The sequence below is a fragment of the Panthera uncia genome, chromosome C2 (assembly GCF_023721935.1).
Source record: "Panthera uncia isolate 11264 chromosome C2, Puncia_PCG_1.0, whole genome shotgun sequence".
Lineage (NCBI taxonomy): Eukaryota > Metazoa > Chordata > Mammalia > Carnivora > Felidae > Panthera > Panthera uncia.
This window is the reverse complement of record NC_064810.1, coordinates 147,442,854-147,513,487: the sequence shown is the minus strand read 5'-3', so window position 1 is coordinate 147,513,487 and position 70,634 is coordinate 147,442,854. Positions and strand designations below refer to the sequence as shown.

General features: G+C 44.9%; 2 protein-coding genes across 3 annotated transcripts; both read left to right on the top strand.

Annotated features, from left to right (window-relative positions):
* Positions 1-14,261: 14,261 nt before the first annotated feature.
* ZNF620 (zinc finger protein 620) lies at positions 14,262-26,316 on the top strand. The gene is made up of 4 exons (XM_049628955.1): positions 14,262-14,619; positions 20,467-20,620; positions 21,101-21,214; positions 23,622-26,316. Exons 1-4 carry the CDS (start codon positions 14,596-14,598, stop codon positions 24,626-24,628), a joined length of 1,299 nt encoding a protein of 432 aa, XP_049484912.1. The 5' UTR covers positions 14,262-14,595; the 3' UTR covers positions 24,629-26,316.
* Positions 26,317-31,173: 4,857 nt separating this feature from the next.
* ZNF621 (zinc finger protein 621) lies at positions 31,174-46,345 on the top strand. 2 transcript variants are annotated; one of them, XM_049628953.1, is made up of 5 exons: positions 31,174-31,270; positions 32,824-32,909; positions 42,013-42,139; positions 42,711-42,815; positions 44,548-46,345. In XM_049628953.1, the coding sequence occupies exons 1-5, from the start codon at positions 31,258-31,260 to the stop codon at positions 45,606-45,608; spliced, it is 1,392 nt and encodes a 463-aa protein (XP_049484910.1). In that variant the 5' UTR covers positions 31,174-31,257; the 3' UTR covers positions 45,609-46,345. The 2 variants fall into 2 exon arrangements, with proteins under 2 accessions (XP_049484910.1, XP_049484911.1); XM_049628954.1 differs by lacking the exon at positions 31,174-31,270 and adding an exon at positions 31,973-32,118.
* Positions 46,346-70,634: the final 24,289 nt, after the last annotated feature.

The window sequence follows — 70,634 nt, the reverse complement described above, 5'->3', positions numbered from 1 at the left end:
CCCAACCGACTGCGCCACCCAGGCGCCCCAGGACTCTTTAAAATTAACAGAAACCTGGAGCTCCTGGATGGCTCTGACTCTTGATTTCGGCTCAGGTCATGATCTCATGGTTTGTGAGTTCAAGCCCCGCATCAGGCTCTGCACTGACAGGGTGGAGCCTGCTTGGGATTCTCTCTCTCTCTCTCTCTCTCTCTCTCTCTGTCTCTCCCCTGCTCTCTCTCTCTCTCAAAAAAAAAAAATAAATAACAAACTTATTTCAATTAGTGTAAGTACACTTAATTATAAGGATTCCTAAATGTATCCTGGCACCAAAGGCAAGAATATGCAGCGGGAGATTTGGACCCTGGAAAACCCAAGCAGGCGCAACAGGCAGTCCCCACTCTTTCTTCACGTCTGATCCCTTCTCCCCTCTTCAGCTCTGCTGTCTCTATCCCCAGGCACATGGCAGAGGTTGCCCCAGACTTCATGTTTACAACTCTATCCTGGGAGTAGCCCAAAGAATTTGCCAGACTGTGACAAATCCCTGGGAGAGAGAATCTGATTTGCCCAGTTTAGGTGTGTTCACTACTCTTCTCTGGCCAAGAGATTAGGTCACACAGTGTGGATGAGGCTGCTGGGGTCCCACTCTGGTAAGGGGGAGTTAACTGGGCTAATCAGACACCAGAAAGATAGCTTGCTGACTTCTGAGATCACAACTTGTTTCCATTGTTCCGGGTCTCCCGGCAACTAAGACAACTGAGGAGAAGCTTCCGGATATTTTTTTCCCAATGCCTGGAAGCTTTTAGGAATTTAGCTTTGCCAGCCCCCTTATGGGAGGTGTTGATCATCCTCCATTAATGTTTCTTGGTTCACAGTGCATTCTCAGTCTGTGCATTCAGATCTTTTTTTTTTTTCTTTTAAATTTTTAAAAAGTGTTTATTTTCGAGAGAGAGAGAGGGAGACAGCGACAGCAAGAGCAGGGGAGGGACAGAGAGAAAGGGAGACACAGAATCCAGAGCCAGGCTCCAGGCTCGGAGCTGTCAGCACAGAGCCCGACACGGGGCTCGAGCTCACAAACCCTGATAACGTGACCTGAGCCAAAGTCCAACGCTTAACCGACTGAGCCACCAGGCGTCCCTTCAGATCTTTTGTGAATGGCTTGTGACTGGCTAGTCTCGGGGTGGAAGAGCTGGTGGGGTTACAGGAAGTGAGGTTGTGGTCCCCTCTGGTTTCCCTACACTCTGTGCGTTTGGGATCAACAGGCACTTCTGGCCCTGGGCTGAGTGAGGCTGAATCGCTATGGCTCCTGGGCTTTTTCCTCTGGGGCCTCTGTGTGTAGCCCACTCAGCAACCGCAAGCCTGGTGCCCTGGTTGGAGCTCTTGTCTGGTTCGACTCTGGTCGTAGTTGTCGGTTTCCCTTGTCTTTCCACAGCCACTCCAACATGGAAGCTGGCTGCTGATAAAACCAATGTGGCTGCCCGGTTTCTCCTTTAGCTACCACTGCCGGGCCTCCACAAGGAATAGACTTCTGGCAGGTTCTCCCTTGCATCTGCCTTAACTGCCCCTGCCACAGCCCTCGTCCCCTGAACCGGAGAGTTCTAAGTAGCACCTTCGGAGAGATCACGTTCTGTACATTCCCTGTATCCTTTACCCTCACAGAGACCGGGCATGGTGTGGGCGGACCTCCTCCCGCAGTCCGGTCGGTCCAGTGCGAATTGCAACGTACTGGACTGTCCTCAGCGTTTAAAGTGTGAGGTCGGGCTAATTCTCTAGTTTCTGGCCTTCTCCTCAGGTTAGTACTCAAGCATGTCAAGTCTTGCCCTGTTAACAAGACCTCAGAGGTTAGAGGGAACAGAGGGGACAGAGCACAGACTACACACTGTTCATTAATCTTCACCGGTCCAGACCCTGGACTGGGTTCCAGAAATAGTGAGGGCTTAAGAGACTCAAACGGCTGTTTCCCCCTATGACGCACACTGCGGGGCAGTGTCTGGCTTTTCGATCCCAGTTGCACGTGGGACCCCCAAACATTTGCAAGGTCGTTCCCGGCCTTGCTGCGGCCCCATCTGTAGCCAGCCGCTGAGGCCTGTGCAGGCGGGGTGGCAACAAGACTTCAAGACCGCCGCTAGACCTCTGCAACGCTGCCACCTGCAGCCAGAGGGCGCCGCTGTGCAAACGGGGCGCGGGGGCGTCCAGGACCCGCGCACCACAAGGACGGAAACGTCCAGACTTCCTAGAGGGGAAGGAGGGCTCCCGCGGTGCTTTGGCTCCTCGCTGGTTCCTGGAGACCCCGCGCTCGCCCCGCGGCAGGTGAGCTCGAGTGCGGGCGCGGCGGGACTCAGGGAGCCGATTCACTGATTCGAGGCCCCTCGGCCCTCGGTGGTCTGGGCTGGCCAGCCTTGACCTGGAAGTGCCTGGCCGAGGAGGCCCCTTACCTGCGCCCCGGCCCGCGGAGGGGCCTCCTTCGTCCTCGGGAGCACCTGCCGCGGCCCGTTCCCTGTTGCGCCTGGGTGTTGGCGTCTCCAGCTTCCCGGGGGACCGACCCGGTCGGCGCCCACTGCCACCCAGCTGCGCGCTTGAGCATCTTTTTCCTGCATTGACCCGTGGCCTCGCCGCCACCTGCATTTCGTCCTGTAGCCCTTCTTGGTCCAGGCGCCCTCTGCCTTCTTTCTGTCCAGAGGCTGCACCTCTTGGTCGTGGTGTCAAAGATGAACAAAGCCGGACAGGTTTTAGCCAGTAATAACTAGCGCAGGAGAGAAGAGAGCCCAGGGTGACTTGAACTCGGCCTTGGTACGGAAGTGACCGGACCTTTTAAAAGGAGAATGGTGGCGGAGGGGGCGGGATGGGGTGGCTTAGTATGGCGTCAAGGATGTCATGTGCAGCCCATGAGGGCTTGCCCACCCGGCTCAGAGAAGTTTGGTTCCAGCACTCCCACAGAGCCTGGGAGACAGGGGCCCTATCTTCAAGTGTTGGCTGGAACAAACAGTACATTCTTTTGGCAGCCTTAAATTTTCTCAGTCTAAGAGGGGCTAGGGTCATCCTTGGGATGTGACCTTGAGCTGTTAGAGACTATTTTTTGTTGGTCTTTATAGGCTTAGTAGAGAAAGGGCTCGGGGAGCCTGGCTAGAGTTTGGTCAAGGACAGAATCTTTGTCAATGGTCAGGGTCACCGAACACGTTCAGTAAAAACTATTTTCGGGGCGCCTGGGTGGCTCAGTCAGTCAAGCATCCAACTTCAGCTCAGGTCACGATCTCACGGTTTGTGAGTTCGAGCCCCACGTCAGGCTCTGGGCTGATGGCTCAGAGCCTGGAGCCTGCTTCCGATTCTGTGTCTCCCTCTCTCTCTGCCCCTCTCCCATTCATGCTCTGTCTCTCTCTGTCTCAAAAATAAATAAACATTAAAAAAAATTAAACAAAACAAAACAAAACTATTTTCTACTCCAACTCAGGTAGTCACTTAAGCCAGGATTTTCCTCCACTTGGTTCTGGAGAGTGGGGTGTAGCAGTTAATTTTGAGAAGCCTTGTGCCTTGCCAGCAAGTGGATGGAAAAATAAACTGAAGGAGCAGTTGTAACTGTGGGTGAGGGTAGGGGCCAGGCTCCCCTGGAGTGGTAGGACAGTCATTGTTCTAAGAGCCCAGGAGTCCAGGGACGGTGGGGAGAGATGGGCGAGTAGTGCACTTATGGGCTGCAAGATGGGGGCAGTCTCACTTGGAGGGCTTCTGCTGTCTTAGATCTGAGGCTCTGCCTTTTCCAGAGTCAGAGAGCTGTGCCGGAAGCTGGGAGTCAGCAGCCATGCTCCAGAGAATGTGGTCTTAGGTGATCCTGATAGCCTTTCTTGGATCAGCTCTCAGAGAAGTCAGTACAGGACTCAGGCCTGACATGGCTTTCCCCTTGCTACGTAGTTCTGGAAGGTGCATATGTGTGTCTATTCACAGGAGGGTGTGTTTGTTTGGGGAAAGCAGTTTGAGGTGAGATGAGATTATCCAGGGAAATATCTTTGATTAGAGAGAGGATATGATGTTCAGAAGATCCATTTAAATGTGTAAGGTGGAAGCACCTGCCAGTAGAAATTTCTGGGAGCTATAAATTCATATCACTTTTTTTTAACGTTTATTTTCTATTTTTGAGGGCACGCACACATGCGAGCTGGGAAGGGGCAGACAGAGAAGGAGAAAGAGGATTTGAAGCAGGCCCTGTGCTGATAGCAGGGAGCCCCATCGGGCTTAAACTCATGAACCGTGAGATCATGACCTGAGCCGGTTAAATGTTTAACCAACCGAGGCACCAGGCACCCCATAACCCATGTCACTTTCAACAAATGAATCTACCAACAGTCAGGAAAACCCTTTTAGGGGATGACGTTCGCTCTGTAAATTGTTTACGTAGAATAGCATAAGTTAAGACCTCTCTGTTCATTCACCAGATATATACTGAGCACCCTGTGTGCAATGCCATGAAATAGGCTTTGGGAGTACCAGGAGAACAATACTAATAGTTACATAACGTACTGACTGGGCTCTTACTTTGATAGATTCATTCATTTAACCAACATTTATGGAGTTCCTACTTTGTGCCAATGGTCCTCAAAACTGCCTTCTTGGAGCTCTAGGTTCTACTGGGGGACACAGACAACATATCTGTGAGTGTATAATATGCTATCAGGGAGCGATCCACGTTACAATGGAAAGGTAAGGAAGGGGGCAGAAAGTGACAATAGTGCATTGAGTGAAGGGCCATGCTATTTGAGCAGAATAACGTGAGGGAGCAAACCAGGAGAGGGAACATCAGGGTCCAAAGGTGTGACCTCTCAAACTACTTGAGTTTTTAAGCAACAGAAAGAAGGCAAGTATTTCATAAGTGCAATGAGCGAGGCAGGGTAGCTAGAGATGAGATGAGAAAAAGAGAAGGACAGAGAGGGAAAGGGACAGAGGGAGAGAGGCGAGCCACTTCTCGTGTGGCTTTGATATTGTGTCCTTGGGCATGGCCTCCTGCACCCATAGTTGTAAAGGAAGGTCTCACTGAACAGGTGATGTCTGCTCAGAGATCTATGGAAAAGGAAGGACCAGGGGAGAGACCGCCAGGCTGGTAGGAGAGCAGACACAGAAGCCGTGAGGTGGGAGAGAGTTAGATTTGTGTGGAGGAGAGAAAGGAAGCCAGGTGACCAGACACAGAACCCAGGAAGAGTGTCGCGCTGGCTGAAGTTGTAGAAATGCAGAGGCCAGATCTGTAGGACCTTAGCTCATGGGAAAGACTTTGGATTTCATCATACGAGCAACGGTTGGCCATTGAAAGGTTTTTGAGTGTTTCATGAAGATTTTATGAGATTGCTTGGGCTCCTGGGGGCACCTGCGTGGCTCAGTCAGGTAAGCCTCCAACTCTTCACTTTGACTTCAGGTCATGATCTCACGGTTTCTGAGTTCGAGCCCTGCATCAGGCTCTGCACTGGCAGTGTGATGCCTGCTTGGGATTCTCTCTCTGCCCCTCCCCAGCTCATGCTGACTCTTAAAAATAAATAAAACCTAAAAAAAAAAAAAAAAAAAAGAAAGTCTGTTGAGGTTTAAGAGGCTAGTTAGACTATTGCAGGAGACTCTTCAGGAAATGGTTGCTCCCTTGTTATAGGATGTATTGCTATCTGGGTCCAGCAAATTCCCTTTCTTATTTTCTCAGAATATTTTTAGCTGGTCTTTTCATCTATTCCTCCATATAAATTTCAAAATCCAGATTCTTTTTTTAAAAGTAATTAATTTATTTATTGTTTAATTTACATCCAAGTTAGTTAGCATATAGTGTAACAATGATTTCAGGAGTAGATTTCGTAATGCCCCTTATCCATGTAGCCCAATCCCCCCAGACTACCCATTTAGTCTGCCCCTCCAGCAGCCCTCTGTTTGTTCTCTATATTTAAGAGTCTCATATATCAAAATCCAGATTCTTTAGGACTTTGGAATAAAAGTGATTTCCATTGGGATTGCCCTGATTTATGGATCAATTTGAGAAATGACAGTTTCATAAAATTAATGCTTCTAATTCAGGAACGTTTTTTTTTTTAATCATTTGTTCAGGTCTTTTATGTTCTTCAGTGAAGGGGTATGTGTGTGTGTAAACTATAGCTCTTGTCCAGTTTCTAATTAATTTGGGGGATATAGTATTCCTTTTTCTTTTTTTTTTTTTTTAATGTTTTATTTATTTTTGAGGGACAGAGCATGGGTGGGGGAGGGGCAGAGAAAAAGAGGGACAGAGGATCCGAAGTGGGCCCTGTGCAACAGAGGGCGCAATGCAGGGCTCATACTCACGAACCATGAGATCGTGACCTGAGCTAAAGTCAGACACTCAACTGACTGAGCCACCCAGGTGCCCCAATATAGTATTGATTTTTCTCTTTTTAAAAAAAATTTTTTAATGTTTATTTTTGAGAGAGAGAGAGAGAGAGAGAGAGAGAGAGAGAGAGAGACAAAGTGTGAGCAGGGGAGGGGAAGAGAGAGAGGGAGACACAGAATCCAAAGCAGCTCCAGGCTCTGAGCTGTCAGCACAGAGCCCAACACGGGGCTCGAACTCACGAACTGTGAGATCATGACCTGAGCCGAAGTCGGACGCCCAACTGACTGAGCCACCCAGGCGCCCCTGACCATCCAATTTTGACAGCTCATTCCTCCCTCTGTGCCTAGCTCAGGGCTTGAGTAGGAAGCTTTTGTTTCAGGAACCAGTGACCTTGAAGGACAAGGTGGTGTACTTCATCCAGAAGCGATGGGCCAGCCTGATGCCTGCTCAGAAGCCCCTGCCTGAGATTTGATGTTGGAGATTTATGGGACCGTAGCCTCTCTAGGTAAGGCCTCTCTTTCCTCTAGGACTCAGTCTCCGTACTTTGGAGTTTCCTGGTTCCATTCCTCTTGTGCGCTGAGGTGTCTCTCCTCAGTTGTTACCGTTGTTATTTTAATGTTTCTTCATTTTTGAGAGAGAGAGACAGAGTGCAAGCAAAGAGGGCCAGAGAGAGAGGGAGACACGGAATCCAAAGCAGGCTCCGGGCCCTGAGCTGTCAGCACAGAGCCCAACATGGGGCTTAAACCCACAAACCGTGATATCATGACTTGAACAGAAGTTGGATGCCCAACCGACTGAGCCACCTAGGCGCATTGGTTCTCTTTAGTATTAAAACAGACGTCCCCAACTCCCTAGTTAGAGGCTCTGCTCTGGGAAAAATGGGAAATGAAAAGTTTTCTGATGCCCTCCTTAAACCTCATCCTTGTTTTCTTGAGAGGACCATCTTGGTCCTCCACTGCTACTCCTCTATTTTAGCACACACTCAGATAGGGCCTCATAAGTTCAGTTTCTTCCTTAGTAAGACAGTTGGGCTCTTGCTTGTTTTAAAAGTGTATTTATTTTGAGAGAGACCGAGAAAGTGAGCAGGGGAGGAGCAGAGACAGGGGAACAGGATCCAAAGTGGGTTCCACGCCGACAGCAGAGAGCCTGATGTGAGACTTGAACTTGCAAACTGCGAGATCATGACCTGAGCTGAAGTCGGGTGCTCGACTGACTGAGCCACCCAGGTGCCCCTGTTGGGCTCCTTCTTTAGAAGGCTCCTCTTTCCCTAAGGCCCACCTACCTTGTTCTCCTGGGTGGTCAGTTCCCTTTCCACTTGCTAAAAGCAGAGGAGGGCCTAGAAGGAGTTCCAGAGTCAGGTCTGATTCCCAGCCCCCTCCTGTTCTGATAGCCCTGCGGGGGCACGGAGAGGTACCACAGGCCCGGATCTCTAGGCACAGGCTGGCAGAAGGGTCCTGAGAGATGTCAGTGCAGGTGAGTAGGAGGACCTGTGAGCTGCCCTCCCTACTCAGTCTTTCCCTTTGTTTCAATCATTTATCACCCAGAGGGGTTTTCTTTCTCAAATGGCTGCTGTGGGGGATGAAAACGGTTACTCTTTTTTTTTTTTTTTTTTTTTTTTTTAAGTTTATTTATTTAGAGACAGAGAAAGAGTACGAGCGGGGAGGGGCAGAGAAAGAGGGAGAGAGAGAGAATCCCAAGGAGGATCTTTACTGTTAGTGCAGAGCTCGATGCGGGGCTCGAACTCACAAACTATGAGATCATGACCTGAGCCTAAGCCAGACGCTTAACTGACTGAGCCACCCAGGCGCCCCAAAAATGGTCACTCTTAAACAGAAGTGTTGTAGCTGCACTGACAGCTCAGAGCCTGGAGCCTGCTTCAGATTCTGTGTCTCCCTCTCTCTCTGCCCCTCCCCTGCTCATGCTCTGTCTGTCTCTGTCTCAAAAATAAATAAAAACATTTAAAAAATTAAAAAAAAACACAGAAGTGTTGTAGAACACTTGGCAAAGGCTCACTGGAGCACCAGCCCTGAACTGGACAGGACAGTCCCCAGGGATGCATGCGTGCGAGAGTTCTGCACATTCTGCCACATATTTGTGTTACCCTCCCCCCCTCTGCCCCCCCATACGTTTTTTTCATGTAATGGGATATGTTAATGTTCTACTCTTTTCAACACAAAGATGTATTTTAATTACAATTAGAGAAATATAGTCTTCCATGAACTAGCCTGGGGGAACATACATAACATTATCATTCATTGTTTCTATGAGAACATGTAAGGTTTTTAAACGTTGACCTAAAAATGAACGTTTTGAGGCATTCATGGTCATAACTGGGATGGAAATTAGCTTTCTTCATTTGAAAGAAGTCGATTAAGAAAGATTTTTTAAAAATCCAGAGAGTATTTTGTGGCCTTTCCTATTCTTGTCAGCCTATTCCAATTTCTCAAATTATACAGAGTTTTCATATAGCATTTCTCCTTCTAATTCAGCCCTACTGTTACCTTGAAGCAGTGCCTTCTCAGGAAGGGCCCCATTCTAGGAAGAACTTAAGACTATTTTGGTGAGAAAACTTCCCTGCATCTACTGTGAATTCTCTTTTTGGGTTTCTATGTAGCCTGTTAATGACCTTCACAGGGGGATTCAGGGGGCTTTTCTTCCATTTGTTTATAATGGGTATGCAATAGGTAGAATTCAAGAGAAACATCAAAATTCAAGCTTAGTGCATCCAGATGTAGTTTGAGTCAATCCCAGACCACCTCTAAGAAAAACCATTAAACTGTAGGAAAAAAGACAATGATTTTGACTTCTGGAAATTATATTTATTAGCTGTGTTTTCCTGTAGTGATTAGGAAGAAAACTTTTTTTTAAGTTTATTTATTTATTTATTTTGAGAGAGAGAGAGAGCACAAGCAGGGGAGGCTCAGAGAGAGGAGAGACAGAATCCCAAGCAGGCTCTACACCGTCAGCGCAGAGCCCCATGCAGGGCTCAAACTCAAACTGTGAGGTTGTGACCTGAGCTGAGACCAAGAGTTGGTGGTCACTTGACTGTGCCACCCAGGTGCCCCAGGAAGAAAACTTTTAAGTAGAGAGGATCTTTGCTGTAGCAAGTAGGGGTCCAGGGAAGCTAGGGACACACCATGTTTTTTCACAGTCTGTAGGAGAGAGGAACCCCTGAAGAACCATTGTGTTGTAGCCATTTAGAGCAGGAGAGAAAAATATGGGATCTCTGGGGTCCTGTTTGGTGGACAGGAATTTGCCCTGCTCATGGCCCATCATATGGGGACAGGAATACTGGGAAGGCTGAGACTCTGTGCCTTGAATTGTTTGTACTAGTCCTTCGTGGGCCGATGGTTTATTTATAAAGAACTTGATTGTGGGAGTAAATTTCAGAAACCTATTCTGCAGTGAGTTAGTGGTTCTTTATCAATGACAAGATGAAATAGAATAAGAGCCCATAGAATAATGTGTTAGATATTATACGGGAAAGATAACATCTTTGATGGAGAGAAAAACTGTACAGAAAAACTGTACAGATAAGAAAAAGAATGTAAATGATTGCCTCTTCAGCACTTGACTGAAAACGATTTTTTTCAGGTACTCAAGGACTAATGGAATTAATTTTGGAAATAGGATTTAAGCTAATAGTCAGAACAGGAACATTGGGTAAATGGTAGCAAAATGAAAGAAGATAAGCTAACTGAGCAGGAAGAAAAGGAATTTCCTTAGAAGAAAGTTCAAGTCCATAAAAGCCAGGCCAGGCAGATAGAAAAGGGAGCAGGGAATTCATACATATATATAAAATGTGTGTATACAAAATGTGTGTATATATATATGTATAATGTATGTAATGTATAATATATATGTATATAAACTGGCCCTGAAGATGTGACTAAACATCATTATTGGAGCATGTGCTCAGCGACAGAAGGAAGAATGAGGAGGACATAGTGTCCAGAAAAGCATGGGTCCACTGTGGGGAAATTGTGAAGACTCACTATGACAGTTGTGCAGCAGGACTGGAAACTTGTGTCCTCATAGTGTTAGAGTGGGCAGTTAGTTAGGTTCTAACAGGATACTTGGAGGCCAGCCCTGAGGAAGTCATGGCCAGCTATTGGGAAGGTCAGAGGCCTGTCCTGGCACCACTCCACCACAAGCCAGATCAAACCAGACAGACCCAAGATGGCGGATGCCATGACAGGAAACTCCTGATCAAATTAGAAGAAAAAGCTCTAAACACTGCTTCCTTCCCCAGGTAATGAATATTACACCCCTAGTTAACAACTGTCAGTCAAAGATAGAAACTGAATCCCCTAGGCATACAACTCTCCCTCTCTCTCTTTCTCTCGCCCACTCTCATATCTTGAGTGTACTTTTCGCTTTAATAAACTTTTCCACTTGTGTCACTTGTCTACTGTGCTGTGTGTCTGTCTTTGAATTCATTCTCATGACAAGACCAAGAACTGTCAGCAACTCTTTCAGGTCTGGCTGGGTCAAGGCCCCAGGGCCCGGGGTCTCCCCAGTTCATCAGGCAACAATACCAAGGAGGGTTTGTGGAAAACCTAGGCTATCATAAAGTCAAGCAGTGAAAATAGAAAAGCAACTAGGAATTTTGAAAAAGTTGTGCAATATAAGAAATATAATCTTTGTATACCATTTGGCTCTGCAGCGAGCACTGTTTACATGGCATAGGGAAAAGGTCTTTCTGAGTTGCTGGAATGAGATAGAGATATTGTTGGGTGACATCTGGGCACTGCAATCATTATTGCCACCTGACAGATTCTGGCTGTGTTGCAGGGACCAAAAGGGCCCAGAATGTGTAAACATTCCTTGACATAGAAGTGCACACATTTGTGTGTAAATTCTGATTAGCTTACCTTGAGTATAAAAGCATGGCTCACAAAAGATGAGTTCCTCCAACACAGAAGGACCCACTTGAGGATCCTCTATGTGTAACTTGAGCTGCATCTGTCTGATACACTGGGTATATGCCAAGTTCACCTGGTATACCAGGACCCCGTAAGGCTCTGCTGAGCTGTGCTGCACCTTCTGCTTTCTGTGGTTACCTTATTTCCAATAGGATTTTGTAAAACTTCGCTAGTTAAATCTTCCCTAACCATATGTAAATGTTGCATGAAGTTTTCTCAGGGCATTTGTCATTTGCTAGCTTATAGCGGTGATAATTTGACATTGTTTCCATCAGTTTCAGATTTATTTTGTCTTTACTTTTTTTGGTATAAATGTTCAGATAAATGTTCAGATTAAATATTCTACATACGCTTTGTAAAATCTTTTTTAAAATATTTTTTTTATGTTTATTTATTTTTGAAAGAAAGAGGGAGGACTGGTCCACAAGTAAGGGAGGGGCAGAGGGAGAAAGACAGACAGACACACACACACACACACACACACACACAGAATGTGAAGCAGGCTCCAGAGAGCCCAACTCAGGGCTCGATCTCACGAACTGTGAGATCATGACCTGAGCCTAAGTCAGACACTTAACCGACTGAGCCACCCACGTGCTCCTTGTAAAGTCTTAAGTGTGTTGTATGTAACGCTTTCCTAAGAAAATGCTAAATGAAGATGTTCACACAGCCATTTTGCAGAGTTATTAATGAAAAAAATGACTTTTTGTGTTACATCAAATGTTGAAATAATTGTGTTTATCTCAATAAAATTTGTGTTCTGGCATAATTTATAATAGAGCTTAGAAATGTATAAAATCTTTCCTGTGGAGATTAATAGCGTGATAGTTTAATTGACTTACAATAAGTGCCTTAAGTCTTTTTGTTTTTAAACACATTGCCCTCATAGGGAAGATGCTCTTGTGTTGTTTTTTTTTTAAGTTTATTTTTATTTATTTTGAGAGAGAGAGAGAGAGCAAGCAGGGGAGGGGCAGAAAGGGAGACCGAATTCCCAAGCAGCCTCCGTGCTGTCAGCGCAGAGCCTGATGCAGCGCTCGAACTCACGAACCGTGGGGTCATGACCTGAGCCGAATGCTTAACCGACATCAAGCCAGATGTTAACTGACAGAGCCACCCAGCTGTCCCTGCTCTTGTTTAAAAGTCCATAATGCAGCCTGGCTGGGTCCAAGGACCCAGCAGGGGTCCCACGGGACCAGCCAAGAGGGTCCTTGGCTTCACCCAGAATGGAAATCAAATGTGAGCCAAGAGAAATGAGAGCAGAATTTATTGAGGACCACAGAGAGAGAGTATAGATACATACAGAGTGTCTGGGTGACTCCAAAAGGAAAGGGAAGGAAAATGAGTCTTGGCTTTGCTTGGAGCCTGGGGTTTTTATCGAAGACAGTTGTCTCCTATACCTGTCTTCTTAGTAATCCAGGAAGAAAGACAAGTATTTAAGTGTCCTCCCTAATTCACTTACGCCCTGCAGCCAGGGGTCTTGATGAGTCATTGGTCCTGGAAGACTTTCACATGACTCCACTTGGTTCTTAGATGTTATCTGTTGTGTTGGAAGACGCCAGAGAAATTAAATCCTTGACCTTTACAAGGAGGACGTACATCGTTCTATAACGCCTGCCATAAGGGAGGGATGTAGGTTCTAACAAGAATAGAAGCAGGAAAAGGAGTGAAAAAGCAGCTTTCACGGGGTCTCTTTAGTTTCCCTGTCTCAGCCTGATCCCAGATCCTTTCCCTGATTCCATGTAGCCATGTGATTCTCCTTCCCCCGACCCAGGCAGAAATCTGGAAGTGCATTTTCTCAAACTGGTGAACCATAGATGTCCTTCTTTCAGGGACACCATGCAAAGCTGAAGGGGCAGGAATGATCCACCCAGTTCTAGAAAACGGGGATTGTCAAAGGATGCATACTGAATCTCTAGGCTCCTCTCCTTGCTCAGCTTCCAGAATGCTCAAATCATTCCTTCTAATCTTGGAAAACAGGGAGTGTAGCCAAGGCTGAAGATCACCTGGCTCCTGGGGTCCCAAACAGACCAGCTTCGGCCACTCACCCACTGACAAAACCCACGGACAGCCTCCAAGAAGAGCTTCTTGGGATAGGGTGGACACATTTGCTTGGATTGCAAATATGTAATGAAGACCGATCACGGAGGCTCTCCCATTGGCAGGTCTATCTGTGCAGTGGGGTACCCTGACAAGTCTTTGAAGACTGGCAGGGGACGAGCTATATAAAACATTTAACTTAATATGAGGGACACAGTATTCACAGGGAAGGCTGCTGAGCCATCAACTGAAATCTGTTTCCAGGCGGGGCCTGGAACATACATCCAGGGATAGGGTGGGAAAGGGGTCTAAGGCTAAATGTTAATAGGTTTTTCCCTAAACGGTGCCACATATTGGCAGTCCCAGCAGCACTTGTATCTTCAAAAGCAAAAACACAATTAGAAAACCAAACAACTCACAAGCACTTACCCTGTGCCAGGAACTACTATAAATACTTTGCCAACCCACTAACTCAATTATTAAACCTCAAAAGCCCTTTGAAGTCGGTATCACTATTATACCCATTTCGCAGATAAGGAAACAGGTAAAGCAATTTGCTGCTCCTCCCACAGCTAAGAAGTGGTACAGCCAGGTTCGTGGACCTAGGTAGTCAGTGCTCTCAACCAACACCCAGTTGGCTGTTGAGTGATGGGTCCCACTCTTCCCCCCCACTGCAGCGCAGCCACAGAACCCAGGTAGGCTTTGGCACAGGTGGAGCAATGGTCCCTTCAATAGCTGGAAGGGCTGCCAGAAGCGGCAAACGCCAAGGAACCCTGGGTGATTGTCCTTCTGTGGCCTGTGCAACTGGTCTGTGGCCCGAGCTGGCTAGACGACATCTTCCGGAGGAGCTGCCGCGAGGGGGCGCTGCAGGACCCTAGCCTGGAGCCGGTAACTCTGGCTCGACGTTTCCCGGAGTAGAGACCGTGGCGGTTGCCGCCGGGCTGGGGAACCACGGAGACCGGGACGTTTGCAGCTTCCTAGAGAGGAGGGGAAACGGCCCTACGCGCTTCCGGCGGCGCGGGTCCTAAGCTTTCCCGGGAGCCCTGGCCGACCGCCTTCTCGCGCGTTCCCTGCGTCCGGGGCGCGCGGCGTCAGCGGTCGCCTGGGCTCCGCGTCCCGGGAACGGGCTAACGGGGTCGCATCCCCGCGGAGTTCTTCAATGCTCGGTTCTCCGATCCCTGTGCCTCTGTGGTGAGGGGGGTTCCAGGACGCAGGGAGCCCCCGGCGGACAGACGGCATTTGCGGGGTGCCCGGCAGCAGCTGTCCTGCCCGTCCTTGATTTTCTCTTCTGTCTCACCCCGAACCCCGAGGGCGCGTGAAACGGGGACCCCAGCCATGCTCCAGATCACGTGGCACCAGGTGAGCGAGCCTCCTCTCCGCTTCTGTCGCTCCCCCCTCTCCCCTCCCGTAACCGGCCCTCCCACCCTCTGATGTCAAGAGAGCAGCTGTCAGCCTGCATCCGGAGCCTGAGTTGTGCAGGTGTTCCGGGACTGGGGTCCTTGGACCCAGCGTTGGTAGAAACGGGACGGGACCCAAAATGTAAAGTCCCAAGAAAGGCTTTATTGGGGCTTATGCTCGAGCGCAGAAGAGCAGCACAAAGGGAAGAATCCTCAGGCTGACTCTCCGAGGAGAGGTCTGGGAGAGTTTTTTAAAGGTACTTCGGTGGGAAGAGGGGGCTGTCTACGCATGTAGAGGCAGGGATTTATTAGCACCTGCGCACTTCAAGGTCATGTTTCTTCATGCATCGCGTGCGTAATGATCGTGTTGAATCTGGGCCCCTGGGCATGATTTTTAGTATTATAATGAGGGGAAAATCGTGGAAGTTCGGCACTGGGGGGGTGGCTCTCGGAGCGCACTGGTTTGGACCTGGCTGGGTTTGCTCCTTAGCTGGTGCTTTGCTCTGCGAGCAAAGTAAAAATAGCCAGTAGGGAGTTCTGCAAGAAAAGCGCTGACAGCCGGCAGCCGGCAGGCGGCGGGGAGTTTCACAAGTGCACATGGGGCTTGTTCCCAAGGTTCCTTACTGTTTCGCAGGCTTGTATCTTTCATTTGCATCTGTCACCATCGGGTGTGTTTGGACAGGGGAGGATGAGTTGAGAGGGACAGACAGATGAGAAGGCCCAAACGAAGACATGATCAGGATGGAAAAACAAGTGTAGGGGATTGATTGGGATAGGTTTGGCAATCGAGGCTGAAAAGTAGAAATTCATTAAACGGGAAATTTGCATCATTGCATACAGTGAGGACCCTTTTCACCTCTGTCCACAAATTGAAGTCCTTCCATGGATAAAGTAATTCTAGTATTGTCATTACTTTTTGGTAGATTCCGCTGAATGTTTACATAGACATGCCATCCACAAATGAAGATAATTGCCTTTCCTTATTTCCTGTCTGGATACCTTTTATTCCTTTTTCTTGCCTAACTGCACTAGCTAGAACCTCCATTTCAATGTTGAGTAGAGGTGGTGAGAGCAGGCATCTTTGTCCTATTCTTGACCTTAGGGTGAAAGCATTCAGTATTTCACTATTAAGAATGATCCTCACCATAGGGTTTGTTTTGTTTTGTTTTCTGTAAATGCCCTTTATCAGATTGAGAAAGTTCTCTTCTATGCCTAGCTTGCTGCAGGAATGGATGTTGAATTTTGACACATGCTTTTCCTATGTTGGTTTAGAGGATTATATGATTTTTCTGTTTTAGTTTCTTAATGTGGCAAATTACATTGATTTTTTTTTTTTTTCATATATTCAACCAACCTTGCACTCCTTGGATAAAAACTACTTGGTCTTGATGTATTATTCTTTGACTATATTTTGGATTCTATTTTGTTAAATTTTTGTGTAGAATTTTTGCATCTATGTTTGTAAGAGGTATTGATCTCCAGTTTTCTTGTAATGTCCTTGTCCCATAGAATGGGAAGTATTCCATCCTTGTCAATATTTTGGAAGAATTTGCATAGAACTGATTACATTTCTTCCTTAGGTGTTTGGTAACCAGTGAAATCATCTATATGTGGAGTTTTCTTTCTGATAAGTTTTAAAATACAGTTTCAGGGGGCGCCTGGGTGGCTCCTTCGGTTGAGCGTCCGACTTCGGCTCAGGGAATGATCTCACAGCTTGTGAGTTCAAGCCCCGCGTCGGGCTCTGTGCTGACAGCTTGGAGCCTGGAGCCTGCTTTGGATTCTGTGTCTCCCTCTCTTTCTGTCCCTAACCCTCTCGCATTCTGTCTCTGTCTCTCTCAAAAATAAATAAAATGTTACAAAAAAATTTAAAATACAGTTTCAGTTCCTTTGTAGGTATAGGGCTATTCTGTTTCTCCTTGAATGAGTGTTGGTAATTTGTGTCTTTCAAGGAATTTGTCCGTTTTACGTTGTGGACATTAATGGCATAAAGTTGTTCATAATAATTACTATCCTTTTATTATCTGTAGTGGTCACCTTTTTTATAACTAATATTGCTAATTTATTTCTTCTCTTTTTTTTCTGATTCATCTGACCAGAGATTTAGAAGTTGCATTGATCTTCACAAAGAACTACTTTTGGTTTTGCTGATTTTCTCTATTTTTCTGTTTTATGTCACTGATTTCCACTTGGATCTTTATTTTGTTTGTTCTGCTAAGTTTGTGTTAAATTTGTTTTTTCTCTCGATTCTAAAGGTGAAGGTCACCTTTCTCTAGATTCTAAAGGTCCCTGGCTCAAGACCTTTTTTTCTTTTTAAATTTTGTAACACAGGCATTTAATACTATAAATTTCTTCCTAAGTACTGTGTTAGCACCATCCTTCATTTCGGTACATTGTGTTTTCATTTTCATTCAGCTCAGAATACTTTCTGAGTTCTTTTGTTTTATTCTTCGATCTATGTGTTATTTAGACGTGTGTTATGTAGTTCATAAATATTTGTCAATTTTCCTTGCGTCTCTGTTATTTCTAGTTTATTTATTTATTTCTTTAAAAAATTTTTAATGTTTATTTATTTTTGAGAGAGAGACAGAGGTGAGCAGGGGAGGGGCAGAGAGAGAGGGACACACAGGATCCAGAGCAGGCTCCAGGGTCTGAGCTGTCAGCACAGAGCCTAGGATGGGCTTGAACTCACAGACTGAACTGTGAGATCATGACCCGAGCTGAAGTTGGACGCTCAACTGACTGAGGCACCCAGGCGCCCCTCTGTTATTTCTAATTTAATTCTGTTGTGGTTAGTGAACACTCTTTGTATGACTTGATCCTTTTGATTTCTTCTTTATAGCCCAGAGTATGGTCTACCTTGCAAAAGGTTCCTTGGACACCTGGAAAGAATGTGTATTCTGCTGTTGTGGATGGGGCGTTCTGTAAATGTCCATTAAGTCAAGTTGGATAATAGTATTGTTCATATTTTCTATATCCTCGTTGAGAGGGGTTATTGAAATTTCCAGTTACAATTATGGATTTGTCTGTTTCTCTTGCAGCGTCATCAGTTTTTTGCTTCATGTATTTCGACGCTCTGTTGCTAACTGTATAAACATGTAGGATTGTGGGGGTTTTTGTTTATGTTTTTGTTTTTTAAATTTTATTTATTTAGGTAGTCTCTATAGCCAACCTGGGGCTTGAAGTCACAACCCCGAGATCAAGAGTCGCATGCTCTCGGGACTGAGCGAGCCAGGAGCCCCGGCATGTAGGATTGTTAGATGCCCTGATTCCTTTATGATTATGAACCATATCTTTATCTCTTAATATTCTTTGCTCTGAAATCTACATTACCTTAAATTAATATAGCCACTTCCGCTTTTTTTGGCTAGTGTATTTTTTCCCATCTTTTTGCTTTTAACTTATTCCTGTCTTTATATGTAATATGCATTTCTTAAAGTCAGCGTATAGTAGGCTGACTTTATAATGTTTGGCTGTTGGGATGTTTAGATTATTTATGATGTGGTTGGATTTGAGTCTGTCATCTTCATATTTGTGTTCTAATTGTCCCATCTGTTCTTTGTTCCCTTTACTCCTCTTTTCCCACCTTCTTTTTTTTTTATTTTTTATTTTTTTTACTTTTATTTATTTTTTGAGAGACACAGAGAGACAGAGCACGAGTGGGGGAGGGGCAGAGAGAGAACGAGAGACAGAATCTGAAGCAGGTTCCAGGCTCCGAGCTGTCAGCACAGAGCCCGATGCAGGGCTTGAACCCACAAACTGTGAGACCATGACCTGAGCTGAAGTTGGACGCTCAACTGACCGAACCACCCAGGTGCCCTTACTTCCCCAAAATATTCTTTAAAAAAAAATTTTTTTTTAAGATTTTATTTTTAAGTAATCTCTACACCCAATGTGGCACTCGAACTTACAACCCTGAGATCAAGAGTCACATGCTCGGCTGACTGAGCCTGACAGGTGCTCCCCCCCAAAATACCCTTGAGTGTTTTCTGGAATAAAGTTCAATTACTTAGGAATACATTTGATCCTTTTTGGTCTTGATTTTTATGATTTGGTAGTAGGATCTGGAGCAGTGCATGGCCTAGAAATAATTATTCGCCACGACTGAGGCAAGAGTTTCCTGAGAGCTCTATTCAATAGCCCATGAATTATGGATTTTTTCCAGTGGAAATAGGTACTTTTACTGGCCCTGTGTGAACACCAGGCTTTGTGCCCTTCAGTCTTTTCAGATGAAAAGGGCCCTGGTCATTGTTCTGTTGAATACTCTGGGGAACCCCTGCCCATAACCCCACTGGGTTTGCTTCTCTGTGCAGCTCTCTCCGTGGTGTCCTGTCCTCTAAACTCCCACAGTCTTGGTCTCCTCAGAATCTACCAGGGAAGCTGCTGGGCTTTGCCTCGTTTCCCCTCCCTGTGATGCAGCCTGGAAACCCTTCCGAGACAAGCTTGAGGAATCTTAGGGCTCACCTCTTTATCTCCCATCTCTTGGGGAATGTTGTCCTTCATTGCCATCAGATGTCAGTAACCTGGGAACCTGTTTGACATAATTTGTCTTGTCTCGGTTTAGGCAGGATGAACCCGATCCCTTTGACTCCATCTGGACAGGAAGCAGAAGTTTTCACTCAGCATTTTTAAAAACATTTTCCCATTTGGGGCGCCCGGCTGGCTCAGTCGGTAGAGCGCGTGACTTGATCTTGGGGTTGTCAGTTCAAGCCCCACGCTGGGTGTAGGGATTACTTAAAAAATATATATATTTAAAAAATAAACAAAGACTTAAAACAAAACAAAAGAAAACGTTTCCCTGTTTGTTTTCGCCGAGTAGTCTGTTGCCATCTCGACTCCCCAGTCCTCTTGTGTGTGTTGTTTTTCCTGCTCTGGAAGCCTTTAGTTTTGTTTTGTTTTGTTTTGTTTTGTTTTTAATGTCTATTTATTTTGAGAGAGAGAGAGAGAGAGAGAGAGGTACAGAGCGAGCAGGGGAGGGGCAGAGAGAGAGGGAGACAGAATCCCAGGCAGGTTTTGCACTGTCCGCATGGAGCCCAGTGCGGGGCTCAAACTCATGAACCTCGAGATCAGGACCTGAGCTGAAATTGTAAGTGGGACGCTTAACCGACTGAACCGCCCAGGCACCTCTAGGTTGGTTTGTTTTGTTTTGTTTTGTTTTGTTTTGCTTTAATGGTCTCATTTTTCCGCGACTGCTCAGTGATACGCCTCTGTGTAGGTATTTTTCATTTACTGCCTTAAGTACTCTGTGGCTCCTCATTCCTCCCTGGTGTTTTTAAATGGATAGAATATTTTATCAAGTTTTAAAAAGCAGAGCCCACTTTAAAAATCCTGAGCTCATCTCTGGTTTTGTTTGCTTCCCCCTCTGCCGGTGGTTAAGGTTCAGCTTTCTCTGCTCCTCTAATATAGTTGCTATTCATCCTTGTGAAATTCTGTTCATGCGCCTAGTCTGTCTGACTCTTCTCCTGCTGGGCCGTCACTTTAGTGAGATTCGGGAGGGAGTGAAGTGCTATGGGCTGTGTTTATACCGCTGTCCCCTGTGCACGGACACGCAAAACCCCTGGAAGGGAGCCACAGGGGCCGACAGGCACGTAGACCCTGGCCCGGCAGAGTCAGCACAGAGGTGAGCAGGTGAAGGAAGGGCTGTTGGTGGGGAGGACTGCAGGGAGTCCTGGGCTGGCCTGTGGCTGAGGGCAGTGCTGGCCGCCGGCTGCCCCCTGCGGGGGGGGAGGGGGCCCCCGAGAGCTGTCCTTGGCAATGCCACCTACCCCGTGGGTCTCTGCCCCGATACTTAGGCTCCTCGGCCCTCACACAGGGCTTCAGCAGGAACCTGCTGTCTCAGGAGCCAGTGACCTTTGAGGACGTGGCCGTGTACTTCACGCAGAATGAATGGGTCATCCTGGACCCTTCACAGAGGGCTCTGTACCGGGAGGTGATGCTGGAGAATTATGCAAATGTGGCTTCCCTGGGTAAGGCATCTCTTCTCCTTGCTGTTTTCGCCCTCTGCCCTTTGTGCGTCTGCTTTCTTTCCTCCTTAGACATCACGGCCTCTCTGACCCTCACGGGCAGTTGCTACGAAGGCTGAGCTTTCCCGGAGGCTCGTGGGCGAGGAGAGTTTCGGATTCTCAGGTTTTGGAATCCACTGTCCCTCTGACCCTGGGAAGGGGCTCTGTCCCATGCATGGAGGGAAGGGAGAGCTCAGCAGGGCCCCTGGGCCTCCGTCTTCCAAGTTCTCTGACGAGGATCTGGGACTCCTTCATGTGAGTGGGGGGTTATTCCAGGACTCTGCCCCCCTTTGTGGGAATTTTCTGTCCTCTAAGATGGTGTAGACTGACTTCTCTTCGTTTCCCTCCCTGGCTCGGCGAACGAAGAAAGGTAAAGACAGCCGGGAGGGGATGCTGCTCTGTGATTCCCTTCACCTTTTTTTCCTGTTTCTTTCTCCTGGGCAGCTTTTCTATTCACCAGACCTGTTCTGGTCTCCCAGCTAGAGCGAGGGGAACTGCCATGGGGCACGGAACCCTGGGAACCTGCGGGCAGGGAAGTCCTCGGAGGCATCTGTCCAGGTGAGCCTGAGAACCTACCAGCTGCCCATTTTGCTTAGGCTGCTTGCTTATTTTCCCATTTCAGTGTGTGCAGAGTGTTTCTTCTCTTGCGCGACTGTTTTCTTTCCTCTGGAATCATTACATGGGATTCTGTGTTCGTAGTGGTAGCCGCCCCCCGCCAGACGAGGAAGGGCCAGTCTCTTCCAAGGAAGGTATGGCTGCAGGATGCCTTTGCGTGTTTGTCTTTGCCTCTCCGCCTCACCGCCTGCCAAGGGATAGCATCTGGCTCAACAGCTGTTGAACCATGACAGCCCTTTGGGGTCCTGTCTGGTGGAAACAGTTAACTTTTCCACCAGTTTGTTTTCGCGAAGATGAGAATGTCAACCACCTTGGAGGGAAAATAGGCTTCTGGGGCCTATCTGGCCATCTGCAGCTTCAGAATATATTATTTCTATGGGAAAAGTTTTTTTTAATGTTTATTTATTTTTGCGAGAGAGGAGAGAGAGAGAGAGAGAGAGAGAGAGCGCAAGGGCGAGCCAGCAGGGGAGGGGCGGAAGAGAGGGAGATAGAATCCCAAGCAGGCTTTGCACTGTCAGCACAGAGCCCAGTGTGGGGCTTGAAGCCACGAACCGCGAGATCATGACCTGAGCCGAAACCAAGAGGTAGGCGCTCAACGGACTGAGCCACCCAGGCGCCCCACATGTTTTTAAAGTAAACTCCGCACCCAGCTTGGGGCTCAAACTCGCGACCCCGAGAGCAACGGTTGCGTGCTCCGCCGACTGAGCCAACCAGGCACTCCTCTGTGGAAAATGAAATTACGGGTTCCCAAACACCGACGTAAGTAAAAAGAAAAAATAAAATTGTATCATTGAAAAAGTTATTGGAAGATAAAGAAAAATTCGTTTTCCTAATGGGAATTTTCACACCCATGCGGACATCAGCACGACACTCCCCCCCCCCCACCCCGTTTTCCTTGCATCAGCGGCCACCCAAAGTACGTCACCTTCCCTGCACTTAGAAAGACTTTTATTTTAATAGCTGAACTCTCGAAGCAAAACTTGTTACAGAAGAACGGTGGACGACTTCCTCCTTTCGAAAGGTGTTGACCCAGGAGTTAAAAGTAACAACACACCCTGTATTTTTGCCTCTGATACTCCGTTTCACCCCTTCTCCGCCTATTGACATTGGGGGGCTCTTCAGACTTCACAGGGAGCGACCATTAATAATGCCCAGCTCCCCAGCTGCCCTCAGCCTTGTGTTAAGGTTGTGCCCTTTGGGTGTGATCCCAGGACTTCAGGCTTTCTGGGTAAACAGTGTTTTCAAATTTTTTTTTTTTTTTTAATGTTTATTTATTTTTGAGACAGAGAGAGAAAGAGCATGAACGGGGGAGGGTCACAGTGAGAGGGAGACACAGAATCTGAAACAGGCTCCAGGCTCTGAGCTGTCAGCACAGAGCCTGACGCGGGGCTCGAACCCACGGACCGTGAGATCATGACCTGAGCCGAAGTCGGACGCTTAACCGACCAAGCCACCCAGGCGCCCCTAAACAGTGTTTTCTAAACTGTTGGCTTCTTGACGCGTGAGTTTGCCCTGGCCCAGTGCTGAAGGCCATGTTAGCCTGCAGAAGGCCTTAGCGGCAGAGGGAAAGTAGCCTTTGGTTTTCTCCGTCTGGTTGGTTTTAGGATTTCACGTTCCTACTGTCGTATTAAACCCTACATACAGCCCGTGCAGCATTTTAGGGAGAGCACAAGAGTCATCACCGGGTCCTGTCCATCCTTAGAAGGGTTCTTCACATGCGCAGCACTCGACCGTTTTAGAGGCAAGGCTCCACCTCTCCCGTCCTCCCAGCTGCCGTGGGGTTAGCCGGACCCGGTCCCCTCAGCCGCACCGTGGGAGCCTGCTGCCTTGCTAGAGCCAACTTGGTGACAGAGACCACTCTCTTCTCAAAGATTAGGACATGGACAGTGTTGTAAAAGATGAGCAGCCCTTCAGGAATTTCAGTTGTGGGACCCTTTGCAGTTTGAGGTGCTTGGCCTGTCCTTTCTTTGATCTGGTGGATTTCCTCTGACCTCGGGGTCTCTAGTCATCCCTTCTCTGTGTCTGCCCTCTGACCTAACCTGTTCACTTGGGAGAACACCATTGGTCTTCCTGCCCTGCTAGGTCACAGTCTTTGCTGTTCTCTAGTCTTTGTCCTCTTTATGGGAGTGCCTCCCGGCCTTGCTTGCCTCCACCCGTGGAGTCTTCGTTTCACCTGTGGCGCTCTGCTGTGTGCTGATGTTCGGTAGCCATTTTGTGTGCATGTTAGAAAATGGCCACACAGGGTAGATTAGAACCACTTGGCCCCGTTTTCCCCTTCGGCACATGTAGTTTCTTTTTGCGATATCAGAGGCTGACACTTGTGTGTTTTTGTTTTTGTTTTGTGATACAGAGCTCTGTAGCTCTGAGACCAGAGCTGAGAAGGAAGAGTCGAGCCCAAAGGAACGCATTCCCGAAGAAACGGAGTCCCACAGACTGACGTTAGGAGGGCTACCAGGGAACGTTCCCCAGCACCTGGACTTGGGGAGCAGCCTAGAGCAGCAGCCTGGTCACTGCATAGCCAAGAAGACAAAGTCCAAGAGGAGAGCTTTCACAGATGGGCCAACCAGCTGTCGCGAGGCCTACGCCGTGGAGAGTGGGGAGAAGTGTGAGAAGTCTGGGGAAGACGTTAGTGTCAGCACACGAGTCTCCACAGATCAGACTGTTCCCGGTGGTCAGGTATCATACGAATGTAGAAGATGTGGCAGGTATTTCAGTCGAGTGGCGGATTTTCAGGGATGTCACGCTGACGAAAGGTCTTTTAAATGCAAGGAATGTGGAAAAGCCTTCAGATATAACTCATTACTTGTTCGGCATCAGGTAATTCACACTGGAAAGAAACCATTTAAATGTAAAGAATGTGGGAAAGGCTTAAGTTCGGACACGGCCTTGATTCAGCATCAGAGAATCCACACTGGAGAAAAGCCCTATGAATGTAAGGAGTGCGGCAAGGCCTTCATCAGCAGCTCCGTCTTCCTCCAGCACCAGAGGTTCCACACGGGGGAGAAGCTCTATGAATGTCACGAATGTTGGAAGACTTTCAGTTGTAGCTCAAGCTTTATCGTCCACCAGCGAGTGCACACCGGGGAGAGACACTACGAATGTAAAGAGTGTGGGAAACGATTGAGTTCCCCCACAGCCTTGACTCAGCATCAGCGCATTCACACCGGGGAGAAACCTTTCGAATGTAAGGAGTGTGGGAAGGCCTTCAGTCAGAAAATCACCCTGGTCCAGCATGAGCGGGTTCACACTGGTGAGAAACCGTACGAGTGCGAGGTGTGTGGGAAAACCTTCAGCTGGTGCGGGCGATTCACCCTGCATCGGAAACTACACACGCAGAAGGTACCCGTGCAAGAGTAGGGCTGTCCGCAGCTGTGGGCGCCGTGCCTCCTTGTTTCTCCCCACTCTCATGCTCTTCGTCAGTACGCTCTTGACAGCGAGAAAAGAAACAAACCGCTAAGTCACGAGTGTACGAGGACGTGTAACTGGCTGGTACCTCGCGGGGTTAGTGGTGTCACTGAGTGTCCCGCGAGATGGATGAGGGAGGTGTGGGAGGACCTCCATCAGAGAACACCACTGTGAATTATCAAGAGTCCAGGCTTAAAGAGGAGACGGCAAAAAGTTTCTAGAGAAAACAAAAGACCGGGAATGTGAATGCATTGGATTTCATAACAGCAGTCTTGAAAGTTAGAGGACCACGGTGTAGGCCTTCAAAATTCAAAGGGAAAATAACTTCCACCCAGAATTCAGTATCCCCAAGTGTGAGTTTGGTATAAGGTATTTCAGACCTTTTAGATTTGGAACGTTTATGTCCCATGCATCCCTTCTCAGGTGTGCGACAGCAAACAAGCGGTCACTCAGAAAAGAAATGGACACCCTGTCAGTGTCTTTATATTAGGAGTCCCCTAAACTCAGAAACAGAGGGCCCTTGTCCCTGTGGAACCATGTGCACGGTGGAGGACATTCCTAGTGGGGTGCACATTTTCAGAGACCTACCTCGGGTGCAGGCACACCCACACTGCTTACTTGTCAGTTACTTCTCACTACTCAGTTGCAGCCTGTGCCTTTGCAAAAGTTGGGGTGTATGTACCCTTTGAGTCAGATGCAAGGCCCTATTTATCATAAACTCATCTATCTCATTGCTGTTCTGTATCATGGAAAAAGTGACCATTGTTTTGTGTTACGTGTGGGAACAAGGTGAGGTGTCCATGTGTTCTGTTGTAGTGTCCCTCTTTTGCAAGCCCTTGACTTTACCCGATGCGGGAAGCAGAGTAGTGGGTAACGACACCGAGACGGGCCGGCTTTGTTCTGAGTCTTGGTGAAGTTACAGACCCAACTAGTTTCCTTAGTAAAATCTGCTGACAGTCTACCTCAGAGGTTTGTGTCGAGGATTCACTGCGTTAATACATGTCGGAGTGCTTAGAACAAGGACTCGAACGTAATGAACAAAAGTGTTATTTATGATCATGATACCATTGCCGAGCTTTGCCGTCCGTGTGCACCAGTGAAGCAGTCACCATAGTCAGGATAATAAACAGCCATAACCCCCCAAACATTGCTGATGCCCCTCTCGTAGCTTCCACAGCAGTTGCTGATCCGCTGTCACTTTGGATGAGTTTTGCTTCTCTAGGATTTTATATAAACAACATATTGTATGTACTCTTACTTTTGGCCTGGTGTCTTTCACTCAGCATAATAATTTTGAGAGTCACCCATGTTGCATATGCGTTATATCAGTGGTTATTTTCTTTCTTTCTTTCTTTCCTTTTTCTTTCTTTCTTTCTTTCTTTCTTTCTTTCTTTCTTTCTTTCCTTTTCTGTCTTTTTCTGTCTCTCTTTCCCTCTCTCTTTCCCTCTTTATCTCTCCCCCCTCTCCCTCCCTCCCTCCTCCTTCCTTCCTTCCTTCCTTCCTTCCTTCCTTCCTTCCTTCCTGGCAGTATTACACTATAGATATACAAAAATTTGTCCATTTATCTCTTGATGACCATTTGGGCTGTTTCCAGTTTTGGGTTATTATAAATATAGCTGCTATGAACATGTGTGTTTTAAGTCTTTGTAATGACATATGCTTTTATTTCTCTTGGGTAAGTAAGAGTAGTGGAATGCCTGGGTCATAAGGTAAGTATATATTTACATTTTAAGCATCTTCAAAACTGTTGTGCAAAGAAGATGTATCATTTTATATCCCTGCCAGCATTGTATGAGACTTATATTTCCAGTCCATCTTTGGCTATGCTCAGTAGTGCCTTTTTTTTTTTTTAATTTTAGCTATTCTAATATAGCTATAATTTAGCTATTCTAATATTTACATGTGCTTATTTGCCTTCCATTATGTCTTAGGTCCAGTGTCCATATCTTTTGCTTGTGTTTTTATTATTGGGTTGTTTTCTTTCTTTCTTTCTTTCTTTCTTTCTTTCTTTCTTTCTTTCTTTCTCTTCCTTCCTTCCTTCCTTCCTTCCTTCCTTCCTTCCTTCCTTCCTTTCTAACGTTTATTTATTTTGAGAGAGAATGAGCACCCAAGCAGGGGAGGAGCAGAGAGGAAGAGAGAGAATCCCAAGCAGGCTCCGTGCTGTCAACACGGACCCTGATGTGGAGCTCAATCTCACGAATCCTGAGATCATGACCTGAGCTGAAATCAAGAGTCTGATGTTTAATTGCTTAATCGCTTAATCCAGATGCCCCTCAAAAATTCTTCATTTTTTTGTTTGTTTATTTTGATGGAGAGAGAAAGTGTTAGCAGGGGAAGGGCAGAGAAAGGGAGAGAGAGAATCCCAGGCAGGTTCTTCACTCAGTGCAGAGCCTGCCTTGGAGCTCAATCCCACGAATGTGAGATCATGACCTGAGTCGAAATCAAGAGTCAGAGGCTTAACTGACTGAGCCACCCACGCACCCCTGGGTTGTTTTTATTGATTTTTGGGAGACCTTTTTTTGGAGAGGAAAGGTCTTTATAGATTGTGGCTATAAGTCCTTTTTCAGATACGTGATTTCTAAATGTTTTCTCCCAGCATGTGGCTTATCTTTTGATTCTCTTAAATCTTTTGAAGAGCAGAAGAGTTTAATATTGATGAGGTCCAATATATTAGTTTGTTCTTTTATGGATTATGCTTTTAGTGTCATATTTAAGAAATCTTTGCCTTACCCAAGTTTACAAAGATTCCCCATTTTCCTTCTAGAAGTTTTATATATTTATTTTTAGTTTATTTAAAAGAGTGTGTGTGTGTGTGCGTGTGAAGGGCAGAGAGAGACAGAGAGATAATCCCAAGCAGGCTCCTTCCTGTCATCATGGAGCATGGTGCAGGGCAGGGCTTGATCCTGCAAACTATGCAATCCTGACATGAGCCGAAATCAAGAGTTGGATGCTTAACTGAGCCACCCAGGTGCCCTTCCTTCTAGAAACATCATAATTTTAGGTTTTATGTTTAGTTCTATCTTTAAAAATTTTTTTATTAAAAAAAAATTTTTTTTTCTAGGACAGTGGCACGAGCAGGGGAGAGAGAGCAGAGGGAGAGAACCTTAAGCAGGGCTCAATCCCATGACCCTGGGATCACAATCTAAGCCAAAATCAAGAGTTGGATGCTTAACTGAGCCACCCAAGTGCCCCTATTACTGTAGGTGTTCCAAGTGTCAAAGTCATACAGTGTCAGCCCTCCTATTTGTATTTTGCCAAAGTTGTTTTGGCCATTCTAGGTCCTTTGCTTTTCATGGATTTTAGAATGTTTGTCAGTTTCTACAAAACATATCCTGGGATTTTGATTGAGATTGTATGGAATCTATAAATCAATTGTGGGGGAGAATTCTCATCTTTATATAGTCTTTTGACTCAAAAACACGGTAAATCTCTCCATTTATTTGGATCTTTATTTCAGCAGTGTTTTGTAATTTTTACTATATAGGTTTTTCACACCTTTTTCAGATCTATCATTTTTTGATGCTATTACGATAGTAAATTTCCAAATGTTCATTGATGGTATAGAGAGATCTAACTGATTTTTGTGTTTTGACCTTGTATCATGCCACCCTGCACGACTCACTTATTCTGATAACATTTTTTTTTTAATTCTGTAGGATTTTCTAACATTGAAAATCATATTCATAAATAACCATTTGCTTTTTTCCAATTCTGGGTTTCTTTTTTTTTCTTGCCTTATTGCTCTGGCTAGTGGCTGGGGATAGTGTGTTTAGGTAGAACCAGTCCCTGTGGCATTGGCCAGGTGAGGGACATCCAGCTCCAGACTTTTAACTTTGCTGAGGCATGAGCAGACTCCCTGATAGCTGTAAGGGCGCAAGTGTCCCATCTCTCCTGGTTCACCTTGCTGCCTAGCTGCTGGCCTGTACTCCGTCCCTCTGGTAAGGCTGTTCTGGGAAAGAATGGGACTCTTGTTGCTTGCTCCCAGTTTTCTTCTCTGGTTGCCCAGGATTCCAGTTATTCTCACAACTTGGGGATTTTTATTTGGGTCTACCGAAGCTTCCTCATTATTCTCCCTACACTGTAATACCAGATAGAGGAACTCCATGTCCAATATTGTCCCCGTTCAAGCTAGATCTAATTTTTTAAAAAAATGTTTTAATGTTTATTTTTGAGAGAGGGAGACACAGAATCCAAAGCAGGATCCAGGCTCTGAGCTGTCAGCAAAGAACCCGACGCAGGGCTCAAACCCATGAACCGTGAGATCATGACCTGAGCCGAAGTTGGATGCCTAACTGGCTGAGCCACCCAGGTGCCCCAAGCTAGATCCAATTGTAGTAACTGGCTAATACTTTTTAAGGGTCTGTGATGTAGGGTGTGTGTGTGTGTGTGTGTGTGTGTGTGTGTGTGTGTGCGCGCGCGCGCGCGCGCGTGTGTATGCACCTATATATGTGTACCCGTCTCTAGATTCATGGTTGATGTTCATTTTGGTAGGTTTAGAGAAGGGACAGTATGAAAATAGAAGCCCTCGTGCTATTGTTCCCGGAAACCTAATTAATTTAAAACAGTTGTACGTAAGCTTTACAATAAAAATACCGTAAGTTTTGTAAAATACGTGGTTTCTTTGATGGGCCAAATCTCAGGGTTAGGCAGCCTCCATGTGGTCCCCAGTGATTCTAATCCTTGCATCCATGCCCTTGTGCATCTCATCTAATAATGTATTACGACTGGCCTGTATTGGTAGTATATTGAGGTGATGACTTCCAAAGTGAGGTCATAACACTAGCTGGCCTTGGCCTTGTTTATTTTTAATTTTATTTAAAAAGTATATATATCTATATATATAGATAAATATATAAATATAAATATTTATATATTATAATTTATATATTAATTTATACTATATAGTTTATATATATAGATAAATATATAATAATTTATATATTTATATATTATATATTTATATTTATATATTTATCTATATATATAAGTATATATATACTTATATATGTATAAGTATATATATATATATATACTTATATATATATAAACATATATATATAAGTATATATATAGATAAATATATATATCTATATATCTATATATATATATATTTTTTTTTTTAAGTAAACACTACACCTAGTGTTGGGGCTCAAACTTACGACCCTGAGATCAAGAGTTGCGTGCTCCATCCACCGACTGAGCCAGCCAGGTGCCTCTGGCCTTGGCCTTTTGGACTGTGTACCTTAGGTGGAACCTTGCAGCCATGTGGTGAGGACACCCAGCTGAGTGCAGAAGCCTATGTGGGAAGGGACTGAAGTTCATACCAAGAGCCGGTATCAGTCTGCCAGTCATGTAAGGGAGTCATCTTGGAGGTAGAGCCTCCGGCTCAGTCAAGCTTTCAGGTGACTGCAGCCCCAAGTGACCCCCGAGTGGAACTTTATGAGAGATCCCAAGCTGTGACCGTTCAGCCAAACCACTCCTGAATTCCTGGTGCACAGAGACTTGGAGAAATACTGTGTATGGCCTTCAGCCACAGAGTTTTGGGGGGCAGATACCTAGTGTACTTTCCGGGCCGGCACTTCCTGATGCTATAGTTGGTCAGTAACAGCCTAATTCCTGTGGAAGTGTGACAGCACTCAGCCGGCCTCAAGGGTTAACTTGCTTCAAGGTAACACTCCTTCCTTGCTGACCTCAGGCCCTTGGTCTGTAACAGAGCTAATTTACTTTGAGATTTGCAGACCACTGGCCCTGAGGAGTGAAGAACCAAACCTGCCCAGGCCCCAGAGGCCAGCAACTCTGTTTGAAGCCACCTCGGCTTTCTGAGGAGTCCAGCAATTTTTTTTTTTTAGGTCACACAAATGATTTTACCAACCTCCCTTTGTATCTGTGGACCTTGCCGTCCTTTGCGGAAAGAATAGAGCACTCCAGCGCATCATGAAACGAGAACCAGACCCCCACGCACAACCCTTGAGCACTGAAAATGTTTGTAGCTGGCATCTTCAAGTCAGCACGTGATCAAGAAACGCTAGAGGCCACTGCACTCCCTTCACTGATTAACTACCCCAAACCTCTTAAAGACCCCCTGGGCCAGGCAGAAACCTGGGTCTGGGGACAAAAGCCTGCCTTCTTCCCAGATTGCGGGCCTTCTGAAAAAAAGCTCACATTCCTTTCCTCCAGACAACAGGCAGCCAAAGCTTGGGTTTGGTAACAAAAGGAGTAGAAAGTCCTGTGATAGAGCCAGACATCCAGGATCCTTCTATTTCCTAGCAGTGGGAGGCCAACTCCCGCCAGTGGGAGGCGGCGCGTGTCAGAAAATGTGTTCAACAGAAACATCAAAGTAAAGGTCTCTTGACTTTGGGAACCGTAGTGGTCACTGGAGTACGGCTACCCAGTGATTTCAAAAGCTTGGTCATTGTATTAAGGGCACTGATTGGCCGACGTTCACGGGTGTTTGCCACCGATTGGCTCATGGTTAGAAGCTTGGGCTGCCGTTGATTTGCTAACTTTCAGCGGCAACGGGGAACCACCCAAGTGAGGCGGTCATCGGATGATTTGCAGAGCCTGTGCACTGAACCAAAGTTATGCAGATTAACGGTAATTACTTGAATATGAAAAACGTAATTTTAATCTGTTAATTCTCAGTTCTTTTTTTCAGCTTCACTAAGCCAAACCTGCAGGAGAGACTATTTGTGGAAGGTATGATTTCTTTTTTTTTTTTCAGCCAATGTTTACATTGAAATTATGTAAGTGCCAGTTACTGGGTGATAAAAATAGCTCTAAACTCCAGATTTGTTGGTAAATTTGGAGAAGCTAAGCAGAAGGCATTTAAGCCAACACAGAAGAACATCATTTAATATAGGACATGCCCTGTATACAGAGGATGCCTGACAACCTTAGTCACCATTATTTTGGTAGTTAAATGAGTCTGTCCTAAAAGGTACCCCCACACGTGCAGGCCCAGGAAGAGAGAGGGCTTTAAACGGACGGATGGAAACCAGTCTTCCTAAGGGCGGCCCAGCTTGGGCCTTTAAGAGGGGACACCCGGAGCCAGCCTCCCCATACCATCACAGCCCAGGTGAGCCTCGGAGTAAAGCCGGCCGACAACTGCCGGGCATTCCGTTAACTGGGACCCCATGTGGGCCGAGAGGCGGCACCGGAGCCGCGCGGCCCACGAGCCAGGAGGACGTTAACGCGGTTGCGGCGGGAGTAAGACCCAGGCAAAGAACTCTCCGGCCGGGGCCAGCCCGCAGCTCCGCCTCTTCCGCGGGGCGGGGCGGGGCGAGTCACGTGGGCCGGGCCGCGGAGACCACCGAGATGGGCTGCCTCCGCGAGGCCTAGAGCGGCCCTGGGCGCTCGCGCCCACTTCCGCGTCGGCTTGCAGCTGCCAGCTTTTCGGTGTTCCGAGGGGGAGAGCCAGGGTTCCGGCGAGTTCTACGTGCCAGGTCCGCCCGGCCCCGGCTTAATCGCTTTTCCTGGCGGCTCGTCAGCGCCCCCCTCCCCTAAAGTCGGGCCCGGTGTCGGCTCACCCCGCTCCCTGACGCGGAGCTCCGGCGTCCCGGCCTCGCAGAAGCCGCCCGAGGTGGCTGCGCGGCCTTCTAGAGCCCTGGTCCAGCCCACTGCTCACCGAAGCGTGATCCTCTTTTCTGTCCCAAAGAATTTGGCCCAACAGCCTCCCGCGCCCTCTACTGACGTTTCTGTTTGGGGGTGTCTGATTCCCTGGGCGGAGATCCCGCTCGGGTCTCCGGTCAGCATCGGCCACTGGAACACCGAGTATTTATTTTACTGTTAATCCGCATCTTGCCATCTCTGTCCCTTCTCCTCTCCATCGGCTCCGCTTTAGGGGCAACGTCATGGTTCCTGTAAGCGCGCTTTTAGGTTTGTTCAGACCGAACACCGTAGGGATAGGATTCGTCTTGGATCCCTCAGTCCATTTCGTGTGAATGGTCTCAGGAACGTTCATGGACTGAGCAGGCAGATGGAGAATTGTCCTGAGGACCAGAGCAATCCATGAGGTTGTTGAGGCCATCGGCCACAAGGGGGTCTGATAGAGTCTCCTACCAGTGCTGGAAAGGAGACTGGGAAGGCTATAGGCCGCTGTGGGTGTTGCAGGACAGGGTCCATTGCACTCATGGCTCTTCTTCTCTTAGCTCCTAAGGTTCTTGCTTTTCCAAATCAAGAAGACAGCGCTCGAAACCAGGGGACATCAGCCATGCACCAAACAACTTGGCCTCAGGTGAGCTGAGCTTCTTTCAGTCTTTTAAAATCACATTAGCTGTCCGGTAATCAGGAAGGGACCGAGAAGGTCCGACTTGGCCACGCTGTGATTTCCTCCTCAAATTTATCTCCACCGCTCTGGCTGTAAATAGTGGTGGAGGAAATCAGAGTTTTGTGTATGAGTGATGAGTTTGGATTGTGTAGGGTTAAGTGGGAAAAGAGGCACCCAAGGTAGGAAGTTCTCTCTGAAGGTGGAAAAACAGGTCATGTGGTGCACATATAACTTGCCTGCTGACATCCAAGAAATTCTCTATTGAAAAGATTGTCCCACAGACCGTAGAGGTATCCCAGAGAAACCAGCATTGTTCCTTCCACAGGCACTTTATAAATGCTAGGGACACAATATTGGGTAACACAGACAAGTTTCCTTTTCTCAGAAGATACTGCTGGCAAAATAGACAGTCTTTAAATCAGTAATTACATGTTGCTAAAGTACGGTGCTTCGAAAGTGTAGTCTGCATCACCTGGGAAGTCATTAGAATCGCAAATTCTCACGCCCCTGCCCTAGACCCAGGATCAGACTGGGGAGGAGGGTGAGTGGGGCCAGGAATCTGTTGTAACAAGCTCTTCAGGTGATTCCTATGCACTTGCCTTTTCTAGTTTGAGGAGCCCCAAAGAAGCTCCCTCTCAAGGTAATAGTCAGGGAAGCCCTCATGGAGGAGGTAACATGAGGTTGAGATCTCAAGGATGAGATGGAAACAGTTTTGGAAACTACTGAGGAGACAGCTAAAGAGGAGCTTTCTGGAGAAAAGGATGGCAAAGGCCCTGAAGTCAGGGAGAAAGCTGGGTGTACTCTAGAAACAGGGAGAGATCAGAGAAAGTAGTTCACTGTGAGGCTGGAGAGGTAGGCTCATCTGTAAAGACTTTGGTTTTTATTCTGAGTTCAGTGGGAAGGCACTAAAGGATTTTTAAGCAGGGTAGGTGAGATGGTTGGATTTATTTATTAAAAAGATTTTCCAGGGGCAGTTGGCTGGCTCAGTCAGTTGAGCTTGCAACCCTTGATTTTCAGGGTTGTGAGTTCAAAACCCCATGTTGATTACTTAAAAAAATAAATTTTTTTTTTCCCCTGTACTATTGGTGAGTTGGTTGTAGAAGGGTATGAATCAGTTAGAAGCATACTGTAGTCTGGGACGCCTGGGTGGCTCGGTCAGTTAAGCGTCCGACTCTTGGTTTCTGCTTAGCTCATGATCCCCTGGTTTGTGAGATCAAGCCTGCATCGGGCTCTGCCCTGATAGTGCAGAGCCTGCTTGGGATTCTCTCTCTCCCTTTCTCTCTCTGCCCCTCCCCTGCTCATGCTCTGTCTCTCTCTCTTTCAAAATTAAAAAAAAAAACAAAAAACAAAAACATATTGTCCAGATAAGAGATAAATATTGTCTTTTTTTTTTAAATAGACTTTATTTTTAGAGAAGTTTTGGGTTTATAGTAAAATGGACTAGAAAGCACAGTTTCTATATACCCCTTGCCTCCATAGATGCATAGGATAGCTCATTATCTTTAAATATGTATATAGATCGATAGATAGATAGATTGATTGCTTAAGTAAACTCTGCCCCCAATGTGGGGCTCAAACTCATGACCTCAAGATCAAGAGTTGCATGCTCTACCGACTGAGCCAGCTAGGCTCCCTTAAGAAATTTTTTTGAGTGTAAATTGACACACAGTGTCACCTTAATTGAAGTGTACAACATAGTGATTTGACAAGTTGATACATTATGCTATGCCCACCACAAGCGTAATTACCATCTGTCACCATGTAACATTGTTACAATGTCATTCACTATATTCATTATGCTGTATCTCTTATTCCTGTGACTTATTCATTCCATAAATGCAAGACTGTGTCTCCCACTCTCCCCTCACCCACTTTGTCCAACTCCCCACCTCTGCAACCATTAGTTCTCTGTATTTATAGATCTGATTCTTTTTGTTTATCATTTTTTTAGATTCCACATGAGTGAAATCGTATAGCATTTGTCTTTCTCAGTCTGATTTATTTCACTTAGCATAATACCCTCTGTCTCCATTCATGTTGTTTCAGATGGCACGATCTCATCTGTTTTTAATGTCTGCATAATATTTCAGTGTGCGTACGTGTGTGTGTGTGTGTGTGTGTGTGTGTGTGTGTATCTCACATCTTCCTTATCTGTTTGTCTATTGATGGACACTTAGGTTGCTTCCATATTGTGGCTATTTAAATAATGCTGCCATAACATAGGGGTTCCCCAATTTTTTTTTGAATTAGTGTTACTGTTTCCTTTGGGTAAATACCCAGTACTGAAATCATTGGATCATATGGTGTTCTATGTTTATTTTTTGAGGAACTTCCATATTGTTTTCCACAGTGGCTGCACCCAGTGCACAAGAGTTCCTTTTTCTCCATATCTTCGCCAACACTTGTTATTTCTTATCCGTTTGGTTTTAGCCATTCTCACACATGTAAGGTGATATCTCATTGTGGTTTCAATTTGCAGATCCTGATGATGAGTAATGTTTTTGGTTTTTGTTTTTTGTTTTTTAATTTTTAATTTTTATTTATTTTTGAGAGAGAGACAAAGCACGAACAGGGGAGGGGCAGAGAGAGAGGGAGACACAGAATCCGAAGCAGGCTCCAGGCTCTGAGCTGTCAGCACAGAGCCCAACGCGGGGCTTGAACCCATGAACCATGAGATCATGACCTGAGCTGAAGTTGGACGCTCAACCAAGGGAGCCACCCAGGCGCCCCTGATGAGTAATGTTGAGCATCTTTTCATGTGTCTCTTGGCTCTCTGTAGGTGGTCTTTGGAGAAATGTCTATTCAGGTCCTCTGCCCATTTTTTAATCAGATTTTTTTTTTTTGTTCTTTTTTGGTGTTGAGTTGTATAAGTTCTTTATATATTTTGGATAGTAACCTTTTAATGGATATATCATTTGTAAATATCTTCTCCCGTTCAATAGGTTGTCTTTTTGTTTTGTTGATGGTTTTCTTTGCTGTGCAAAAGCTTTTTATTTTGGTGTAGTCCCAGTATATTTTTGTTTTTGTTTCCCTTAGAAGACACATCTAGAAAAATGTTGCTGTGGCCGATGTCAGAGAAATTACTGCCTGTGTTCTCTTCAAGGGCTTTTATGGTTTCAGGTCTCTCATTTAGGTCTCTAATCCAGCCTGAATTCATTGAAGATACTATCTTTTCACCATTGTATACTGTTGCCTCCTTTGTTACAGATTAATTAATATAACTGTGGATTTATTTCTGGACTCTATTCTCCATTGGTCTATGTGTCTATTTTGTACCAGTACCACACTGTTTTGATTACTACAACTTTGTAATGTATCTTGAAATCTGGAATTGTGATACCTTCAGCTTTGTTTTTCTTTCTCAGGATTGCTTTGGCTATTCATAGCCTCCTCATAATCAACATTGCCCCACCAGAGTGGTACTTTTGTTACAATGATGAACATACCTTGACACATCACAGTCACCCAAAGTCCACAGTTTACATTAGGGTTCACTCTTGGTGCAGAACATTCCATGGGTTAAAAATGTATGACATGTATCCATCATTATAGTATCATACAGGGTAGTTTCAAGGTTCTAAGAATCCTCTGTGCTGTACCTGTTCATCCCTATCTCCCTGGCAACCATTGATCTTTTTACTGTCTCCATAGTTTTGTCTTTGCCAGAATGTTATGTAGTTGGAATCCTACAGTATGTAGCTTTCGCAGATTGGTTTCTTTCACTTCGTTATATGCGTTTAAGTTTCTTCTATGACTTTTCATGGCTTGATAGCACTATTCTTTTTAGTGCTGAATAACATCCCATAGCCTGGATGTACTACGTTTTATCCATTCGCCTACTGAAGGACATCTTGGTTGCTTCCAAGTTTTGACAGTTGTGACTAAAGCTGCTGTAAACGTCTGTGTGCAGATAGAAGTTTTCAACTCATTTGGGAAGATCCCCAGGAGCGTGATTGCTGGATCGTATGGCAAGAGCATGTTTAGTTTTGTAAGAAACTGCCAAACTGCCTTCCAAAGCGTCTGTACCATTTTGCACTCCCACCAGCCGTGAATGAGAGTTCCTTTTGCTCCCCGTCCTCTCCAGCATTTGGTGTTTTCAGTGTTCTAGATTTTGGCCGTTGCTCTAGGTGTCTAATGGTATCTCCGTGTTTTAATGCACATTTTCCTGTTGACATATGAGGTAGAGCATCTCTTCATATACCTCTGTGCCATCTGTATATCTCTGCGAGGTGTCTCTTCTGGTCTCTTGCACATTTTGTAATGGGGTTGTTTGTTAACCTTTGAGGTTTAAGAGTTGTTTGTATACTTTGGCTTTTTCAACTGTTTTCTCCCTGTCGGCCTATTTTCTCACTTTCTTATAGTATTACCCTATTTTTTCTTTCATTTACTTTTTTTTTATCTTTCTAAAGTTTATCTATTTTGGGAGGGAGAAGGAGAGAGTGTGTGAGTTGGGGAGGGGCAGAGGGAGAGCGAGAGAATCCCAAGTAGGCTCACGTTGTCAAGGCAGAGCCTGACACGCTGCTCGATCCAAGAACCGTGAGATCATGACCTGAGCTGAAATCAAGAGTCGGATGCTTAACCGACTGAGCCACTCAGGTGCCCCTTTCTTTCAGTGTTTAAAAGGAAGATTTGGGTGCCTGGGTGGCTCAGTTGGTTAAGCGTCCGACTCTCGGTTTGGGCTCAGGTCATGATCTTAAAGTTTTGTGAGTTCAAGCCCCGTGTCAGGCTCTGCACTAACAGTGTGGAGCCTGCTTGGGATTCTCTCTCTCTCTCTCTCTCTCTCTCTCTCTCTCTCTCTCTCCGCGCCCCCCCCCCCACCCCGCTGCCCCGCTCATGCTGTCTCTCTCGAAATAAATAAACAAACTTGAAAAAAAAAAGAAAAGGAAATCACAGTACAATAAAAGATCTAAATCAAGGTCTCAGAATTTCGTATAAACACTAAGACAGAAATCCAAAAGTATCAGTATTGCATCTCAGATTTTCCCCATTAATTTAAAAACTTAAATTTACATGCCTAAGAAGTCATTAAATGAAACTAGAATTAACAAACATGCCAAATGCTTCCCTTTTAACTGTAGACACAGCTCCCATATTGAGTTTTACCGAAAAAACCACGTCTTTAAATGTGTATCCAGTGTTGAGTATAATGTGGTAAAAAAGCAACATTGAATAGAATTTGACTGTATTAACCTAAATACACTTACTGCTTATGTATATCCTACAGTGCAACTGAGAAAAGCTGAAAATTGTTTAACAGTGATAGTTGAACTCAGTTGTTCTTTGATGAATGTTTGGCTTCGAAAGAGGAAGCGTAAATCTGAGGTATTGGCTTTTTAACGTAAGGTTTAATTCCTGCTCATCTTTTCCTTTGAAACTTCTTTTCTTCAAAATGTTTTGGGTAGCCTTCTACATTTACTTTTCCAGATGACTTTATTCTTCTTCTTATTATTAAAAAAAAATTTTTTTTTAACATTTAGTTATTTTTGAGAGACAGAGAGAGACACAGAATGAACAGGAGGAGGGGCAGAGAGACAGAGAGACACAGAATCCGAAGCAGGCTCCAGGCTCCGTGCTGTCAGCACAGAGCCCAATGCGGGGCCTGAACCCACGGACTGGGAGATCATGACCTGAGCCGAAGTTGGATGCCCAACTCACCAAGCCACCCAGGTGCCCCTATTCTTATTATTTTTAAAATTAGGCTCTACGCCCAGGGCTTGAACTCACAGCCCTGAGGTCAAGAGTCACACACTCTATGAACTGTGCCAGATAGGTGTCCCTCAGATGACTTTAAATGACCTCTTTTCTCTGCACAGATGTCATTGATTTTTTTTGGTGGGAGAGTGGATGTTATTGAATTCCTAGGCACAATTGGATATAATTGTCCAATTAATTAATTATTGGACATAATTGACTTGTTCATAAATTTGATTCTTCCCCTTTGGAAACACTGTTTCTGCTTTATTTACTTTCAGTTCTCTTTATCTTGGTCTTGCACATTTTTGTTAGGTCTAATCTTAGCCATTTGTATATGAATGGCATCTTATGTTCTTCCATTTTATCTTCTTTTTTTTTTTTCCTAAGGATTTTATTTTATTTTATTTTATTTTTTAAACATTTATTTATTTTTGAGACAGAGAGAGACAGAGCATGAATGGGGGAGGGTCAGAGAGAGAGGGAGACACAGAATCCGAAACAGGCTCCAGGCTCTGAGCTGTCAGCACAGAGCCCGATGCGGGGCTCGAACTCACGGACCGCGAGCTCATGACCTGAGCCGAAGTCAGCTGCTTAACTGACTGAGCCACCCAGGCGCCTCCTAAGGATTTTATTTTTAAATAATCTGTATATCCATCACGGGGCTTGAACTCACAGCCCTGAGATCAAGAGTCGCATGCTCTGCTGACTGAGCCAGCCAGCTGCCCACCATTTTATCTTCTAATTGCTAAGGTATTTAGGAAGACCAGTGATTCTGGTTTACTTATCCTATCCCTAGATAACTTAATGAGTTATTTTGTCAGTTCTAAATATTTACCATTTGTGGGGCACCTGGTTGGCTCAGTCGGTTAAGACTCCAACTTTGGCTCAGGTCACGATCTCGCAGTTTGTGGGCAGCTCATGGTAAGGTATCCGTCCACTTTACAGGATATGCTCTGGCATTTTACTTATGGTGGTATTTGCTGCTGTTTCCTGACCCTCTTCATAAGTTTAAAAAATTTTATTTATGGTCAAACCATTTTTGAAATTCTTTTAGCAAATTCATATTAAGCATCCAGTATCTGCCAGGCACTGTGCTGTGTATTAGCGAGCCGGTGATGAGCAAAACAGAGTCCTTGCCTCATGGACCTCTGTTCTGCCGGAGAGGATCGATCATGAACAATATAGTTTGTTGGGTGATGAGAAAGGCTGTGGAGAAAAATAAGGTGAGGTACATAGGGGCCATCCACAGGAGGAAGAAAAAACGTATATGTAACCCAGCTACCTTAAAGCAGTATGTTTTCCTCTAATTCTAGGCATGTTCCCCCCCCCCCCCCCCCCCCCCATATTCTGGAACCCTGGGATTATGTGGTAGGAGCTGGAGAGGACAGTGGGGGAGGAAGAGATTGGTGGTGCCAGGCTGGGAGGAGGAAGTTGTGGGACCAGCCCTGGAGGCGTTAGGAGGTGCGGTTTGACTTGCCGTAAGCGGAGGTGAACTTCGGTTCACCTGCGAGCCTGTGCTTGCTGTCCTCAGAAGCCTTCCCGCCTCGGTGAGCGTGACTACTTCAGGCCATCATGGTTCTGCCTAGTGGGGGGATTTGGGGCTTGGATTTGGGGGGCCCTTCGGACCTCGTCCTCGCCCAGTTTAAAGGCCAGCTCTTGCTTTGACGAATGTCCACATTTGTTGTTCTTCCAGTGTCTCCTTTTGAGCCAGGTTCCCTCCTTCTGGTTGTTTTAAAAGGACACCCTCATAAGGACCCAGCGTAGAGTGGCCACCAAAGCAAGAGGGCCAGCATTTATCCTTGGGATCCGTTTCCTCCCGCTTCCTCCAAGAGCAGTTAGGGCTCCTTCCCTTCTCCCTGGCCCTGATGCCAGTGCAAGGCTGCTGCCCAGAGAGACGGTGGTGCACAGAGAGGGGCTTCGCTGAGCCGCCCGGGGGAGGTGTTCCTGTTTTTGGTGGCTGAAAGAGCAAAGCTGACTGCATAGGGTCCCGCATGTCTCCCTGGAGGTGGATTCGAGGCGAGAGGGCACAGAAGTCACGAAACCTCCTCCAACGTGGGAGTCTGGTTTCTGTGGTCCCTACACCCCGACTGTGGAAGCAGAGAAAGGAGCCAGTGGCCACCATCAGGGACGGCCCTCGGGCTGTGTGGGAGATTCAGAGGCTCTGGCTCGCAGGGTGGCGTGTGGGATTTGGAAATAGCCGACCCCTCCGTCCACACTGGGGGAGGGAGTCCCCGTGGCTTGGTGGGAGCATGGTAGAGATGGGTAGACAGGCGCTGTTGGGAGTGAGGAGTTTGAGAAGCTGTTCTCCAAAGATGGGGCAGCACCAGTAATGCTGAGGAGCAGGGGTGAGCCGTGTTTTAGGGGAGGCTCGTGAGCCCAGTACGGGAGGCAGCTCGGTGTGTGGGAAGAGCCCAGGTTTGCTGTTTGACCGTCCGATCTGGGCCGAAATCCCAGCTCAACCAGTTCCTGGCTGTGTGGTGTTGGGCAGAGTCATTGATCTTTCTCAGCCTTCGTCTCATCATGTGAAAACGGGCTTAATAAATCCTGCCTCACATAGATGTTTTCAGATGAAGTGAAATACATGTTTTGAAAATACCCACCTAAGAGCCTGGTGCCTAGGGTCTTCATCAACAAGAATCGATGCCCCTCATCCTTGGGGAGATGGCGGGGGCTGCAGGGGGAGGCAGAGAGCGGCCGTCTTGGCAGATGGGGATGGAGCTCGAGACTGGGGGATGAATCTTTCTCAGAGAGGGGGCACTGCTGACCTTCTCTGGAGACGGGGGCGTTCAGAGAAGAGGCCGGAACAGGCAGGCTGCAGGTTGCCTTCGAGAGAGCTTTCTGACCAGCCAAGGGGGTATATTACATGCTGGAAATAGCTTTAAGGCGTGCCTCCTCTCGGCACTAGTCGGGAAGGCAGGGAAGGCTGGGGAGACGCTGGGTGCAGGGAACAAAAGTGGGCTGCGCTTGTTTGGGTGGGTGGAGACAGGGTGAGTGGCAGCGGCCGGCAGGGGCCGGTGTGTACAGAAGCGGGTGGCAGGGTTGTGGGTACAAGAGGGTGGGAGGTACAGAGGGACGGAGTCAGGAACGTGGGGGTTGATGCCCTAAGCAGGCGGGGAGCCCCCACTGCCAGGCTGCGAGATTGGGAGGACAGTTTGGGCCCCCAGAGCCGTGCGGAGGGGAGAGTGTTGGGGTGCTCCCTTTGGAAGTGGAGCGGTGGCTGAGGGCTTGCCCCTGTGGGGTGCCGGGTGCTGTTCTCGGTAGAGCGGACCTCCCATGCGGCTCAGAGTTGCAGATCCCGGGAGGTCCGCCGCCTCCCCGCAGCCCAGGTCCCTCTTCTGCCCCCACTTAGAGCTTGACCGGGGACACGTTGTTTCAGGAGCCGGTGACCTTTGAGGACGTGGCCGTGTACTTCACCCAGAATCAGTGGGCCAGCCTGGACCCCACGCAGAGGGCCCTGTACCGCGAGGTGATGCTGGAGAATTATACGAACGTGGCTTCCCTGGGTAAGGCCCCTCTCCGTGGTCCTTTGTGATATTTCGGCATCTTCCTCCGATGTTTTGGGGCTTTGAACTCCTGAGGTTAATTCTGCAGTCACGAGCTTCCGCAGATGTCGGGTGAAGAAATCCCTGGTCCCCTCACGTGTTGCAGTCAGACTTCCCTGTATGTCCCAGGGCAGGGTGTGGTTCTGGGCCCTGAGCGAAGGGACTCTTGTGTCCTAGGGGAGCCCTTGGTTCCTCCATGCTGCCAGTGTTCTGGGGATGTCGGTTTTCTGCCCGTGGGGGAGTCTCCCGGGATATCAGCGCCTGTGTTCTTCCTGAAGGCATCCCTTTGTTTAGGTCGGGGCGAGATTGCAGTTTCTCCCTGAGGAGAATTGCTGTCTCCTCGGCCTTACCTCGGAGCACAGTGTGGAGCCCTTCCGCAGGCCCCCCGGGTAGCTCACCGGGCACTTCGTTCTTCTCCCCCTGCCCCCACCCCCCGCAGCCTGTTGTAGGGTGGGCCAAGAGAGATCTCAGGAAAACTCTGGAAGTCTCCCTTCGACTCTCGACCTGTTTGTCCTTTTTCTTGCCGGAGTAGCATTTCCATTCCCCAAACCTGTTCTGGTCTCCCACCTGGAGAGAGGGGAAGCGCCATGGGGCCCAGATCCCTGGGAAGCAGAGGTTTTGAGAGGCATCTGTCCAGGTGAGTAAGAGAACCTAGCAGTTTCGGTTTTGCCTTCCCAGTTTATTTTACATTCGTTATTTGTTTTAAGTAGGCTCCACACCCAACGTGGGACTTAAACTCATGACCCTAGGATCAAGAGTCAGAGGCTGCACGGACTGAGCCAACCGGGCGCCCCTGCCTTCCCAGTTTATTGGAAATGGTTCTTCTGCAGCAGAGAACATGGCTCCCTGTTCTTTATAAGGCACTGCTCCACGCACTCTCTGACCTCTGCCCAGTTTCCAGCCCCAACCTGGGAAAACCAGTCCCTGGGAGTGCATGGCCACTGACCTGCCACAGGAAATCCGTGACCCAGTAGCTCCTAAACCACTTCTTTTCTCCCTTACCAATGGAAATACTTAATTGTATGCCGGTTTTATGCCAAGAAGTAGATTTCAGCCATACTTTCAGGAAAGTATGATTCTGTGGGTCAAACTGAATTATTTGTGCCACAGCTGCGACTTCTGTTTTTAGGCCTTCAGCAATGAAAAAAAAAAAATGCCTTAACTTTCCTTTTTAGTATTTAAATCACCTGTAATTTGTGTAGGTCATGATCATTAGGTCTGCATTATATTTGTCTCACATACAACTGTAGAGGGAAAGGCAAGGACTGCTCCCAACCACTGCACCCAACACACGCACACCCACACCCACACACCCCCACCCAACACATACAGACTAAAATTTACCCGAGACCGCTCGCTGGTCCTGGGAGTTTTCGATTACTTGGATTTTCTTTGTTTTGGAAGGAAGTTTCCACGCCTCACTTCTCTCATCTATGCTGTGATTTTGTTTTTTTTTTTTTTTTTTTTTTAATTTTTTTTTTTTTAACGTTTATTTATTTTTCAGACAGAGAGACAGAGCATGAACAGGGGAGGGGCAGAGAGAGAGGGACACACAGAATCCGAAACAGGCTCCAGGCTCTGAGCTGTCAGCACAGAACCCGACGCGGGGCTCGAACTCACGGACCGCGAGATCGTGACCTGAGCCGAAGTCGGACGCTTAACCGACCGAGCCACCCAGGCGCCCCTATGCTGTGATTTTGTAAACAGTGGTTCTTCTAGCAGAAATGCCCCTGTGGCCTACAGCTCTCCAGTTCAATTTGTGTCCCAGTGCACTTTCTGAAAGAGTCTTTTGTCCCAGAATATTATGTGGAATATTTAAAAATCACTGGGCCAGTATTTGGAATTTAGGGTGGCTTCCTGGCTTCCAGGTGGGACGTTGAGCTCCAGTGTTTTTGAGTTTGGTTTGCAGCCTGCTGGCCCTCTGGTCGTGCGGGAGCTGCCGTCGTCTCTCCCTGGGAGCCCTGACTTCCTTCTCTCTTCGGCATCTCTCCCTCTCTCCCTTTCTCTTTTGAAACATTTCCATTTCTTGCTGGTCTCTCTTACCTCTCCCATTCTGTTTCCTCTCTTTTCCCGCCTGCTGCCTTCTTCCTGTCCATTCTGGAAGCCCTCATCGTGCCCCTTTCACCTGGCTCAGGCCACTTCCCAGCCTTCCTCACAGGAGGCACTTCCTGGTCCGTTTCCAGGGTCATCGCTTCTCCAGCCATACATTGTTGTTTTCCTTTTTCGCTCTTGTCCTCCCGTGTGGGTGCTTGTAGCCACTTCGTGAGAATATTTTTTAAAATCACGTTCCACAAGAGAACACGGGGAGCCCTGGATCCTGTTCCCCTTCCGGTGTGGTAACCAGGAACACGTGTGGTTTCTTTGGGCAGGTGGCGAGTCCCGGGTCAAGAACGAAGAGCCGGCTGGAAAGCGGGAAGCCTCTGAAGAGGCAGAGTGGCACAGAATGCCAGGAGGAGGGCTTCTCAGAAACGTTTCCCAGCACTTTGACTTTAAAAGCAAGGCGACATGGCAGACTTTCAGCCTGAATCCGAATCTGATACTTCGGGGGGGAATGAAGTTCTATGAGTGTAAAGAATGTGGGAAAATCTTCAGGTACAACTCAAAGCTGACTCGGCACCAGATGAGTCACACCGGGGAGAAGCCCTTCAAATGTAAGGAATGCGGCAAAGCCTTCAAGTCCAGCTATGACTGTATTGTCCATGAGAAAAACCACATCGGAGAGGGGCCCTACGAATGCAAGGAGTGCGGCAAAGGTTTGAGTTCCAACACGGCCTTGACACAGCATCAGAGGATCCACACCGGAGAGAAGCCGTACGAGTGCAAGGAGTGTGGAAAGGCCTTCCGCAGGAGCGCAGCGTATCTCCAGCATCAGAGATTGCACACTGGGGAGAAACTCTATAAATGCAAAGAGTGTTGGAAAGCTTTCGGCTGTAGGTCACTCTTTCTCGTCCACCAGAGGATTCACACAGGGGAGAAGCCCTACCAGTGTAAGGAGTGTGGCAAGGCCTTCACTCAGAAGATAGCTTCCATCCAGCATCAGAGGGTCCACACCGGAGAGAAGCCCTATGAATGCAAGGTGTGTGGGAAAGCGTTCAAATGGTATGGCAGTTTTGTTCAGCACCAGAAATTGCACCCTGTGGAGAAGAAGGCCGTCAAGGTTCTTGGGCCATCCCTGAGGAGTCCCCAGTGCCCCTCTTCAGCCTTATCTGCTGTTCCTCTCCAGGGCCCGTGTTCTGCTCCAGCCGTGGCCGTGCCTTCACTGACCTTTCCACATGCTGTGCTCGTCCCTACCTCTGGGCCTTTGTTCATGCTACTGCCCGCATCCGGAATGCCTTCCTCACCTGTCCAAATAGTGCGTGTCTTCCAGGGCCTTCCTCCCCCCGTGAAGCCTTCCCCAGTTATTCTGACCCCTTCCCCACACCCCTCGTGAGCTTTATCTCGGCACCCTTGAGGCTCTTAGGCCCAGCACATCTTCAGCCTCGCTTGTTTTGTTTGTATTTTTTTTCTCTGTTTACATGCATTACAGTTGTTTCGGCATAAACTCCACTGTAATCTATATATATTGAAAGACTATGTTTGTAGATCTTTCCTCCGGTAGAAAGTGTAACCACTTGGCTTTTGCACTGGTCTCTTTCAGGCTTTCACAGTAATGGCTGGATCTGCACTGTGGGGGTGCTGATGTTGGAAGTGCTGGTAGGACACTTTGTTGCATTAGTGTCTGGGAGAGAGCCCCTCCCCCGCACCCCCCCCCACCCCCCCCACCCCTGGCTAGGTCATTGTGATTGGAGCCAGGCAGCTCCCGGGAAGCCAGGAGGCTGCCAGGAACTTGGGGCAGGCTGGGAAGAGCGCTGGGATCTGCTTCCAGCAGCGGACTCGGGAATTAATGCAGATTGCTCAGCGGGCTAAGGTGGTCCATTAACAGAATTGAGATTATGTTGCCCTCGGCGCGGGTCATTGAGCGTCTCCTGTGTCTGTGCAAAAGGTCATGTGAAATAACCAGTGGAAAACAACGGTGTGTGTGCAGTAATAGCGATCATTTATGTGACTGAGAGCAATCATGTCTTTAAACACAAAACGGTTTTTTTTTTCCCCTGTAGTTTTGCTCTGGAGATCTAGATGTTTCTTTTTAACTTTTCCTAAGTAAATATACACCAAGGTATTCATCTTCGTTCCATGTGTTGTGTCCATTTTTCCCGGCGGGCATTCTGGTTTTCTGTTTGCAAGCTTTGGCTTCTGCGGTCTCTGTGCTCCAGATAGCATGAATTGTAAATATGAATTTGGCAAATTATGAAAGCAGTAGCATCGGTGTAAAGCCAACTTGGGGGAAATCTGAATAAGCCTCTAAAGTTATGTGTTAGACGTGGAGGGAGCTGTGTGATGGGTCAGTGGCTAGGCTTATGTGATAGGTCAGTGAAGCAGGATTTTGGATTGCTCTTAGTTTTGGCCTTGATGGGGATCTTTTACAACGCTGCAAAGGCCTGTATGAAGCAATTTCTGGAGAAAGAATTTGAGTCCTGCATTATCAGCATTAATTTAAAGTAACTCCTTAAACATTGATGGAAGCAGTCATACATTTTATTCTTTTCTGTTGCTCTTGCTACCTAGATGTTTCTCCATGGCAGTTAACAGAAGAACCTTTAAATTAGTGGCTCTTGAACTTCACCGTGTGTCTGAATGACCTGGTGTAAAAAGGGTAATTTTCTAGCCTAACTCCCAGAAGTTCTAATTTTGGATATCTGAGCTGATGCCTAGACATACATTGAGACAGATGCTCTAAGCAGAAAATGGCTGTGGGCTGTTTGGAGGTTGATATGTTGATACAGGGTTTGGGGGAGACTGCCTGATTTCACAGTGGATCTTCGAGAGAGAGACAGAGAGACCTCTAAAAGCAGGGCAGGTGGTGTTGGTTTAGAAGAAGAGAGAAAAGCAACTGAAATATGGCCAGTAGGGAGAGAAAGAAAGAGGGAAAGAAAGAAAGAGAAAGAGAGAAAGAGAGAAAGAAAGAAAGAAATAGAGAAAGAGAGGAAGAAGAAAGAAAGAAAGAAAGAAAGAAAGAAAGAAAGAAAGAAAGAAAGAAAGAGGCAAAGATGTCTGAGGTGGCTCTGAGGTGTTCTAGAAGTCTCCCCTGCCAGAGGCTTGCAGGGGTTGACATTGGCTACCTTTTGCTGTTTGCTTCTTGGCTGAAGTAATGAAGAAATATGTTCGTAGTATAAGTTAATTCCCCTCCGAGGAGCTCTTGGGTTCAAGGTAGCACAAACTGGCCACTGGGAACGATCAGGAACTGAACAATGGTAAGAACAGTATACAACAGGGTCTGGGATGTGACAAAAGGTGGTGCTCAGAGCAGTGTTTGCAGGCTTGGATGCGTTCTTTAGCAAATGAGTTTGAGGCCTTGAATTCAGAAAGCTGGGGATGGTGTTTGGTGGTGGGAAACAAATTAAGCAAAAACTAAAGACAAGAAAAACAGACCCAGAAAACCCAAATCAAAGTTGGCAAAAATCAAATCCACAGCAGAGTTTTTAGTGAAAATGGTAGCTGGACATGTTAGCATCCATGGCCTCCTGAAACCCCAGTAAAACGGTAAATGGTTAACAATGAAAAGGCACAAACTTACAAGGACGTTGAAAATATGATGCCAACAGTTTGGAGGCTGGAAGGTGGGTGAAGAGTTGTGACTTTGAACAGCCACACTGGGGGATGCCGAGCAGCCGTCCTATGTGGCAGATTTCCCACAGCGACTTGGGAACTGAAGATTCACGTTTCTGTGGAGGTGGAGGGTGCTGGTGGGGCTACAAGAACAGGAGAATTTGCTAAGTCTTTGCAAAGCACTAAGATTCTCAGGTCACCCCATCCCTCTATTCTCTGGAGCAGTAAAACGGTTTTGGAGGTCATGGGTACGATGCCGAATGTCAAATGCTTCTCCCTCCCTTCTAGCCTTCTGCCCCCGCTTCCATCCAGAATGCTGCCCACTGGACTTGTGTACCTTGTCAGCTGGAAATCAGAAGAACTTTCTTTGGGAGAGGAAAGAGCGATGATCCTGACATATCCGATTCCTCAGTGAAACGGCTCTTTAGACATTCCAGCTGTGCACATAGAGCTTCTTAGCCAGGTTCCCCGTGCCCAGCCCCCCAGCCAGCTTTTTATTGCTCCGTTCTTAGATATAAACAAATAGCCAAGGATGTGAAAGAGGCCGGGGCAAGGAAAAAGAAAGCCCACTTGGAACAGACTGTGTGGGAAGAAGCAAATTTATTCTAAGCTTAGAGAAGAGGTTTCCATCTATGAAACAGATGCAAACCTTTTTGCTCCAAAAAAAGGAAATTCAGAGAGCGGAAAAAGACCTCTTGAAAACTAACCGTTGATACCAGAAATGAGACTGAGAATAAGCACTGGAAAATACAGTCAAGGAAATCACCCAGGGAAGCGTAGCAAAAAAGAGGTGAAAGCAGCACAAGGAGGGGTGCAGTGTAGGTGACCTGGCAGGCGCTAAGAGAGAGAGGAAGAGAGAAACAAAGTTTCTGAAGTTTTCAACTTCAGAAAACTGAAGCCTAGGGTTCCATGCCTTCATCAGCACATGTTAAGGGGGAGCACCAGGTACTTGGAGTAAGCTTACCCAGCCTCAGGCCTCCACGCCTCCCCTGGCAGGAACGAGGAAGGACTCCAGACCCATACCCCAACCTCCGCTTCCCCAGCCTTCTAGTCCTGAGCCCGGGGGCCGTCTCCGCACGCACCACAGGCTTCCCCCAGTCGCCGCTAGGAGCCCTGAACTCCCAGGATAGCGCCGCTTCTTGCAAATTTAGTCCTCTAGGCCTCTGTGCATCCCCCCTGTTGTCTTCATCTCTTCAACTCCTGAAACCTTCCTTTGCTCTGTTCCCTGAAACGGCCCATCCGCTGGTAGCAAAATGTCCCGTACGCTCAGCCTCTCAGAACATTGTCTGTATCTTTGTGCTCTGATCCAAACCTGCCTGTTCTTGAGGATTCTGTTTCCCCAACCCGACAGGGTGGCCCCTTTTCTTTGATGCTGCTGATACCCGATACCCTGGATCCTCTTTGTTTCTCTTTGCCCGTTCCAGACCATTCTTCGCCCCTCTGCTCTCCTAAAAACCACCTTTGAATCTCATGTCATCAGGCTGTACTGCTGGGCTTCTGGGTCCCATGCCATTCTTCCTGGAAGCTTTTAGCTGCTGGCCTGCTGTCATTCTCTTCAATGTTCTTCTTTTTTTTCTTCAAGTTTATTTTGAGAGAGGGAGGGAGAGGTAGAGAATCCCAAGCAGGCTCTTCGTTCTCAGCTTGGAGCCTGGTGTGGGGTGTGGGGTGTGGGGCTCAATCCCATGAACTGTGAGACCACGGCCTGAGCCGAAATCAAGAGGCAGACGCTTAACCGACCGAGCCACCCAGGCGCCCCTGTTCAACATTATTCTTAATTCCTGGTGATTGCAATAGCTGATCTTTCCAGTACCTCACCCTCTCCTTTCCTTTCTGGTCCTCCATTTTACCTCAGCCACTCCTCTGATCAGATCCTAGACCTTGTTGCTACCGAACACCGCACATCTTACGGTGCCCTCAGCACTGTAAATATCCTGCCGGTGCCACCTCCTTGCGGTGTATTCCCTTAAGAATCCTGATGCGGACTGTCCTTCACTTCCTTCGTGCCTGTCCTTTCTCCTTCGCCCAGCTTGAATTCCACGCTCACCTGTTAGGACATTCCTTCACGGTCTCCCTGAACTCCCTGTCCTCTTGCTTAGCCGTGTGCATTTGGTAAAACCCCACCTGTGACTAAACGCAGCTTTTTTTGCCTTCCTCGTGCCTGCACCTACATACCAAAAGTGAGTGGGGAAAACTGCCATGCTCAATCGCTTCCGCTAAGGCACGTCCACCTCTAAGGTTCACCCGCACAGCAATCCGCTTCTGGTTCCTAACTCTTGTGTTCAGGTGCTGACTGCAGATCCCCCTTAACTGGTGTTAAGCGAAAAGAGATTTGTTAACGTATTAGTGGTTAACGTGCGGGATTTCCAAGAGGGAGCCAAGGGAGGATGCCACAGTGGCAGAAGCCGAGAAGAGTAACTGACAACGGCAGCACCCAGGGGTTCAGCGGGAACCCAGCCGCTGCTGGTGTCTGTAACTGGATGTCACCTAACCCCACTGGACAGCGGGACCACCAGGAGGTGGAGAAAAGCAAGTACCCGCGCGGCCGTTTTGGTAGGAGACTGCAGGGCACCGTCATCTTCTGTCTTCAAGGACGTACCTGCCACTGAAGTCGATTATATGTGTACATTGGAGGAGCAAGGGCTTCCAGGAAATACCTTTTGGATTCTACCTGGGAAAGTGAGGTTTACAAGGGGGAGAAGTCCTAAAATGGGGAAAGGGTTTTCAAAATATTTTGGGGCAGCCATCAAATATCAGATACCCTCACTAGAGGCACAGAAGACGGCCGAAATGACTGAAGGGCCACCATAGTCGTGGCTGGGGAGGATCAGTACCGTCAAGATTTCAACTTTTGCCAAATGAATTTATAAAGTTAAAAGCAGTTTCAACCAGAATTGCAAAGGAAGATTGTGTACGGTGCCTGACAAACTGATGCTAAAATTTATATTTAGGAGACCAAAGAACAAAGGATAGCTACCACAACTTGGAAGAGCAAAGTGGGAGATTTTGTTCTAGATATTAAATATAACGATCATTGAAAACAGAGCAAAGCAAAACCCCAAAAATCGTATAAAAATAGATACACTGTGATGTGATTTGCATAAATTAAAAAATCGAAACCAACAATATACTCTTTTATAATATACGCATCGTATACAAAATGATACACGTGCAAAATACAAAATCATAGAGAAATGAAAGCAAGCATCAGCGGCATAGGCTGAGAAAATAGAAAAGACATTCCTGTCTGTCGCCTGCCTTCTTCATTCCTCTCCTACTACTTTTCTCGTTTTGACCCAAACGCCAGGAACCCAATCCCAAATGTTGCTCGCCAGTTGCCCACCACCCTTCACTGTTGCCACCTCCTTCTTTTCTCAAAACAAGTTCGATATTTTCTAAAATATCTTGACTTAATGATTGTTAGCGTAGAAAAGGTGGTCTCTCAACCTCCCTGTAAGTAGACCAGTGCCAGTGTCTTCGTGACCGTCCAGAAGTTACGTAACTTGCTTTAATCTAAAAATCATAATGTTAGAAGCTAGGTGCTTGATGGGGCGCCTGGGTGGCTCAGTCGGATACGCGTCCGACTTCGGCTCAGGTCATGATCTCACGGTTCGTGAGTTCGAGCCCCGCGTCGGGCTCTGTGCTGACAGCTCAGAACCTGGAGCTGCTTTGATTCTGTGTCTCTTTCTCTCTGCTGCTCTGTCCCTGGAGCTCTGTCTCTGTCTCTCTCTCAAAAATAAATAAACATTAAAAAAATTAAAAAAAAAAAAAAAAGAAGCTAGGTGCTTGAATGTATTGCTTAAAGAAAGCATTGCCAGTTTTATTACATGGAGCCCAATTACAAGATTGGCTCATGTCTTACCCTTAAAGGAAGCCGTAATCAGTGGTACAATTTTATTTCTGCTGATCCACTTGCTAATTACAATGAATGTATGGTGCTCCAGGAAATTTTAATTGGCCTCAAAGTTTCAGTCTCCTTCTTTTTGCCGCCTCCAACAAGGATACCTTGGAGGTTAATAATGATAAAAATAGATACTTTTCTGGTTTGCCACTTGATATTTAAGCACAGTACATTGCATGAGAGACTTCCTATCTCTGGTTTGTATACCAGGAAACTCCAGAGATGGTAAATGACCTTTGTCAAGGTCACAGTGGTTGGGGACAGAAATGAAATGTTGTGATGCACACTTTCAGCTCTTGACGTTAACTTTCTAAGAAAAACAGCCGCAAGTATAGCAGATTTTAGTGTATCAAATAATTACTGGTGTGGCAGAGACTTTTTTTTTTTTACTTGCCCTCATTTTGCAGGCAGTCTTAGAAGTTTTGCTATAATTTATTCTTCAGTGACTACTAGCATATTGGTTAATTATGGCAGGAGTGATGTCTATTAGACTGTAAAAGTGCAAATAATGAATCTTAACAGTATAGGCAGCAGAAATATGAAGCCACACTGTGCCTTTTTCTGAGAAGGGCGATTCTCTTTACAGGTGCTCTGTTCTGGGAATAGGGCAATTTCCTTGTACTTCTCAGGTCTTCTTATCTCCCCATAAATGAGATGCCTAGTTTTTTTTGTAAACACTGAGGTGTCTCCATCATTTGAATAGATTGTCCACTTTATTTTAAAATTAGTTAATTTATTTTTTAATTTTAATTTATTATATTTTTTAATTTACATCCATATAGTTAGCATATAGTACAACAATGATTTCAGGAGTAGATTCCTTAATGCCCCTTACCCATTTAGCCCATTCCCCCCTCCCACATCCCCTCCAGTAACCCTCTGTTTGTTCTCCATATTGAAGAGTCTCCTCTGTTTTGTCCCCCTCCCTGTTTTTATATTATTTTTGCTTCCCTTCCCTCACGTTCATCTGTTCTGTGTCTTAAAGTCCTCATATGAGTGAAGTCATATGATTTTTGTCTTGCTTTAACTTTGATTAGCATAATACCCTCCAGTTCCATCCACGTAGTTGCAAATGGCAAGATTTCATTCTTTTTGATTGCTGAGTAATACTCCATTGTGTGTGTGTATATCTATATATATACATCTTCTTTATCCATTCATCCATCGATGGACATTTGGGCTCTTTCCATACTTTGGCTATTATTGATAGTGCTGCTATAAACATGGGGGTGCATGTGTCCCTTCAAAACAGCACACCTGGATCCCTTGCATAAATACCCAGCAGTGCAATTGCTGGTTCGTAGTGTAGTTCTATTTTTAGTTTTTTTGAGGAACCTCCATATTGTTTTCCAGAGTGGCTGCACCAGTTTGCATTGCTACCAACAATGCAAAAGAGATCCTCTTTCTCTGCATCCTTGCCAACATCTGTTGTTGCCTGAGTTGTTAATGTTAGCCATTCTGACAGGTGTGAGGTGGTATCTCATGGTGGTTTTGATTTGTATTTCCCTGATGATGAGTGATGTTGAGCATTTTTTCATGTGTCAGTTGGCCATCTGGATGTCTTCCTTGGAGAAGTGTCTATTCATGTCTTTTGCCCATTTCTTCACTGGATTATTTGTTTTTTTGGGTGTTGAGTTTGATAAGTTCTTTATAGATTTTGGATACTAACCTTTTATCTGATATGTCATTTGCAAATATCCTCTCCCATTCTGTCAGTTGAGTTTTAGTTTTGCTGATTGTTTCCTTCACTGTGCAGAAGCTTTTTATTTTGATGAGGTCCCAGTAGTTCATTTTTGCTTTTGTTTCCCTTGCCTCCGGAGACATGTTGAGTAAGAAGTTGCTGCGGCCAAGATCAAAGAGGTTTTTGCCTGCTTTCTCCTCAAGGATTTTGATGGCTTCCTGTCTTTTTTTTTTTTTTTTTTTTAATTTTTTTTTTTAACGTTTATTTATTTTTGAGACAGAGAGAGACAGAGCATGAACAGGGGAGGGGTAGAGAGAGAGGGAGACACAGAATCCGAAGCGGGCTCCAGGCTCTGAGCTGTCAGCACAGAGCCCGACGCGGGGCTCGAACTAACGGACCGTGAGATCGTGACCTGAGCCGAAGTTGGCCGCTTAACCGACTGAGCCACCCAGGCACCCCGATGGCTTCCTGTCTTACATTTAGGTCTTTCATCCGTTTTGAGGTTTTTTTTTTTGTGTATCGTGTAAGAAAGTGGTCCAGGTTCATTCCTCTGCATGTTGCTGTCCAGTTTTCCCAGCACCACTTGCTGAAAAGACTATCTTTATTCCATTGGATATTCTTTCTTGCTTTGTCAAAGATTAGTTGGCCATACGTTTGTGGGTCCATTTCCGGGTTCTCTATTCTGTTCCATTGATCTGAGTGTCTGTTTTTGTGCCAGTACCATTCTGTCTTGATGATTACAGCTTTGTAGTACAGCTTGAAGTCAGGGATTGTGATGCTTCCTGCTTTGTCTTTTTCAAGATTGCTTTGGCTATTTGGGGTCTTTTCTGGTTCTATACAAATTTTAGGACTGTTTATTCTAGCTCTGTGAAGAATGCTGGTGTTATTTTGATAGGGATTGCATTGAATATGTAGATTGCTTTGGGTAATATTGACATTTTAACATTTGTTCTTCCTATTCAGGAGCATGGAATATTTTTCCATTTTTTTGTGTCTTCTTCACTTTATTTCATAAGTTTTCTATAGTCTTCAGTGTATAGATTTTTCACCTCTTTGTTACATTTATTCCTAGGCATTGTATGGTTTTTGGTGCAATTATAAATGGGACTGATTCCTTGATTTTTCTTTCTGTTGCTTCATTGTTGGTCTATAGGAATGCAACCGATTTCTGTGCATTGACTTTATATCCTGTGACTTTGCTGAATGCATGAATCAGTTCTAGCAGTTTTTTGGTGGAATCTTTTGGGCTTTCTATATAGAATATCATATCATCTGAGAAGAGTGAAAGTTTGATGTCCTCCTGGCTGATTTGGATGCCTTTTATTTCTTTGTGTTTGATTGCAGAGGCTAAGACTTCCAATACTGTGTTGAATAACAGTGGTGAGAGTGGACATCCCTGTCTTATTCCTGACCTTAGGGGGAGGGCTCTCAGTTTTTCCCCATTGAGGATGATATTTGCATTGGGTCTTTCATATATGGCTTTTATGATCTCGAGGTATGATCCTTCTATCCCTACTTTCTTGAGGGTTTTTATCAAGAAAGGATGCTGTATTTAGTCAAATGCTTTCTCTGCATCTATCGAGAGGATCATATGGTTTTCATCCTTTATTTTATTGATGTGATGAATCACATTGATTGTTTTGTGGATATTGAACCAGCCCTTCATCCCAGATATAAATCCCACTTGGTTGTGGTGAATAATTTTTTAATGTGTTTTTGGATCCGGTTGGCTAATATCTTGTTGAGGATTTTTGCATCTATGTTCATCAGGGATATTGGTCTATAGTTCTCCTTTTTAGTGGGGTCTCTGTATGGTTTTGGAATCAAGGTAATGCTGGCTTCATAGAAAGAGTGTGGAAGTTTTCCTTCCATTGCTATTTTTTGGAACAGCTTCAAGAGAATGGGTATTAATGCTTCCTTAAATGTTTGGTAGAATTCCCCTGGAAAGCCATCTGGCCCTGGACTCTTGTTTTTTGGCAGATTTTTGATTACTAATTCGATTTCTTTACTGGTTATGGGTCTGTTCAAATTTTCTATTTCTTCCTATTTCAGTTTTGGTAGTGTATATGTTTGTAGGAATTTTTCCATTTCTTCCAGATTACCCATTTTATTGGTGTATAATTGCTCATAATATCTTCTTGTTGTTTGTATTTCTGCTGTGTTGGTTGTGATCTCTCCTCTTTCATTCTTGATTTTATTTATTTGGGTCTTTCCCTTTTTCTTTTTGATAAAACTGGCTTGTGGTTTATCAATTTTGTTAATTCTTTCAAAGAACCAGCTTCTGGTTTTATTGATCTGTTCTACTGCTTTTTGGTTTCAATACCATTGATTTCTGCTCTAATCTTTATTATTTCCTGTCTTCTGCTGGTATTGGGTTTTAGTTACTGTTCTTTTCCCAGATCTTTAAGGTGTAAGGCTAGGTTGTGTATCTGAGATCTCTCTTCCTTCTTTAGGAAGGCTTAAAAGGGCTGTGGAGTTACCATTTTCATTGGCTTCCATGTACTTTTTAATTTCCTCTTTAACTTCTTGGTTAGCCCATTCATTCTTTAGTAGGCTGTTCTTTAGTCTCCAAGTTTTGTTACCTTTCCAAATTTTTTCTTGTGGTTGATTTCGAGTTTCATAGTGTTGTGGTCTGAAAATATGCAAGTATGATCTCGATCTTTTTGTACCTCTTAGGGCTGATTTGTGTCCCAGTATGTGGTCTATTCTGGAGAATGTTCCATGTGCACTGGAGAGGAAAGTGTATTCTGATGCTTTAGGATGAAATGTTCTGAATATATCTGTTAAGTCCATCTGGTCCAGTGTGTCAATCAAAGCCTTTGTTTCCTGGTTGATTTTTTGATTAGATGATCTGTCCATTTCTGTAAGTGGGATTTTGAAGTCCCCTACTATTATGGTATTAGTATCAATGAGTTTCTTTATGTTTGTGATTGATTTATATATTTAGGTGCTCTCACATTTGGCACATAAATGTTTACAATTGTTAGGTCTTCTTGGTGGATAGACCCCTTAATTATGACCCCTTCTTCATTTCTTATTAGAGTCTTTATTTTAAAGTCTAGATTGTCTGATATAAGTATGGCTACTCTGGCTTTCTTTTGTTGACTGTTAGCATGATAGATGGTTCTCCATCCCCTTACTTTCAATCTGAAGGTGTCTTTAGATCTAAAGTGGGTCTCTTGTAAACAGCATATAGATGGATCTTGTTTTCTTATCCATTCTGTTACTCTATGCATTTTGTGTTGTTTTTTTTTTTTTAGTTTTTTTTTTTAACATTTATTTATTTTTGAGACAGAGAGAGAGCATGAACGGGGGAGGGTCAGAGAGAGAGGGAGACACAGAATCCGAAGCAGGCTCCAGGCTCTGAGCTGTCAGCACGGAGCCCGAGCGGGGCTTGAACTCACAGACCATGAGATCATGACCTGAGCCGAAGTCGGACGCTCAACCGACTGAGCCACCCAGGCGCCCCTACTCTATGCATTTTGATTGGAGCATTTAGTCCATTGACGTTTAGTGAGGACTTAAAAATATGAATTTATTGCCATTATGTTGCTTGTGGAGTTGGAGTTTCTGGTGATGTTCTCTGGTCCTTTCTAGTCTTTGCTGCTTTTGGTCTTTATTTATTTATTTATTTATTTTTTCATCTTTTCTCCCCTCAGAGAGTCCCCCTTAAAATTTCTTGCAAGGCTGGTTTAGTGGTCACAAACTCCTTTACTTTTTGTTTGTCTGGGAAACCTTTAATCTCTCCTTCTATTTTGAATGACTGCTGCCTTACTGGATAAAGAATTTTTGGCTGCTTATTTTTGCAATTCAGCACATTGAATATGTCCTGCCACTCTTTTCTGGCCTGCCAAATTTCTGTGGATAGGTTTGCTGTGAACCTGATCTGTCTTCCCTTATATGTTAAGGACTTTTTTCCCCTTGCTGCTTTCATGATTCTTTCCTTGCCTGAGTATTTTGTGAATTTGACTATGATATGCCTTGTTGATGGTCGGTTTTTGTTGAATCTAATGGGAGTTCTCCGTGCTTCCTGGATTTTGATGTCTGTGTCTTTCCCCAGGTTAGGAAAGTTTTCCACTATGATTTGCTCATGTAACCCTTCCACCCCTTTTTCTGTCTCTTCCTCTTCTGGGACCCCTTTCATTCTGATGTTCCTTTTTAATGAGTTACCGATTTCTCTAATTCTTAAATTGTGCTCTTTTGCCTTAGTTTCCCTCTATTTTTCTGCTTCATTATTCTCCATAAGTTTGTCCTCTATATCGCTCATTCTCTGGTCTGCCTCATCCATCCTTGTCGCTGCAGCATCCATTTGAGATTGCAGCTCTGTTATAGCATTTTTTATTTCATCCTGACTAGCTTTTACTTCTTTTATCTCCACAGAAAGGGATTCTAATCTATTTTCGACTCTAGCTAGTATTCTTATTATCATGATTCTAAATTGTGGTTCAGACATCTTGCTTGTATCTGTGTTGGTTAAGTCCCTGGCTGTCGTTTCTTCCTGCTCTTTCTTTTGGGGTGAATTCCTTCGTTTTGTCATGTTGAAGGGAGAATAGGAATTATTGAGGTCAAAAATTAAAATTAAAATTAAAAATCAAAATTTAAAAAATCAAAATTAAAAAATTAAACACACACACACACACACACACACAAGACAAAATGAAATAAATGATGCTAAATCCTAGGTGTGTTTTGGTCTGGGTGTTGAAAGGTGTTTGATAGATTAGAGAAAAAAGGGGAAAGAAAAAAAAGAAATCGTTTGAAAATTTGAAAGAATGGATACACTGAAGTAGAATAAAATGAAATGATGGAAGTAAAATAGAATGAAAAAAATTGACGCAAAAGTAAAAAATATGGTAGAAAAAATTATAGAAAAATGTTTATAATAAAAATTGAAAATAAAAATAAATTTTTTCTGTATTCAAGAAAAAGAAATGAAAAAGAGAAAAAAAAAGGAAAATAAAAGAAAACTGAATAGATGGACCAGCGAATGGACTGAAATACGATTGAATTTACTTCATTTTCCCCTAGAAGTCAAACTAGGAAGCGCTTTATAGTCCATAAACTAAGCAGGCGGAGAGATTTGTGTTCCTGAAGAGCGAGGTTGGCCCAGTTGGGCGGGGTTTAGTGTAACAGCTCCGTTCTCCACTAGATGGCGCTGCTCGTCTTACTAGGGTGGATCGTTGGGCGCTTGTAGGTGTGTATGCGCATGCGCGGAAGCGTTAAAAATGGCGTCATCCAGCTTCCTGGTCTCTAGTGTCAGAACTCTGTTCTCCCCGATCAGCAATCGCGCACCCGTCCTTTGTCTTCGGCTTCCGCCCTCTCCCCGCTTTTACACCGTCCGTGAGCAAGCCCTCGGGTTGCCAGGGGGCACTTCCATCTTGAGTTTATCTCAGATGCGGCCGTTTTTCCCGAGCGCTTACTTCTGAGGGACTTCGGCTTTGACCCGCTCCGCCCCTCTGCGGGAGGGTCTCACGGAGCGGCGGCCCGAGCCAGCCGCACCCAGAAACGTCCGCGCTACCGGGCTGCTGCTGCCCAGAGACTGCAGCCGGGTGCCAGCCCGCCCCGGAAAAAGTTGACGCGATCATGTAGCAGCAGCAGCGCCTCAGGGATTCCGGAAAATCACAACACACATCTGGCGCCAGGCTTCACCCCCAGTGGCCTTGTTCCAGCACCAGCGGGTGTGGTTGTTCTCCGGGGTCCGCTGACACCTTTGCCTGTGGCGGGGAGGGCACACAGCCTCTACCGGTGTCCTCCCGGCAGGGGAACCGCCTCTCCCGCGTGGCCCGAAGACCCCCGGACTCCACTCTGCTCCCAGGGACTCGCCCTTCCCACCAGAGCACCGCCAGGTATCGAGCTGCGGAGTTTCATCTGCGCCCCCCCTGTTTATAGAGTCTTAGTGGAATTTAAACCCTCTCCTTTCTCCCTTTTTAGTTCTGTCCCTGCGGCTCTTTCCACTTTTCCACTTTGTCTCCAGCTGCTTTTGGGGGGAGGGGAGTGGTTTTTCCATATTCCCCCCCCCCCCCTCTCCCTCCTCTCTTCACGAGCAAAAACGGCTCCCTGCCCTCTGCGCCTTCTCTCCCCCAGTTCACCTCTCCGCGCCACGCACCTGCTGAGTTCTGTGGTTCAGGTTGTGCAGATCGTTGTGTTCATCCTCAAATCAGTTTCTAGGCGTGCAGGATGGTTTAGTGTTGATCTGGCTGCATGTCATGGACACGAGACGCAAAAAAGACTTTCATGCTGTTCTGTCACCTTGGCTCCCTCTGCTCGTGGTGAATAATTCTTTTAATGTATTGTTGGATTTGTTTGCCAATATACGATTTTTTAAAATGTATGCACGAATGTGTATATACACATATACACATACAATTTTTTAAAACCCCAATGGGATCGTACTATAGATCAATGCTTCTCAAATTGGAGCGTGCTTAAGAATTATCTGGAGGAACTTCTTTTTTTTTTTTTAAGTTTTTATTTTAATCACCTGGTGCTCAATCCCTATTTCACCCATCCTCCCACCCACCACCCCTCTGGTAGCCATCAGTTTGTTCCCTATCATTAAGAGTCTGTTTCTTAGTTTCCCTCTCATTCTTTTTTCCTTTTCCTCATTTGTTTTTTCTCTTAAATTCCACATATGAGTGAATTCATATGGTATTTGCCTTTCTCTGACTGACTTATTTCATTTAGCCTTATATTCCCTGGCTCCATTCATGTCATTGAAAGTGGAAACATTTCAGTGTTTTTTTTTATGGCTGAGTAATATTCCATTGTGCACTACATCTATATCCATTCACCAGTCAATGGACATTTGGGCTCCTCCCATGACTTGGCTATCGTTGATGATGCTCTAAACATCGGGGTGCATGTATCCCTTTGAATTAGTGTCTTTGTTTTCTTTGGGTAAATGCCTAGTAGTGCAATTGCCGTATCATAGCGTAGTTCTATTTTTAACTTTTCGAGGAATCTCCATACTGTTTTCCACAATAGCTGCACCAGTTTGCGTTCCCACTGATAGTGCATGAAGGTTCCTTTGTCCCCACATCCCCACACCTGTTGTTTCCTGTGTTGCTGATTTTAGCCATTCTGCCAGGAGTGAAGTGACATGTCTTTGTGCTCTTGATCTGCATTTCCCTGATAATGAGAGATGTTGAGCATCTTTTCTGGTGTCCGCTGGCCATCTGGATGTCTTCTTTGGAGAAATGTCTGTTCAGGTCTTCTGCCCTTTTTTTTTTTTTTTTTTTTAACATTTTTTAATTGGATTCTTTGATTTGGGGGTCTGGAGGACTACTTAAACACAGATTTCCTAGCTGCTATCAGAGATCGGCACACCGCAGGGACGAAAACTTAGTCCTCCTAAATACTAGTGGACAAGTCACCTGGAGTTCTGCCACCTCGGACCCTCTGAATATGCATGACTCATGTCCCCATCCCTGCCACTTCTCTTCCTATTCCTAGGGGAACAGCTGTCTTCCTTCTGGATCCCCCTGCCCCATCCAGAAAAACACAAAGCCTGCCTTTCATCCTCTCCCCAGTCTAGTTAGCGTCTCAATAAACTTACACTTTTAATAGCAAATGTCTGCTTCTAAACAAAGGTATTGTCATGGCACTAGACTCCAAATTGCTGTGTCTTTTTTTTTTTTTTTTTATAAGAAACAAGCGCTTATTAACTGCCCCCACAGGGACAGAAAAATTCCGATTTTAGTATCCAATACATCTAGCTACTCTCCTGGGAGAGGAAGAAAAAATGTTCACTCCTTGATGACTGACAGCAGCAAAACCAAGGAAACAAATCACAAGCCACTTGCTTAATCAGCCCGCCACAGCCACGACACGCCCGATGCGGCAGCAAGCTCTAGCATGTTATTGGAGGAGCCTTTGAGCAATGCTTCCTGCCTTGTCCTCGACTGGTGTACCGTGTTCTTTACAACATCTTTCCCCCCTAAATGACTGCGTGCTCGGTCTGTTTGATTTTCTATCTACTCCCAAGTGGAGGTCCATTATGGAGATAGTGAGATACTCCGGGGAGTATCAACAGAAGTGGATCTAAAATGATAACCGTTCCTTAGGGACCGACCTGTTCTAAGATGCAGCGGTGCTTCCCTAACACTGGTGACATTCATGACAGCGGTTGACACATTGGTTGACTTATTACATTCATTCTTTCATTCTCTTAAAAATTTTATCGGGCGCCTACTATGTACTAAGCCCTGCACTGGGACTGGAGACACGATGGTAAACAAACCCTCACCCTCCTGAATGTTACAATCCTTTGTGGGAGGCAGATAGTGGGATAGATAATTGAACAAATTATTAATTTTGGCAAGCATTTGAAAAAAAGCACTTTAAAAAAATTTTTTAAGGCTTATTTCTGAGAGAGAGAAAGCGACGGAGCACAAGTGGGGGAGGTGCAGAGAGAGAGTGAGACACAGAATCGGAAGCAGGCTCCAGGCTCTGAGCTGTCAGCACAGAGCCCGTCACAGGGCTGGAACTCACGAAGGGTGAGATCGTGACCTGAGCCGAAGTTGGACGCTTAACCCACTGAGCCGGCCAGGTGCCCCTGGCAAGCATTTGAAGGAAAGGTAGAAGCCAGGGAAGGGAAGGGCCTGAGATAGGAAGGCACAGGAAATTCAAATTCATTTGAAATACTGAAGGATATCTAATGTGACTGGGTAATAAGTGAGGGATGGAGAAAATAAAAAGTATAGCGTCATTTTACTAGTGCGATTTGCTTATTTAAAAAATGTTTTTTAAAATTTATTTTGAGAGAGAGCAAGTGGAGGAATGGCATAGAGAAGAGGGAGAGAGAGAATCCTAAGCAGGCTCCCATGCTCAGCGCGGAGCCCAAAGCAGGGCTTGATCTCAAGACCATGAGATCATGATCTGAGCTGGAATCAAAATCAGATGCTCAACCAGCCGAGCCACCCAGGCATCCCTAGTACAGTTTGCTTATTAAGTAGAGATTTTTTAAAGGTCTATCCTAAAGCAAATAAGTGTGGTCCTTGGACTATTTTCATCCACACATCTCATTTTGAAAATTGTTAAAGCTCTAGAGAAGTTGAAAGAATGGTACAATGAATACCTATATACTCTCCACATAGATTCAACAATTGTTAACATTTTTTTCACATTCGTATTGTCTATCTTCATATGTGTGTATGTATGTCTTCTTAAATCATTTGAAAGTAAGTTGTAGACATCATGTTTCACCCCTAACTTCTTCAACTGTGTCCCCTGAGAATTTGAGATCATTCTACATAAACACAAACCATTCTCACACCCAAGAAAATGTACCAACAGTTTGATAGTGTCATCCAATTGTAAAATTAGATGTCCATTGAAAAATATCTTCTAATTTCCCCAGAAGTGTTTTGTTTTTGTTTTTGTGTTTTGTTTTGGTTTTTTTTTTTCCCAGTCCAGGACCTAATTAGGTTTTTCCATGGATTTAGTGGTTATTTCTCTTTTAGAATAGTCTTCTGCTTAAAAAAAAAAAAAGTAATATCAACTTTTTTTTACTTTTACTTTTTATTTTATTTAAAATTCCAGTATATTTCACATACAGTGTTATATTATTTCTAGGTGTACAATACAGTGATTCAACAAATACTGATTTATTTATTTTTTATTTTTATTTTATTTTTTATTTTAGAGAGCAAGCAGGGGAGAAGGGCAGAGGGGGAGAGAGGGAGAGAGGGCAGGGGGGAAGAGAGAATATTAAGCAGACTTGATGATCAGTGCAGAGCCTGAGGTGGTGCTCGATCCCATGATCCTGGGATCATGACCTGAGCCAAAATCAAAAGTTGGATACTCAGCCAACTGAGCCACCCAGGCACTCAAGCAAATACTGATTTTTTAAAAACTGCTTTATTGAGGTATATTTTACATATATATAATTCACCCATTTCAACTATACAGTTCAGTGATTTTTAGAAACTTTACGGAGTGGTGAAAACATGACCACAAATCAGTTTAACAATATTTTCCTCCTCCCATTAAGATCCCTCATGCCCAAGCAACCACTAATCTACTTTCTCTCTCTGTAAAATTTGCTTCTTATGAACACTTCCTGTAAGTAGAATATAGTATGTGATCTCTTATATCTGACTTCTTTCACTAAGCGTCATGTTTATCCATGATGTAGGATCTGTCAGTTTCACTTATTTTTATTGCTGAATTAATATTCCATTGTGTGGATATACCAAGTTTGCCCATTCACTAGTTGATGGACATTTGGGTTGTTTCCAGTTTGGGGCTATTATTAATAAAACTGCACGTGTAAGTCTTTGTGTGGTTGTATATTTTCCTTTCTCTTGAATAAATCCTTAGGAGGAGAATTGCTAGATCTTATGGTAGTTTTATGCTTAATGTTTAGAAACTGCCCAATTCCTTCCCAAAGTGGCTGCACCAACTAACATTTGTACCATTAATGTCTGGGAATTCCCATTTTGCCACATCCTTGACAGCATTTGTTATTTGTTTCATTCTAGCCATTTCTAGCATTTCATAACTCACATGTGAGTTTAGTTTGTATTCCTCTAACAACTGTTGTTAAACGTCTTTTCCTGAGGTCGTTCGTCACTTGTATATCTACTTCGGTGAAGTTTCTGTTCATATCTTTTGCCCATTTTTTGACTGGGTCGTGGGTCTTCTTGAGTTGTAAGAGTTCTTTGTATATTCTGGATACAAGTCTATTATTGGGTACATGTTTTGCAAATCTTTTCTCCCTGTTTGTTGCTTGCTCTTTCACTTTCTTAATGGTATCCTTTAAAGTGCTTTGAATTTCAGTGAGGGATAATTTATCATTTTTTTTCTTACGTGATTGTGATTTCGGTGTCATATCCATGAAATCTTTTCCTAAACCATTTTTTTACTAACCTTGAAAATTTACTCCTAGGTTTTCTTCAACAAGTTTTACTGTTTTAGCTCTTACATTTAAGTCAATGGTCCATTTTTAGGTAATCTGAGTAAAATCATTGTAGGTTTTGTGTGGCTGCTTTTTATCAGGTTGAGGAAGCTCCCTTCCCTTCTTAGTTTGTTAAGAGTTCTTATCAAGAATAGGTGTTTGATTTTGTCAAGTATTTTTTTCTGTATCCATTGAGATGCTGTGTTTTTCGTCCTTTGTTTTATTACTATGGTGTTAATTATAACATACACTATGTTATATAGTAATATAAATATAGTATACTATGTTATATAGTAATATAAAACATATACTATGGTGTTATTAATATTGATGTTTGGATGTTAAACTGACCCTGCATTCGTGGGATAAATCCCACTTGGTTATGTATATAATTTCATATACATTGTTAGATTCAGTTTGCTAATATTTTCTTGAGAATTTTTACATCTATATTCATGAAGGATGGTGGCTTAGAGTTTTCTTGTGATGTCTTTGTCTGATTTTGGTATCAGAATGATCCTAGCCTCATCAGAATGAATTAGTAAGTGTTCCTTTATCCTTCGTTTTCTGAATTTGTGGAATATCGATATGAATGTCATCAGTGAAAGTCATCTGGGATTTTTGTGTGTGTGTAGAAAGATTTTGAATGGCTAATTCACTTGTTATAGGTCTATTCAGATGTTCTGTTTTTTCTTGAACCAGTTTTTGTATTTTGTGATTTCTTAGGGATTTGGATAAATTTCTCCCAAGTTATCTAATTTGTAAGAATTAAGTTGTTTGTGCATTCTCTTTAATTTCTGAGGGGTCAGTGGTAATGTCCCTTCTTTCATTACTAATTTTTGTGGTCTGTATCATCTCACTTTCTTAAGACAAGTAAGGATTTGTCAATTTTGTTGGTCTTTTCAAAGAATCAATGTTGGTTTCATTAATTTTCTCTGTTTTTTGTTTTCTATTTAGTTCTGCTGTAATATTTATTACTTTCTTCCTTAGGCTCACCTTCAGTTTCTATTTGCTCTTTTTCTAGATTTTTAAAATGAAAGACTAGATCATTTATTTGAGATCTTCTTCTCTAATATAGGCATTTTCTTGTTTTCTTTTTCTTTTTATTTTTTATTTTTTATTTTTTTTTAATTTTTTTTCAACGTTTTTTATTTATTTTTGGGACAGAGAGAGACAGAGCATGAACGGGGGAGGGGCAGAGAGAGAGGGAGACACAGAATCTGAAACAGGCTCCAGGCTCCGAGCCATCGGCCCAGAGCCTGACGCGGGGCTCGAACTCACGGACCGCGAGATCGTGACCTGGCTGAAGTCGGACGCTTAACCGACTGCGCCACCCAGGCGCCCCTCTTTTTCTTTTTAAATTTACATCCAATTTAGTTAGCATATAGTGCAATCATGTTTTCAGGAATAGATTCCAGTGATTCATGCCCTATTATAACACCTAGTGCTCATGCCAACAAGTGTCTTTCTTAAGTCCCCTTACCCATTTAGCCATCCCCCACCCACAACTGCTCCAGCAACTCTCGGTTTGTTCTCTATATTTAAGAGTCTCTTATGTTTTGCCCCCTTACCTGTTTTTATATTATTTTTGCTTCCCTTTGTCTATGTTCATCTATTTTGTACCTTAAATTTCATATGTGAATAGGGGCGCCAGGGTGGCTTGGTCGGCTAAGCGTCCGACTTCGGCTCAGGTCATGATCTCACGGTCCGTGAGTTCGAGCCCCACGTCGGGCTCTGTGCTGACAGCTCAGAGCCTGGAGCCTGTTTCAGATTCTGTGTCTCCCTCTCTCTCTGCCCCTCCCCTGTTCATGCTCTGTCTCTGTCTGTCCCAAAAATAAATAAACGTTTAAAAAAAAAATTTCACATGTGAATGAAGACATATGATATTTGTCTTTCTCTGACTAATTTCGCTTAGCATAATACCCTCCAGTTCCATTCACGTAGTTGCAAATGGCAAGATTTCATTCTTTTTGATTGCCGAGTAATACTCCTTTGTATATATATATACCACATCTTCTTTATCCATTCATCCTTCGATGGACATTTGGGCTCTTTCCATACTTTGGCTATTGTTGATAATGCTGCCATAAACATGGGGGTGCATGTGCCCCTTCAAAACAGCACACCTGTATCCCTTGGATAACTGCCTAGTAGTACAACTGCTGGGTCATAGGGTAGTTCTATTTTTAATTTTTTGGGAACTTCCATACTGTTTTCTGGTGTTCTGTGATCTTTAAAGACATATTCTGTCATAAGCCTAACTGGAGAGAAAATAATCTGCCATATTGCCTATTATGAAGGGTGCACAGAAGGACCATGGTTTCAAAACCCACACAGTGTACTCTGGGAGAGACACTTACCTCTGAAAGGAAAAAGGGGTAGATTTCACTTAAAAACAAAAACAAAAAAAGAGTTATGCATTTATGACAGATTTTATACTGTTTTGGTCTATTTAAGTCTAGTATAGTCCAGACTAATTTTTTTTTAACTGAGTCTTCTCTATTAGAACTAAGTTTTTTTTTGTTTTTGTTTTTGTTTTTTGTTTTGTTTTGTTCTGTTTTTTACAACTATGTAATCAGGTCTGTAGTTCTCCTTTTTAGTGGGGTCTCTGTCTGGTTTTGGAATCAAGGTAATGCTAACCTCATAGAATGAGTTTGGAAGTTTTCCTTCCATTTCTATTTTTTAGAACAGTTTCAAAAGAATAGGTGTTAACATTTCCTTAAACGTTTTGTAGAATTTCCCTGGAAAGCCATCCAGCCCTGGACTCTTGTTTTTTGGCAGATTTTTGATTACTAATTCGATTTCTTTACTGGCCATGGGTCTGTTCAAATTTTGTATTTCTTCCTGTTTCAATTTTGGTAGTGTATATGTTTCTAGGAATTTTTCCATTTCTTCCAGATTGCCCAATTTATTCTCTTATTATTGTTTGTATTTCTGTGGTGTTGGTTGTGATCTCTCCTCTTTCATTCTTGATTTTATTTATTTGGGTCCTTTCCTTTTTCTTTTTGATCAAACTGGCCAGTGGTTTATCAATTTTGTTAATCCTTTCAAAGAACGAGCTTCTGATTTCATTGATCTGTTCTACTTTTTTTTTTTAATAGCTTTGATTTCTGCTCTAATATTAATTCCCATCTTCTGCTTGTTTTGGGTTTCATTTGCTGATCTTTTTCCAGCTCTTTAAGGTGTAAGATTAGGTTGTGTATCTGAGACCTTTCTTCCTTCTTTAGGAAGGCCTGGATTGCTACATACTTCCCTCTTATGGCCGCCTTTGCTGTGTCCCAGAGGTTTTGGGCTGTGGTGTCATCATTTTCATTGGCTTCCGTGTACTTTCTAATTTCTTCTTTAACTTCTTGGTTAACCCATTCATTCCTTAGTAGAATGTTCTGTAGTCTCCAAGTATTTGTTGTCTTTCCAAATTTTTTCTTGTGGTTGATTTTGAGTTTCATAGTGTTGTGATCTGAAAATATGCATGGTATGATCTCGATCTTTTTGTACTTATTGAGGGCTGATTTGTGTCCCAGTAAGTGGTCTGTTCTGGGTAATGTTCCATGTGTACTTGAGAAGAATGTGTATTCCACTGCTTTAGGATGAAATGTTCTGAATATATGTGTTAATTCCAGCCAGTCCAGTGTGTCATTCAAAGCCATTGTTTCCCTGTTGATTTTCTCCTTAGATGATCTGTCTGTTGCTGTAAGTGGGGTGTTGAAGTTCCTTACTATTATGGTATTATTGTCAATGAGGATCTTTATGTTTGTGATTAATTGATTTGGGCGCTTCCACATTGGTGGCATACATTTTTACAATTGTTAGTTCTTCTAAGTGGATAGACCCCTTATTTATGATATAATGCCCTTCTTCATCTCTTATTACAGTCTTTATTTTAAAATCTAGATTGTCTGATACAAGTATCACCACTCTGCCTTTCTTTTAGCAACCATTACCATGATAGATGGCTCTCCATTCCTTTACTTTCAATCTGAAGGGGTCTTTAGGTCTAAAGTGGGTCTCTTGTAAACAGCATATAGATGGATCTTGTTTTCTTATCCATTCTGTTACCCTGTGTGTTTTGATTGGAGCATTTAGTCCATTGACATTTAGAGTGAGTACTGAAAGATATGCATTTATTGCCGTTGTGTTGCCTATAGAGTTGGAGTTTCTGGTGGTGTTCTCTGGTCCTTTCTAGTCTTTGCTGCTTTTGATCTTTTTTGTTTTGTTTCATCTTTTCTCCCCTCAGAGAGTCCCCCTTAAAATATCTTGTAGGGCTGGTTTAGTGATTACAAACTCCTTTAGTTTTTGTTTGTCTGGGAAACTCTTTATTTCTCCTTCTATTTTGAATGGCTGCCTTGCTGGATAAAGAATTCTTGGCTGCATATTTTTCCAATTCAGCACATTGAATATATCCTGCCACTCCTTTCTGGCCTGCCAAGATTCTGTGGATAGGTCTGCTGAGAACCTGATCTGTCTTCCCTTATATGTTAAGGACTTTTTTTTCCCCTGCTGCTTTCCTAATTCTTTCCTTGTCTGTGTATTTTGTGAATTTGACTATGATATGCCTTGTTGATGGTCGGTTTTTTTGAATCTAATGGGAGTTCTCCGTGCTTCCTGGATTTTGATGTCTGTGTCTTTCCCCAGGTTAGGAAAGTTTTCTGCTATGATTTGCTCACATAAACCTTCTACCTCTTTTTCTCTCTCTTCATCTTTCGGGATGCCTATGATTTGGATGATACTCCTTTTTAATGAGTCACTGATTTCTCTAATTCTTAAATTGTCCTCTTTTGCCTTCGTTTCCTTCTTTTTTTCTGCTTCATTTTTCTCCATAAGTTTGTCTTTTATATCGCTGATTCGCTGCTCTGCTTGCCACTGTGGCATTCACTCGAAATTGCATCTCAGTTATATAATTTCTAATTTCATCCTGAAAAGATTTTACTTCTTTTATCTCTGCAGAAAGGGATTCTATCCTTTTTTTCAATCCCAGCTAGTATTTTTATTGTCAGTCTAAATTCTAGTTCAGACATCTTGCTTATACCTGTGTTGATTGAGTCCCTGGCTGTCATTTCTTCCTGGTCTTTCTTTTGGGATGAATTCCTCCATTTTGTCATTTTGGAGGAAGGGAAGGAATTAATAAAATTTAAAATAAATTAAAAAAATTAAAAACACACAAAAAATCAAATGGGTGTGTGTTTTGGTCTGGTTATTGAAAGAAGCTTGATAGAACAGAGAAAAAAGGGATAGAAAAGAAAACCAAAAAAAAAGTAAGAAAATGTTTAAAAATTTAAAAAAGTATACAATAAAATAGAATAAAATGAAATGAAGAAAGTAGACTAGAAAAATTTCCAAAAACATAATAAAAAATATAGTAGAAAAAAATTAAAGAAAAATCTTTTTTATAAAAATGGAAAATAAAAATAATTTTTTTCTCTTCTGTATCCACGAATAAGAAAAGAAAAAAAAAAAAGATGGACCAGTGAACAGAATGAAATCTGAATGAAATTACATCCAGTTTCCCCTAGAAGTCAAACTATGAAGCACTTTATAGTCCATACAATAAGCAGGTGGAGAGGCTCATGGTCCTCCTCTGGGGCTTGGTTGGCGCAGTTGGACAGGGCTTGGTGTAATGGCTCTGTTCTCCACTAGGTGGCATTGCTTAGCTTACTGGGGTCCATGGTTGTGGCCCGGGTACACGTGTATGCACAGGAGCAGGACAGATGAAAATGGCATCAACCAGCTTCCGAGTCTCTGGCATCATTCTCTGTGCTCTCATCAACCGGCAATTAAGCACCCCTCCTCTGTCTCCAGCCTCCGTTCGCTCCCCGCTTCTGCACTGTCTGTGAGCCAGCCTTCAGCCTGTCGGGCAGCACCTCCCTCCTGAATTTTATCTCAGACGGGGCTGTGTTTCCAAACCGCTCGCTTCTGTGGGCCCTTTGGCTTGAACCTGTTCTGACCTTCTGGGGGAGGGTTTTGCCGAGCAATGGCCAGGTGCCAGCCTGCCCCAGGAACCCTCACGCAACCATGCTGCTGCAGAGGCACAGAGACTGTGGCCGGGTGCCAGCCCACCCCAGAAAAATTTCGTGCAATTGTGTAGCAGCAGCGGTTCAGGGACTGTGGTAAATTGCAACACACATCTGGTGCCAGGCTTCACCGCACTCCAGCGTCCTTGTTCCAACACCGGCAAACATGGCTGTTCTCCAGGGTCCACTGGGACCTTTGCCTGTGGGGCGGCTGCACGCCTCTACCAAATGTCCTCCTGGCAGGGGAGCCGCCTCTCCCTTTGTGGCCTGAGGACCTCTGGGACCTTGCCGTCTACTCCTGGGGATTCACCCTTCCCACCAGAGCT

Excerpts from the sequence above, each read along its gene's own strand:
- ZNF620 (XM_049628955.1), top strand. The coding sequence starts at position 14,596 with ATGCTCCAGATCACGTGGCACCAG. Across the intron at positions 20,621-21,100 it reads TGCAAATGTGGCTTCCCTGG|CTTTTCTATTCACCAGACCT; the intron begins GTAAGGCATCTC and ends TCTCCTGGGCAG. Across the intron at positions 21,215-23,621 it reads CCTCGGAGGCATCTGTCCAG|AGCTCTGTAGCTCTGAGACC; the intron begins GTGAGCCTGAGA and ends TTTGTGATACAG.
- ZNF621 (XM_049628953.1), top strand. Across the intron at positions 32,910-42,012 it reads ACCAAACAACTTGGCCTCAG|GAGCCGGTGACCTTTGAGGA; the intron begins GTGAGCTGAGCT and ends ACGTTGTTTCAG. Across the intron at positions 42,140-42,710 it reads TACGAACGTGGCTTCCCTGG|CATTTCCATTCCCCAAACCT; the intron begins GTAAGGCCCCTC and ends TTGCCGGAGTAG.